Source organism: Neophocaena asiaeorientalis, unplaced genomic scaffold (assembly GCF_003031525.2).
Source record: "Neophocaena asiaeorientalis asiaeorientalis breed wild unplaced genomic scaffold, Neophocaena_asiaeorientalis_V1.1 scaffold455, whole genome shotgun sequence".
Taxonomy (NCBI): domain Eukaryota; kingdom Metazoa; phylum Chordata; class Mammalia; order Artiodactyla; family Phocoenidae; genus Neophocaena; species Neophocaena asiaeorientalis.
In genome coordinates this window covers 374,220-446,308 of record NW_020173777.1, presented here as the reverse complement: position 1 = coordinate 446,308, position 72,089 = coordinate 374,220, and positions in this window count along the sequence as shown.

The following is a 72,089-nucleotide window of genomic DNA, read 5'->3' as shown; positions in this document are numbered from 1 at the left end:
CTTTAGGCTCCACTTCCAATTCTAGTTCTCTTGCTATTTCCACCACATCTGCAATTACTTCCCCCACTGAAGTCTTGAACCCCTCAAAGTCATCCATGAGGATAGAAATCTTCTTCCAAACTCCCGTTAATGTTGATATTTTGACCTTTTCTCATGAATCACGAATGTCCTTAATGACATCTAGAATGGTGAATCATTTCCAGAAAGTTTTTAATTTACTTTGCTCTGATCCATTAGAGGAATTACTATCTTTTGCAGCTATAGCTTACAAAATGCATTTCTTAAATAATAAGGTTTGAAAGTCAAAATTACTACTTGATGCATGGGTTGCAAAAAGGACATTATGTTAGCAGGCATGAAAACAACATTATTCTCATTGTACATCTCTATCAGAACTCTTGGGTGACCAGGTACATTGTTAATGAGTAGTAATGCTTTGAAAGGTTTCTTTTTTTTCTGAGCAGTAGGTCTCAACAATGGGGTTAAAATATTCAGTAAACCATATTGTAAGAGATGTGCCATCATCCAGGCTTTGCTTTCCCATTTAGAGAGCACAGGCAGAGTAGATTTCTCACAATTTTTAAAGGCTCTAGGAATTTCAGAATGGTAAAGGAGAATAGGCTTCAACTTAAAGTCAGCAGATCCATTATCCCCAAACAAGAGAGTTAGTCTCTCCCTTGAAACTTTGAATACAGGCATTGGCTTCTCCTCTTTAGCTATGAAAGTCTTTGATGGTACCTTCCAAGACAAGGCTGTTTAGTCTACATTGAGAACCTTCATTGAGTGTATCACCTTTTTGAATTATCTTAGCTAGATTTTCTGGATAACTTGTGCAGCTCTACTCAGTACTTACTGCTTCACCTTGCACTTTTATGTTATGGAAATGGCTTCTTTCTTTAAACCTCATGAAACAAATTTCATTAGCTTCAAACTTTTCTTCTGCAACTTCCTTACCTCTCTCAGTCTTCATAGAATTGAAGTGAGTTAGGCCTTAGCTCTGTATTAGGCTTTGGCTTGAAGGAATATTGTGGCTGGTTTGATCTTCTACACAGATCAGTAAAATTTTCTCCATATCAACAAAAACACTGTTTCACTTTCTTATCTTTTGTTTGTTCATAGAGTAACACTTTTAATTTCCTTCAAAAATTTTCCTTTGCATTCACAACTTTGGTGCAAGAAGCCTACTTTACAGCTTATCTCAGCTTTTGACATGCCTTCCTCACTAAGCTTAATCATTTATAGCTTTTGGTTTAATGTAGGAGATGTGACTCTTCCTTTCACTTGAACATTTAGAGGTCTTCATAAAACTATTAATTGACCTAATTTCAAAATCGTTGTATCAGGAATAGGGATGCCTGAGGAGAGGGAGAGGGATGCGGGAATAGCCACAGGGAGCAGTAAGAATACAAACACCACTTATCATTTAAGTATGCCACCTAATATGGGTATAATTCATTGTGTCCCAAAGCAATTAGAATAGTAACATCAAAAATCACTGATCACAGATCACCATAACAAATATAATAATAATAAGTTTGATATATTGTGAGAATTACTAAAATATGACATAAATACATGAAGTGAGCAAATTCTACTGGAGAAATAATGCTGATAGACTTGCTCAACACAATTTTTAAAAAATGAAGTATCTGTGAAGTGCAATAAAATGAGGTATACCAATATATGCATCTAATAACAGACCTCAAAATATGTGAGGCAAAACTTACAGAATTGAAGGGAGAAAACAACAACTAAACAATAATAGTTGGAGGCCTTCATATAGCAATTTGATAAAGGAAAATGCTAGGCAGAAGATCACCAAAATAGAAAGCATGAACAATACCACAGAACAAATAGAGTTTCAGAAGGTTGCAGAATAGTAGGTGAGTATACAAAACTCAATTGTATATGTACTCTAGCAGTGAAGACTCTAAAATTAACAAAACAGTTCCATTTATAAAACATGAAAAATAATAAAACACTTAGGAATAGATATTTCAAAGTAGTGCAAGACTTTTACAATGAAAACTATAAACCATTGTTGAAAATGCAAGAAGTCTAACTAAATGGAAAAACTTTCCATATTCATGTATTGGAAAACAATATTTTTAGATGGCAATAATTCCCACATTGATCTATAGATTCGAAGAAATTCCTATCAAAATCAGATTTCAGTTTTTCAAAAATTGAAAAACAGATCCTGGGATTTAAAGTAACCCATAGTAGCCAAAAACTGCCTTGAAAAAGGAAAAAAAAAATTGAAGTACTCAAGCTGTCCAGTCTAAAAATTTATTACAGGAAGTACAGAACTTGGATGCAATCTCTATCAAAATCTCAGCAAGTTATTTTGTGAATTAATACTAAAGATTTTATGGAGAAGCAAAATGTTAAGAACAATCAACACAATATTGATGGAGAAAAACAAAGTTGGAAAACTTATGCTACTTGATGTCAAGTTTGACTATAAAGCTACAGTAATCTAGACCCTGTGGTAGTGACATAAAGATGGGCTTATAGGTCAGAATTATGAGTCTAGAATAAACTCTGATATTTATTCTTAGTTGATTTTTGATGAATGCTAAGAAATTTCAATGGCAATAGTCTTTTCAATAAGCCTATGTCCAAAAGAATGTAGTGGTACTCCTTCCTCTCACCGTTTAAAAAAATTAACTTCAAATGATCCAGAGACCTAATGAAATAGCTAAAAATATAAAGCTATTAGAAGAAGACCTAAGAGTAAGTCTTTATACACTTGCATTAGACAATGGTTTCTAGATTGAAAAATAGTCATATATGGCAAAAGAAAGAAATAGATAAGTTGGACTTCATCAAAATTAGAAAATTTGGTTCTTCAAAGAATACCATTAGGAAAGTAAAAAGACAACCCACTGAAAGGAAGGAAGTACTTGCAGTAATTACTTGCAGTATTACTTGCGGTAATAAGGATCTGGTATCCAGAATATATAAAGAACTCTGACAGCTCTATAATAAAAATCACAAAATACCCCATTCAAAAACAAGCAGTTTTTGAATATATATTTTACCAATTTAGAGATACATATGGCTAATAAATATATAAAATGCTAAATATAAGTTATTAGGGAAATGAAAAACAAAACCACATTGAGAGTTTCACATCTGGTATGACAACCTGAGGTGCTCCATGGACCCATTCCCCAGCAGAACAAGCAAAGTTGACCAATATTGTTTTCTAAAAAGCATTTGAAGTCTGTGGAAATTTCCTTAAGGGCAAGCAACAAATGAGGAAACATATATTCAAGAAAATTTAAATGTCAGTGGTAATGACCAAAGTCTGCAATATTTGAGCCTCATCCCACTCACTCCCTTTCCTCTCCCAGCCCATCTTTATGGAACTTTCACTGAGCAAGTGTGGTTGAGAAAATAAGATTCCTTCTCCCCTTGGTTCACAGTCAGTGTTTGCCATAGGGGCAAGCTACCAGATTGTATCAGTTCCTTTCATTCCAGACAGAAGTAGCCAAATTCCTGGTGACTGTAGCCAAGAGGTTTAGGGCTCCTTTCCTCCACCCAAAACCTACCCATAAGATGGAGGCTGTACCTGAGGTATGGAAAGCCAAAAATACTGGAATTCTGGTTGCCCACACCCAAACTCATTGGTATATGGAAGGTAAGATAGTCAAAGACTACAACCTCACCAAGTACTCAGAGAGTTTTTCCTGGGAAAGAAGCAGTCCATAAGAAAATAGATTCCTCAAGCTTTTCTCGAAGCAACTGATTTTATTTGAAACAGAATGTAGGGAATTTTAAGACTAAAGGTACCCTTGAAAGAATAAAATAGCTCCTCTTAATTAAGAACTAAAGCAAAACCATAGGCTAGTTAGTTCACCAGAAAGAAGCAGATAGACAACTAAGAAGAAACATCATGGGGTCAGAACACTTATCAAAGACCAGCCTCATAAACTACCCTCAACTTAACTGGATTGGACTGTTGAGTGATTTTTGTTTCAGGCCACTGTCAAAAACAATAGAACAATCAACCAGTAATTAATGGAGCCTAATGGGCAGGGTATAATGCAAATGAAAAAGATAACTTAAAAAGAGATCAGGAAAATAAACAGTTCAAGAAAGCCTTCCTAAAAATCACTGTTATCCTAGGGTGACAGTACACATACCCAGGGTTGCATGCTCTGAAAAGTGATAATAGAGTCTTCACACTTGGGGGAAACAGATTTCACCAAAATACACTCGGAAATTTACCAAAAAAATAAGCAAGAAAATGGCACCAACAATAAGTCCCAGAGAAAGGGGGAAGAAAATTAGTATCCAGAGTTGCTATAACATATTACCTAGAATGTTTAGTTTAAAAACAAAAAAGTATGAGACTAGCAAAACAACAAGAACAATTGACAAATACAAAGGGAAAAAATCAGGCATTAGAAACTGGCTTTAAGAAGGAATGGATGTCAGATTTAACAAAATCTTCAAAGTAGCCATTGTAAGTATGTTTAAAGAACCAAAGGAAATAAAGGTATAAAGATAATGTCTCATGAAATAGAGAATATAAATGAAGTGATGGAAATTGTAAAAAAAAAAAAAAAAAAAACAACCAAGTAGAAATTCTGGAGTGAAAAAATGCAATAAGTGGAAATTAAAAATTAATTAAAGGGTAACAACAGTAGATTTGAACTGCCAGAAGTATGAGAAAATTTGAAAATAGATCAGTATATATTATATAATCCAAAAACAGAGAAAAAAACAGAATGAAGAAATATAAACAGAGCCTCAGAAAAATGTAGGACATACTTAAGTACACCATAATACATGTAATGGATGTACCAGAAGGAGAGGAGCAAGAAAAAGGAGCAGAAAAAATATGTGAAGAAATAATGGTTTAAAAGTTCTCAGATTTTCTGAAACACATAATCTATGCATTCTAGAGCTCAGTGAACTCCAAGAATAATAAATACAAAGATATATCTACACCCAGACACATCATAGCAAAACTACTGAAAGTGAAAGACAAAGATAAAATCCAGGAAGCAGCAAGAGAAAAATGACTTGTAATGTGTATAGTAACCCCAATTAGATTAAAGCTGGCTTCCTATTAGAAACAATGGGGCCAGAATGCACAGATGACAATAAAAGTGCTGAAACTAAAAACAAAAAACAAAAACCTGTCAACCAAGAATCTTATAGCCAGTAAAAATATTTTGCATTATGAAGGCAAAATAAAGACACTGCCAGATAAATAAAAACTGAATGAATTGATTTCTATCTGACCCACCTTAACAAGAAACACTAAAGGCAGTTTTTGAGTTCAAAAACAAGTAAACCCTGATGGAAACATGAATCCACATGAAAAACAAGAGAGTACCAGTAAAGGTAATTATTATATATAATTTTAAAAGATAGTATAAATGCATATTTTTTTCTTACCTCATTTAAGAATCAATGGTATAAAACAATGTGTATGTATATATAATGGGAATTAAGCTAATATAAAATTGAAGTTGATTCTTAAAAGTCAACATGGATATGGTGAGTGATAGAGCTACCACTGAGAAAATAACTAAAAAAATATACAGTGAAAAAAAATAAAGGAATTAACATGTTACACTAGAATATATTCACTTAATACAAAAGAAGGCAGAAGAAAAGTTGAGAAACAAAAAAGATGACAAATTTAGAAAACAAAATTAGATGCAGCAAAATCAGTGCTTAGAGGGAAATTTATACAAGTAGAAGCTTACCTTAAGAAAGAAATTATCAACAGCCTACACGTTCACCTTAAGACACTGAAACAAGACAAAGAAACCAAACTCAAAACAAGGAGCTAAAAAAAACACAACAAAAGTTAATAAAATAGAGAATAAAAAGGATAAGTGAAAATAAATTAAACTAAAAGTTGATTCTTCAAAAAGATCAATGAAATTGTAACAATTAGGTACACTGGCAGAGAGAAAGAGAGAGAGAGGAGAGAGAGAGAGAAGACTCAAATTAATAAAATAATAAATGAAAAAACTGTCATAGCTACTAACTTACTAAGAAATAAAAAGAATTATAAGGGAATACTATGAACAACTATATGCCAGAAAATTAGATGACTTAAATAAAATGGTCAAATTGGAAGAAAGCCACAAAATATCAAAAGTGACTCAAGAAGAAATTGACAATTTAAATATATAATAGATAATCCTGCAGCCTGTGGAACAGAAACCACATTCACAGAAAGATAGACAAGATGAAAAGGCAGAGGGCTATGCACCAAATGAAGGAACAAGTTAAAACCCCAGAAAAACAACTAAATGAAGTGGAGATAGGCAACCTTCCAGAAAAAGAATTTAGAATAATGATAGTGAAGATGATCCAGGACCTCGGAAAAACAATGGGGGCAAAGATCAAAAATGCAAGAAATGTTTAAAAAAGACCTAGAAGAATTAAAGAACAAACAAACAGAAATGAACAATACAATAAGTAAAATGAAAAATACACTAGAAGGAATCAATAGCAGAATAACTGAGGCAGAAGAACACATAAGTGACCTGAAAGAGAGAATGTTGGCATTCACTGCTAAACAGAATAAAGAGGAAAGAATGCAAAGAAATGAAGAAAGCCTAAGAGACCTCTGGGACAACATTAAACGCAACAACATTCGCAGTATAGGAGTCCCAGAAGGAGAAGAGAGAGAGAAAGGACCCGAGAAAATATTTGAAGAGATTATAGTCGAAAACTTCCCTAACATGGGAAAGGAAATAGCCACCCAAGTCCAGGAAGCACAGAGAGTCCCATACACGATAAACCCAAGGAGAAATACGCCAAGACACATGGTAATCAAATTGGCAAAAATTAAAGGCAAAGAAAAATTATTGAAAGCAGCAAGGGAAAAACAACAAATAACATACAAGGGAACTCCCATAAGGATAACAGCTGATATCTCAGCAGAAATTAAACAAGCCAGAAGGCAGTGGCATGACATATTTAAAGTGATGAAAAGGAAGAACCTACAACCAAGATTACTCTACCTTGCAAGAATCTCATTCAGATTCAATGGAGAAATCAAAAGCTTTACACACAAGCAAAAGCTAAGAGAATTCAGTACCACTGAACCAGCTCTAACCACAAATGCTAAAGGAACTTCTCTAAGTGGAAAACACAAGAGAAGAAAAGGACCTACAAAAACAAGCCCAAAATAATTAAGAAAATGGTAAGAGGAACATGCATAAAATAATTAACTTAAACGTGAATGGATTAAATGCTCCAACCAAAAGACACAGGCTCGCTGAATGGATACAAAAACAAGACCCATATATATGCTGTCTACAAGAGGCCCACTTCAGACCTAGGGACACATACAGACTGAAAGTGAGGGAATGGAAAAAGGTATTCCATGCAAATGGAAATCAAAAGAAAACTGCAGTAGCAATACTCATATCAGATAAAATAGACTAAAGAATGTTACAAAAGACAAGGAAGGACACTACATAATGACCAAGGGATCAATCCAAGAAGAAAATATAACAATTATAAATATATATGCCCCCAACATAGGAGCACCGCAATACATAAGGTAACTGCTAACAGCTATAAAAGAGGAAATGGACAGTAACACAATAATAGTGGGGGATTTTAACACCTCACTTACACCAATGGACAGATCATCCAAACAGAAAATTAAAAAGGAAAGACAAGCTTAAACAGAGCAATAGACCAGATAGATTTAATTGATATTTATAAGGCATTCCATCCAAAAACAGCAGATTACACTTCCTTCTCAAGTGTGCACAGAACATTCTCCAGGATAGATCACATCTTGTGTCATAAATCAAGCCTAAGTGAATTTAAGAAAATTGAAATCATATCAAGCATCATTTCTGACCACAACGTAATGAGATTAGAAACCAAATACAGGGAAAAGCACACGTAAAAATTACAAAAACATGGAGGCTAAACAATACGTTACTAAATAACCAAGAGATCACTGAAGAAATCAAAGAGGAAATCAAAAAATACCTAGAGACAAATGACAATGAAAACACGACAATCCAAAGCCTATGGGATGCAGAAAATGCAGTTCTAAGAGGGAAGTTTATAGCTATACAAGCCTACCTCAAGAAACAAGAAAAATCTCAAATAAATAATCTAACCGTACACCTAAAGGAACAAGAGAATGAAGAACAAACAAAACACAAAGCTAATGGAAGGAAAGAAATCATAAAAATCAGAGCAGAAATTAATGAAATAGAAACAAAGAAAACAATAGCAAAGATCAATAAAACTAAAAGCTGGTTCTTTGAGAAGATAAACAAAACTGGTAAACCATTAGCCAGATTCATCAAGAAAAAGGGGTAGAAGACTCAAATCAATAAAATTAGAAATGAAAAAGGAGAAGTTACAACAGACAACACAGAAATACAAAGCATCCTAAGAGACTACTACGAGCAACTCTATGCCAATAAAGTGGATGACCTGGAAGAAATGGACAAATTTTTAGAAAGGTATAACCTTCCAAGACTAAACCAGGAAGAAATGGAAAATATGAACAGAACAACCACAAGTAATGAAATTGAAACCGTGATAAAAAATCTTCCAACAAACAAAAGTCCAGGACCAGATGGCTTCACAGGTGAATTCTATCAAACATTTAGAGAAGATCAAACACACATCCTTCTCAAACTCTTCCAAAAAATTGCAGAGGAAGGAACACTCCCAAACTCATTCTATGAGGCCAACATTACCCTGATACCAAAACCAGACAAAGATATTACAAAAAGAGAAAATTACAGACCAATATCACTGATGAAGATAGATGCAAAAATCCTCAACAAAGTACTAGGAAACAGAATCCAAGAACACATTAAAAGGATCATACATCATGATCAAGTTGGTTTTATCCCAGGAATGCAAGAACTCTTCAATATATGCAAATCAATCAATGTGATACACCATATTAACAAATTGAAGAAGAAAAAGCATATGATCATCTCAATAGATGCAGAAAAAGCTTTTGACAAAATTCAACACCTATTTATGGTAAAAATTCTCCAGAAATTGGACATAGAAGGAACCTACCTTAACATAATAAAGACCATATACGACAAACCCACAGAAAACATCATTCTCAATGGTGAAAACCTGAAAGCATTTCCCCTAAGATCAGGAACAAGGCAAGGATGACAACTCTCACTACTATTCAACATAGTTTTGGAAGTCCTAGCCATGACAATCATAGAAGAAAAAGAAATAAAAAGAATACAAATTAGGAAAAGCAGAAGTAAAACTGTCACTGCTTGCAGATGACATGATAGTATACATAGAGAATGCCAAAGATGCTACCAGAAAACTACTAGAGCTAATCAATGAATTTGGTAAAGTGGCAGGATACAAAATTAATGCACAGAAATCTCTTGCATTCCTATACACTAATGATGAAAAATCTGAAAGAGAAATTAAGGAAACGCTCCCATTTACCATTGCAAGAAAAATAATAATATACCTAGGAATAAACCTGCCTAGGGAGACAAAAGGCCTGTATGCAGAAAACATAAGACACTGATGAAAGAAATTAAAGGTGAAAGAAACAGATGGAGAGATACACCATCTTCTTGGATTGGAAGAATGAATTTTGTGAAAATGACTGTACTACTCAAGGCAATCTACATATTCAATGCAACCCCTATCAAATTACCAATGGCATTTTTTACAGAACTAGAAAAAAAATCTTAAAATTTGTATGGACATACAAAAGACACCAAATAGCCAAAGTGGTCTTGAGGGAAAGAAACAGAGCTGGAGCAATCGGGCTCCTGGACTTCAGCCTATACTACAAAGCTACAGTAATCAATACAATATGGTACTGGCACAAAGACAGAAATATAGATCAATTGAACAGCATAGAAAGCCCAGAGATAAACCCATCCACCTATGGTCAACTAATCTATGACAAAGGGGGCAAGGATATACAATGGACAAAAGAAAGTCTCTTCAATAAGTGGTGCTATGAGAACTAGAAATTTACATGTAAAAGAATGAAATTAGAACCCTCCCTAACACCATAAAGAAAAATAAACTCAAAATGGATTAGAGACCTAAATGTAAGACCAGACACTGTAAAACTCTTAGAGGAAAACATAGGAAGAACACTCTTTGACATAAATCACAGCAAGATCTTTTTTGACCCACCTCCTAGAGTAATGAAAATAAAAACAAACATAAACAAATGCGACCAAATGAAACTTAAAAGTTTTTGCACAGCAAATGAAACTACAAACAAGATGAAAAGACAACCCTCAGAATGGGAGAAAATATTTTCAAACAAATCAACAGGCAAAGGATTAAACTCCAAAATATAAAGACAGCTTATGCAGCTCAATATTAAAAAACAAACAACACAATCCAAAGCTGGGCAGAAGGTCTAAATAGACGTTTCTCCAAAGATGATATACAGATAGCCAAGAGGCACATGAAAAGCTTCTCAACATCACTAATTATTAGAGAAATGCAAATCAAAAGTACAATGTGGTCTCACCTCACACCAGTTAGAATGGTCATCATCAGAAAATCTAAAACAACAAATGGTTCAGAGGGTGTGGAGAAAAGGAAACCCTTTTGCACTGTTGGTGGGAATGTAAATTGATACAGCTACTATGGAGAACAATATAGGGGTTCATTGAAAAATGAAAAATAGAATTCCCATATGACCCAGCAATCCCACTACTGGGCATATACCCAGAGAAAACCATAATTCAAAAAGACACATGCACCCCAATGTTCATTGCAGCACTATTTACAATAGCCAGGCCATGGAAGCAACCTAAATGTCCATCAACAGATGAATGGATAGAGAAGATGTGGTACATATATACAATGGAATATTACTCAGCCATATAAAGGAACGAAATTGGGTCATTTGTAGATACGTGGATGTATCTAAAGACTGTCATACAGAGTGAAGTATGACAGAAAGAGAAAAACAAATATAGTATATTCATGCATATATGTGGAACCTAGAATAATGGTACTGATGAACCAGTTTGCAGGGCAGAATTTGAGACACAGATGCAGAGAACAAACGTATGGACACAAAGTGGGGAAAGTGGCCGGGGAGGTGTGGTGTGATGAATTGGGAGATTGGGATTGACATATATATACTAATTTGCATAAAATCAATAACTAATAAGAATCTACTGTTTAAGAAAATAAATTAAATTCAAGGAAAACAAAAAAAATATATATATATATATAACAAATACAGAGATTGAATTAGTAATGAGAAAGATTTCCCCAAAGAAATGCCCAGGACCAGATGGATTCACTGGCAAATTCTACCAAATTTTTGAATAAGAATTAATATTAACTCTTCATGAAGTTTTCCAAAACAGAGAAGAAACAGGAACACTATCCATCTCATTCTATGAGTTCAGTATTACCCTCACACCAAATCTAACAAAAACATCACAAGAAAACTACAGACCAATAACTCTTATGAATATAAACATAAAAATTCTCAACAAAATATTAGCAAACCGAATTCAGCAATATAAAAATGATTATACACCAATACCAATGGGATTTATCCTAGGAATACAAGGTTGGCTTGGCATAAACAACCAGTTGATGTAATACACCACATGAATAAAGGAGAAAAATCACATCACCATTTCAATACTTGCAGGAAAAACAGTTGACGAAATGCAACACCCTTCTCAATAAAATAAAATAAACAGAAAAAAGAGGAATTTCCTCAACATGATAAAGAACAGATATGAGAAAACCACACCTGATACATTGGGTTGGCCAAAAATTCTTTCAGTTTTTTTCCATAAGTTGGCTCTAGTTACACTTAGTTTTCTATAACTTCATTTGAAACACTTTTGTTAGATTGTATGTGACAGCTGTCATATCAGCGTGCATGTAAGAAAAAGACATCAAAATTGGTGAATTTTTGTGTAGCCATTTTAATATTGAAGATGGAAGGAAAAAGCAACATTTTGGGTATGTTATGCTTTAATATTTCAAGAAAGGTAAAAACGCAACCAAAATGCAAAAACACAAAAAAAGATTTGTGCAGTGTATGGAGAAATTTCTGTGTTTCCACATGTGATTCTCTACGGAAACGTAATGCAAGCATGCCGTTTTTAAAACAAATTGTGATGGGCGATGAAAAGTGGATACTGTACAATAATGTGAAATGGAAGAGATCGTGGAGCAAGTGAAATGAACCACCACCAACCACACCAAAGGCTGGTCTTCATCCAAAGGTGATGTTGTGTATATGGTGGGATTGGAAGGGGGTCCTCTATTATGAGCTCCTTCTGGAAAACCAAGCAATTAATTCCAAGTACTGCTCTCAATTAGACCAACTGAAAGCAGCACTTGACGAAGAGTGTCCAGAATTAGTCAACAGAAAATGTATAATCTTCTATCAGGATAATGCAAGACTGCATGTTTCTTTGATGACCAGGCAAAAACTGTTACAGCTTGCCTGGGAAGTTCTGATTCATCCTCCATATTCACCAGACATTGCACCTTTGGATTTCCATTTATTTCGGTGTTTACAAAATTCTCTTAATGAAAAATATTTCAATTCCCTGGAAGACTGTAAAAGACACCTGGAACAGGTTTTTGCTCAAAAAGATAAAATGTTTTGGGAAGATGGAATTATGAAGTTGCCTGGAAAATGGCAGAAGGTAGAGGAACAAAAGTGTGAATATGTTGTTCAATAGAGTTCTTGGTGAAAATGAAAAATGTGTCCTTCATTTTTACTTAGAAAACAAAGGCAGTTTTTGGCCAACCCAATAGTTCACTTAATGGTAAAAAACTGAAGCTTTGCCCCTAAGATCAGGGACAAGACAAGTATACCCTCTCTTGTCATGTCTATTAAACATTGTGCTGAAAGTTGTAGCCAGGGTAATTGGGCAAGAAAATGAAATAAAAAATCATCCAGATTGGAGAGAAAGAAGTGAAACTCTCTCTATTTGCAGATGACATGATCTTGTATATAAAAAAGCCTAAGATTTCAGGATAAAAGATCAATATACAAAAGTCAATTGTATTTCTAATGCTATCAATGTGCAAACCAAAAAAGAAATTAAGAAAATTATTCCACTAAAATTACACCAAAAAGAATAGAATATTTAAGAATAAATTTAATAAAGGCTATGTAAAACTTATACTCTGAAAACTACAAAACATTTTTGAAACAAAATTACTAAATAAATGGAACACATGTGGAAAACATCCCATGTTCATGGGTTGGAAGACGATATTGTTGCTAAGACGGTAATGCTTCCCAAAGTTATCTACAGATTCAAGGCAATCCCTATCAAAATTCCAGTTGACTTATCTGCAGAAATTTTAAAGCTGATTCTAAAATTCTTATGTAAATATAAGGGACCCAGAATTACCAAAGCAAACTGGAAAAAGAAGAACAATATTGGAGAACACTTCCAGATTTTAACACTTTCTACAAAGCAGTGGTATTCAAGGCTGTCATACTGCCATTGGGCTAGACATAGATTAATGAAATAAAACTGAGAGTCCAGAAATAAATTCTCACATTTACAGTCAATTGATTTTCAACAAGGGTGCCAGTGCAATGAAAGGGCTATGCCAATTGGGTAACCACATGAAAAAGTATGAAGTTGAACCCTTACCTCATACCATATAAAAAATTAAAAGAAAATGCATCAGATACCTAGAGGTAATAGCAAAAACTATAATACTCTTAGAAGACAACATAGGTGTAGATATCTGTGATCTCAGATTAGGCAATGGTTTCTTAGATATGATACAGAAAGCTCAAGCAACTAAAGAAAAAATATTTAAACTAGAATCATCAAAATTTGAGAAAAAGTGCTTCAAAGGACACCATCAGGAAAATGAAAAGACATCTCAGAATGGGAGAAAATGTTAAAAATCACATATCTGATATGGGACATATCTAGAATATGTAACTCACTATTATGTTCAATAATAAAAAGACAAAACTCTAATTTATAAAGGAAAAATAATCTTAATAGAAATTTCTCCAAAGTAGACATATAAATAGCCAATAAACACATGAAAATAGCTCAACATTTTTAGCCATCTGAAAAATGCAAATCAAGTCCACAATGCTATATCACTTCACATTCACTAAGATGGCTATAATCAAAAGGCAAGATAATAACAAGTGTTGGTGACATTGTGGAGAAATAGGAATATTCATATACTTCTAGTGGAAATGTACAATGTTGCAGCCACTTTGGAAACAGCTTGGCAGTTTCTCAAATAATTAAGCATAGAGTTACCATATGACCCAGCAATTCCACTTCTAGTATATAACCAAGAGAGTTAAAAACATATGTTCACACAAAAACTTATACACAAATGTTTAATAACAAAATAATTTATAATAGATAAAAAGTAGAAGCAAATCAAATGCCTTTCAATTGACAATAACAGATAAATAGATTAAACAATAAAATAATGGAATAGTATCTAATGAAAAAAGGAATAAGGGGCTGATATATATTTACAACATGGGCGAATATTGGAAATAGTATGCTAAGTGAAAAGAACCAATTACAAAATATCACATATTTATGATTCCATTTATATAAAATGTTCAGAATATACCAATCTATAGAGACAGAAAATAGCTTATTGGTTGCCTAGTGTTGGAGGTGGTTGAGTGGAAATGGGAATTGATTGCTCATGCGAATAGGGTTTCTTTTGAGGTTGAAGAAAATGTTCTACAATTGTGGCTATGAGTGCACAACTTGTAAATAGTGTCAAAACTACCAAATTGTACACTTTAAAAGACTAAAATTTTTGAATATATCTTAATAAAACTGTTATTAAAATGTCAGGGAGGGGTTGAATAAATATGTCATATCCATTCAATGGAATATTATGGTGTCATTAAAATCGTGATATGAACCTTTACACATTGACATGGAAAAATGTTAATATGTAGATTAAAAAGAAGTTATAATCCTGCCTCCGTAGAGTAAACTTACATGTGCTTATATATACATTTAAACATTCTATATGATATATATCAAAATTTTGAGTGATCATTTCTACTGGGGAATTGTGATTTTTGCTTTCTATTTTTAAATATATTGTATGGATATTTTATAATGAAATTCTACAATTTTCATGTTTTTGAAGTTTTAAATGTTATTTTTTAAAAATTTGTTATTCTTTTTTTCACTTAAATGGAAGCATTCCATGAGTACTGCTCTTCACCTTGCTCTTTTATTGCAGTAAAATATATATGATGAAATTTACCATTTTAACCACTTTTAAATGTAAAGTTCAATGGCATTAAGTACATTCACAATGTTGTGCAACTATTACCACCATCAATAGCCAAAATTCTTTAATCATCCCAGGAAGAAACTCTTTACCCATTCAAAAACTTCCCCTTCTCTCCTCCCAGTCCTGGTGACCTATATTCTAATTTTGCTTCTATGAATCTTACTACCCATGGTACCTCATATAAATGGAATCATACATTATTTGTCCCTTTGTAACTGGCTTATTTAATTTAGAATAACATCATCAAGGTCCATCCATGTTGTCACATGTGTCCGAATTTCCTTTCTTTATAACATTTAATAATATTCCATTGCATGTATATATCATATTTGGCTTATCTAGTTATCTGCCAATGGACATTTTGGTTATTTCCACCTGTTGACTATTATGAACAATGCTGCTATGAACATTGTTGTACAGGAATATATTTGAGTCCCTACTTTAAATAATTTGGGATGTATAAATGGAAATGGAAGTCTTGGATAGGATGTTAATTCTATGTTTAACTTTTTGATGCACAACAATTATTTTTTCCGCAATGACTACACTGTTTTATATTCACACCAGCAATGCATCAGGGTTCTAGTTTTACCATATTTGGTTAGTGATGTTGAATATCTTTTCATGTGTTTTTTGGCCATTTGTATATCTTCTTTGGAGAAATGTCTATTCAAATTATTTTTCCCATTTATGAATTGGGTTATTTGTTGTAGAGTTGTAGAATTGCCTTATATATCCTGAACATTAAGCCCTTATCAGATATCTGATTTGCAAATATCTTCTCCCATTTTATATGTAACTTTCACTCTCTTTATAGTGACTTTTAATGCCTGGAAGCTTTTAAATTTGATGAAATTCAATTTATTTTTTCCTTCTTTTATTGCTTGTACTTTGGTGTCATAACCAAGAAATCCTTGCCAAATCCAACCAATGTCATGAAGATTTTACTCTGTTTTCTCTAACAGTTTTAGAGTTTTAGTTCTAACATTCAGGTCCTTGATCCATGTTGAGTTTATTTTGGTACATGGTACAAGTAAAGGGTAAATCTTTATTCTTTTGTATGTGGATATCTAGTTTTCCCAATACCTTTGTTGATAAGACTGTTCTTTCCCCATTGAATGGCATCCTTGTTGAAAATTAATTGACCATATATGTGAAGGATTATTTCTGGGCTCACTTTTATGTCATTGGTCTATTGTCTGTTCTTATGCCAGTACCATGCCACTTTAATTACTGTAGCTTTGTAGTATGATTTGAAATCAGGAACTATGAGTCCATCAAATTTATTCTTCTTTTGCAAGGTTGTTTTGGCTATTTGTGGTTCCTTTAGATTACATAAGAATTCTAGGATATGTATTTCTATTTCTACAAAATAGAGAATATTTTGAGATATTGATAGGGACACATTGAATCTATATATTGTATTAACTATTGACATGCAAACAATATTAAGCCTTCCAGTGCATTAAGATGAGATGTCTTTCCATTTAGTTATGTACTATTTTTTCCAGAATAGTTTGTAGTTTTTGATGTATAAGTCTCTAGCTTCCTTGATTAAAATTTTCCTAAGCATTTATTCTTTAAATACTATTATAAATTGAATTGTTTTATTAATTTTCTTTTGTGATTGTTCATATTTATTGACAGAAATGTATAATTTTTGTATTGGTTTTGTATCCTACAACTTTGTTAAATTATTTTATTAGCTCTAACAGTTTTTCTGTAGATTCTTTTGGCTTTCTACATATAAAATCAGGTGATTTGGGAACAAAGAAAAATTTGTTTCTTCCTTTCCAATCTTTTATTTATTTTTCTTGCTTAATTGCTCTGCTAAGAAGTTCCAGTAATATGTTATGTAAAATGGCTATAGCAGTCTGTTGTTGGGTGTCATTAGGTGCTGAGAGTTCTATATATGTATGTTAGGTCTAATTGGTTTATGGTGTTGTTCAAGTCCTCTATTTCCTTATTAATCTTCTGTCTTATTTTTCTGTCCATTATTTAATGTGGTGTGTTGAAGTCTCCTACTATTTTTGTAAAACTATTTTTCCTGTCAATATTGTCAATGTTAGCTTCAAATATTTGGGAGCTCTGTGGTTTGGTTCATATATCTCTATAATTGTTTCCTTTTCTTGGTGAATTGACACTTTTATCAATATAATGTTTTTCTTTGTCTCTTGTAAGACGCTTTTACTTAAAGTCTATCTTGTTTGATATTTATATAGCCATCCCTGATGTCTTTTAGATACTATTTGCATGGAATAATTTTTCACCATTTCATTTTCAACCTATTTGTGTCTTTTGATCTATATCAAATTGCTGTTTATTTTTTCCTTAGTTCAGTTAATATTTGCTTTATATATTAAAGTATTCTGATGTTGGGTACATGTATAATTATACTTGCTGTATCTTCCTAATGAATTGACCTTTTGTCATTATATAATGACCTTCCTGATCTCTTGTGATAATTTTTTACTTAAAGTCTGCTTTGTCAGATAAAAGTATAGACAACCTTTCTTTCTTTTATTTACCATTTGCATGGAATATTTTTCCATCTCTTCACTTTCAGTCTATATATGTTCTTAAAGTGAGCTTCTTGTAGACAGCAGAGAGTTAAATCTTATTTTTATCCATTCAGCCACCATACTTCTTTATATTGGGGAATTTAATCCACTTATATTTAACATAATAAGTGAGGTAATATCAGAATAGGAGGCTCCTGACTTTACCTCCTCCCTTGGATGCACCAAATAAACATCTTCACATGGATCAATGCCCTCTGACAGAAATCTAAAAACTAGTTGAGAAATTATGACACCTTTGGTGACTGAGAAAATATCTACATAGAAATGGGTAGGAAAAACTGACACACAATTTCACCATAAACACCACCCATGGAACAGTGGCATACAATTGGGAGGAAACCTCAAACTTCCAGCTTTTACCTGAAAAGTTAATGCTTTAGACTCCACATTCAAGATCCCAACTTTTACAGCTGCAACCCTATGGACTGATTCCCATATCACATAACTCTGAGGGCTGGCAGGGTTTTGCATTTATGAGTCTCCTAGGGACACAGAAAACAAAGTAGTACTTTTAAATGGATGTAAAGGCACATCCTGAAGCTGTCCCCTGTACCCAGCATAAAGAGTGCAGGCAAAAATTCCCAGCTTCCAGTTTCTCACTGGAAGGGGTTTGATTGCATACTTTCCTAACTGCTACCTGAGGTCAGACTTCTAATCAGCCTGCATCTGGGAACTGACAGTGCTCCTCTGGGAGCCTGAAAGAACTTGTGGGAACTTCCCATTCTTCTCCCTCTAGCTCAATCTAATTATAAAACCACCTCTCCAGCTTCTTTATGGAAGGGCTTGTCCACACATCTAGCACTCAAAATTTTATGGCTGCTACCCTATGCACTGGTTCCCAAATCATCTAGCTTGTGACAGCCAACAAGGCTCAGCATTCTTGAGCCCCCTGAAACCACAGAAAAGGAAAATGTAGATTTAAATGGATGCATGATCACTTCCTGTGATAGCTCCCAGTTTCTACTTGGAAGGGGTTCAACTGTGTACTTTGTCAGCTGCTACCCAAAGGTCACACTTCTAATTAGTTTTCATCTGGGACTGACATAGCAGGTATTAATATTCTCTCAAGAGCCTTAGTGGGTAGGGGTCAATTCCTTCATCTTGTCTCCCAAGGCTCACCTCAGCAAGAAAACCAAGTCTCCAACTTCTCCCCAAAAGGACCTTGTCCACATATCTAGCACCCCATCTTTTATGGCTGCCACACAAAGAGCAGCCTCTTAAATTACCTCACGCTGGAGCTGATAGAGATCAGCATTTATGTGTCTCCTGGGACCACAGAGAGCACACATGCCATTTTAAATGGATGCACACCACTCCCAGTGGCTATTCCCTCTGGCTCAGCACAGAGAAAGTAGGCAAAACCACCCAGCTTCCAGCTCTATCTGAAAGGGGCTAGACCTTCTATGTAATGTTATGACTTTCTTGTGTGTTGCCTGAAGATCAGTCTTCCAATTAGCCTGCATCAGGGAGCTGATGGGGCAAGCAATTTGTAGTTCTTCAGGAGCCTGGACTAGTATGTGGGCATTTCCCCCATCTTTGGGGCACTGACTGGACTTGATATACCTTAATCTCTTGGAGGCCACTAACAACAAAGACAGCAGTTTGGATAAACACAACGATTTTGGACATTGACAATTTCTGGCCAGGCTGATTGGTGAGGTTCATCTCTTACATGAAGCCAGTTTGTGAAGACTGGAAAAGGTGGCTGTGTCTTTCAGTGTGCAGACACCAACACAGAGAATTAGGGAAAATGAAGAAACAGGTAAACATATTCCAAATAAAAGAACAAGATAAAGCTCCAGAAACTGATCCTAATGGAATGAAGATGTGATTTATCTGACAGGTACCTCAAAATAATGGCCTGAAAGATGCTCGCTGAGGTCAGAAGAAATATGCATGAACAAAGTGAGAGGTTCAACAAAGAGATAAAGACCTCTAAAGAGTACTAAACAGAAATCATAAAGCTAAAGAAAAAAACAACCAAACTGAAAATTTCAGTAGTGAGGTTCAACAGGAGACCAGATCAAATTAAAAAAATATAGGATTATTGGACTGGAAGACAGATCTGTGTAAGTTAACTAAGTAGAAAAAGAAAAAGAATGAAAAAGAGTAAAGATAGCTTAACAAGCTTATGGGATAGAATCAAATGGACCAACATATGCATTATGAGTGACTTATAAGAAGAAGAGGAAGAGAAAGGAGCAGAAAGCTTATTCAAAGAAAGAATGGCTGAAAAATTACCAAACCTGGGGAAGGAAATAAATATCTAGGTCTCAAAACTGAAAAAAAAAGACAACAAATAAGATGAACTCCAAATGACTGACACAAATATATACTATAATCAAATTGTCAAAAGTTAAACAGAGATACTTTAGAAAGCAGCAGAATAAAGCAACTTATTAAATATAAGATAACCCCCATAATACTATAAGTAAAATTTTCAGCAAAAACCTTGCAGGCCAGAAGGGAGAGAGATGATATATTTCAAGTGCTGAAATAAAAAAGAATAACAACCAAGAATACTATGTATAGCAAATCTTTCTACATTAGCTAAGAAGAAAGATCTGAAATAAACAACCTAACTTTTCACCTCAAAAAATATAAAAATAACAAACTAAACACAAATTTTAGCAGAAGGAAGGAAATACTGAAGACCAGGGCAGAAATAAATCAAATACAGAATAGGAAAACAATGGAAAAATCAAAACTAAGAGGGTTTAACAAAAAACAAAATCAACAAACTCTTACCTAGACTAAACAGGAAAAATAGAAAAGACAAATATAAATAAAATAAGAAATGAGAAAATTACAATGGATGCCTCAAAATTATAAAGTCATAAGGAATTATTATGATAAATTATATGTGAACAAATTGGATAACCTAGAGGAAATAAATTCCTAGAAACATACAACAAATGTCGAACCAAGATGTAATGGAAAAGCTTGAGCACACTGAAAACAAATGAGGAGATTGAAGTAGTAATAAAAAAAATCCCAACAAAGAAATGTCTAGGACCAGATGGCTTCATGGTTGAGTTCTAACAAACATTAAAAGAAGAATTAATACCAGTCCTTCTTAAAGTCTTCTAAAAATAGAAGTAGAGAGAATACTTCCAAATTTATTTTATGAGACCAGCATCACCCTGATACCAAAGCCAGATAAATATATGTATGGAACCCCAAATTAACCCAAATGCCCAAACAAATCTTGAAAAAGAAGAACAGAGTTGGAGGCATCACACTTCCTGATTTTAAACCATACTACAAAGCTATAATAATTTTTTAAAGTATGGAACTAGTATAAAAACAGACACATAGATCAATGGAACAGAATAGAGAGCCTAAAAGTAAACTCAAGCATAAATGGTCAACTAATTTTTGACAATGGTGTCAAGAATACAGTGAGGAAAATATAGTCTTCAATAAATGGTGTTGGGAATGCAAAAGAACTAAATTGGACCCTTATTTTACACCATAGACAAAAATCAACTCAAAATGGGATTAAATACTTAAACATAAGATCTACAGTAAAATTTTTAGAAGACAACATACAGAAAAACCCCTTGACATTGCCCTTGGCAATTATTTTTATTTTTGATATGACACCAAAAGATCAGGCAACAAAAACGAAATAAGCAGGTGGAACTACATCAAGTTAAAAATAATCTGTAAGCAGGGAAAACAACCACAAAATGAAAAGGCAAACTGTAGATTGAGAGAAAATATCTGTAAAGCACATATCTGATAAGGGGTAAATATCCCAATATATATGGAACTCATACAACTCAACAGCAAAAAATCAAGCTGTTTCAAAAATAGGCAAAGAACTTGAATAGATATTTTTCCAAAGAAGACATATAAAGCATAGGGAACTCTACTCAGTATTCTGTAATAAACTATATGGGAAAAGAATCTGAAAAAGAATGGATATATGTATATGTATAACTGAATTACTTTGCTGTGTACCTAAAACTAACACAACATTGAAAATCAACTACACTCCAATATAAAATTTAAATTTAAATTTAAAAAGTGCACAACATCACTAATCATCAGGAAAATGCAAATCAAAACAACAACGAGATATCATCTCACATCTGTTAAGATGTTACTATCAAAAAAAATTGAAGATTCCAAGTGTCAGTGAGGATGTGAGAATAGGGGAACTGGTGTGAACTGTTGGTGTGAAGTAAGTTTGTACAGTCATTATGGAAAACAGTATCAAGATTTCTCAAAAAAAAAAAAAACCTTAAATATAGAACTAACATATAATCCAGCATTTGCTATTCTATATATATAGCTAAAGGAATAGAAATTAGTACCTTGAAATGATATATGTTCTCCCATATACAGTGCAGCATTATTTATAATAACCAAGATATGGAAACAACTTAAGTGTCTGTGGACAGATGAATGGATAAGGAAATTGTGGTGTATATACATTACAATGGAATATTATTTAAGACTTAAAAAGGAATTCGATCATGCCATTTGGAAAACCATGAATGAACCTTTAAGTTATTATGCTAAGTGAAATAAGTCAGTTGCAGAAAGGAAAAAAACAACTGCATGATATCACTTACATGTGGAACCTAAAATTCAAATACATAGAAGCAGAAAGTAGTACAGTGGTTCCAGGGTTGGGAGGTGGGGGAGATGAGGAGATATTCTTTGAAGGCTACAAAATTACAGTTACTTTGGATAAATAATCCAGAGACTATGGATTATCAGCATGATGACTATGGTTAATGATATTGTATTGGATACTGGAAATTTGTTGAGAGTATATTTCAGGTGCTCTAATTGAACACACAAAAAAGGTAACTACGAAGAGAAAGTGTTAATTCTCTTGACTGTAGTAATCATTTCACTATATATATATAAAATCATAATGCATGAATCTTAAAAATATAGTTTTTATTTTAACAATTTAATCTATGCTGAAGGAGAAAATTTGGCTTCTGAATTGTGATGAGCTGTAAATTTTCAGAACATATTTTAAAACACTATGAAAGACAAAAATGTAAAATGTCTCATAATTTCTTAATATTGATTACATGTTGAAATGATAATGTTTTAAGCATATTGAATAAAATAAAATATATTGTTAAAATGTTTTAGGTAATTATTGATAGGTGAGTACTTACTATTGTCACTTTAAAAATTTTTGGTATGTTTTGTAGTTCTTTTGCACCTTTTTTTTTTTTTCTCTCTTGCTGTCCTCCTTTGTAATTTGAGAATTTTTTGTAGTGATATGCTTTTATTTTTTTCCTTTTATATTTATATATCTAATTTAAGTATTTTTTTCTTTGTGACTATCACAGGGCTTACAATAATCATCTTATAATAATCTATTTTAAGATTATATCAACTTAATTTTCCTCTCACAAAAAAAACTACACTTTTACTCCCCCCCACAAACTTTATGTTACTATGTCACAACTTACGTATTTTTACATTGTGTATCCATTAGCTAATTACTATAGTTATAATTATTCTTAATACTTTTGTCTTTTAACTTTTTTACTAAAGTTTAAAATGATTTATGCATAACGATTACAATATTGGGGTATTCTGTCTATATATTTACCTTAACCAGTGAGTTTTATATTTTCATGTGACTTCGTTATTATTAAATGTCTTTTCATTTCAACTTGAAGAACTCCCTGTATACAGCGTAGACTGTATCTCTCTTCTGCCTATCTATGCCTTGTAATTGGAAGTTTAATCAATTTACATTTAAAGTAATTAATGATATAATAGGTTAACTACTGCCATTTTGCAGTTTCTCTATGTCTTATAGCATTTTTTGTCCCTCGTTTCCTCCATTACTGCATTCCTTTGTACTTCGATGATTTGTAGTGACATGTTTTGATTCCCTTCTCATTTATTTTGTATATATTCTATAGATTTTTTTTCTTTGTGGCTCCAAATTAGATTATATATAACATGCTAGAGTTACAACAATTTAATTTAAATTGATACAAATTTAACTTCATTTTTTAAAAAAACTACACCTACACATCTCTTTCCTCCTTTGTGGTTATCAGTGTCACCAATTATGTCTTTATATGTTGTACTAATAAAACATATATTTCTAATTATTTTTATGTACTTATCTTTTAAACCCTGTAGAAAATAAGTGAAGTTAAAAACCAGAATTACGTTACCACTGGCTTTTATATTTGCCCATATATTTACCTTTACCAGAGAAGTTTTTGTCTTCCTACAGTTTTGTGTTACTGTCCATCAGCCTTCTATTTCAACCTGAAGGACTCTCTTTAGCATTTCATATAGGGTAGGTCTAATTGTATTGAACTTCATCAGTAGTTGTTATGTGGAAATGTCATAATAGAATTCTTAGTTGACACTTTTATTTTCTTTCAACATTTAAATATATCATTACACTGCCTTCTGTCCTCCAAGGTTTCTGATGAGAAATTGGATGATAGTCTTATTGAGAATCCTTATACAGGATGAGTCATTTGTCTGTTGCTGCTTTCAATATTCTTTCTTTGGCTTTGGCTTTTGACACTTTGATTATAATGTGTCTCAGTAGGGCTGTCTTTTGGAGTTATCCTACTTGGAATTTGTTGAACTTCTTGGATTTGTTGATTCGTGTGTTTCAAAAAATTTGTGAACTTTTTAGCCACTATATCTTCAGATAATATTTTTGCCTATTTCTCTTTCTCCTCCACTTATGGGACTCCCATAATGCAAACACTGGTTCTTTTAATGATTTCCCCCAAATCTCTTAGGCTCTGTTCACTTTCTTCATTCTAGTTTTCCTTCTTCTCCTCAGACTCAATAGTTTCAATTGTCCTGTTTATAAGTTTACTGATATTTTCTGATGTTTGTTTGAATCTTCTATTGATCCTCTCTATTGAATTTTTATCTCAGTTATTGTATTCTTCAGCTCTAGTATTTCTGCTTGCTTTATTAAAATAATTTCTGTTTGCTGAAATTTTCATTTTGTTCCTATATCACCTTCCTGGTTTCTTTTAATTCTCTGTCTATGTTTTGCCTTAGCAATTTGAGCATATTTAAGAAAATTTTTAAAAAGTATTTGTCTAGCAAACCTGCTGTCTGGGCTTTCTCAGGGATTTTTTCTATCAATTTATTTGTTCGCATGAACCATGTTTTCTTGCTTCTTTGTATGCCTTGTAATTTTTCTTGGTTTTGAAATTAGGCATTTGACTCTTATAATGTGGCAACAATGGAAACCATTTTCCCATGCTTCCCCAGTGTTTATTTTTTATTCCCATTGGTAAAAACTATAGTAACCCATTTGTTTTGATATTTTTTCCAAACTGTTTGCAAAGATTATTCCTTGCTTTATGTGATCACTGAAGTCTCTGTTCCTTTAGCTCACTTCAGCTACTGCTTTGGCAGTGATTTCCTTGAAATCCAGAGAAATAAAACAAACAAGCAAAATAAAATGGAGAGAACTTTTCCAGTTTTTAAAGACTTCTAGAGCATTCCCTCATTACTTAGTTAGGCTTTCTCTGAGCCTAGGAATCAGCCTGATGTGAAAGTTTAAGATCTTCTAAGGACTTTTCTGGGAATGCATCTTTTCTGGGCATGCTCCTGGTTTTCTAAATTCCCCCATATACATGGCTGTTTTTGATTGTCCTAATTACCCAGAAGGTTTCATCTCAGCTTCTTCTACAGGCATTTGATGGTCCATTGTATGTCTCAAACTGTAACTTCTTGCCCCAAGCATCTGTGTGTTTGCAGTATAACTTGTATCTTTTATGAGTAGTACCTGCAGCTTTTCCAACTAGTTTTCTGTGTTATGCAAAACAGAGAGAAGTACCTAGCATTATAAAATTTTATATTCTCCAAAATGATTAAAACAGATGAAAGTCCACTCTGTACCCTCTGGCTCCAAGGAGGGAACTGGGAACCCAGATGCCACTGGCTCAAAATCTAGATTCCTGCATTGGAGAGAGGATGATGCAAGGGCAAATATCTACACCACAAGGCATTCCTACCATTTTGAAGATGACTTTTTCTTGATTGAGTTTTTGCTTGGTTAGTGTAACCATGTTACTGTTTTTCAGATCTCCTGTAAAGTTGATTCAGACAGCTCTGTTTGGTTTTTTTTTTTTTTCCATTTTTTTTGGAGGGACAAGAACCTGGAGCTTTACAGTGTACAATTTTGCTGACATTATTCTCTCTTCTCAATGTTTTTCAATTGTTAAGTCATTTATGCCTAACAATAACTCTGAAGTAGATATTATTATCAATTTTATTGATCTAGTAGAAAAAAATAATATCTACAAGGTAACTTGCATCTTTTCCTTAGGGTAAACCCCTTAGCATAGATTATGGTTCTTAAGTACTGTTTCTCCTTGATGTCCAAGGGTAACTTTTATCAATGATTTCTCCTGGAAATGAGATTTAAAATAGTGCTTTTTCACTTATGTTAGGATAATTCAGACTCATGCCCTGTATTGTACCATGTATGTAGAAGAAGAATATTGTGTGGGGGCTATGTCTCTTCATTAGTTCTTCACAGCTAATTTGTGCAACTATAAAATGGTAAATGGTAAAAATGGCAGCAATTATAAGCCCATAGAGGTGAAGTGTGTCCAGAAGTCCCTACAGAGATGCAATTGTGAGGTTGTGGGAACTAGAGATAGCTGTCCCTTGTAAGACTGTGAAACTCTTGAGCCTAATGGACATTTAGACCTCAGTCAGAAGCACTTAAGATTGACCCTGACTTTGGACACCTTTGGCACTCTCAGTAGCCTAGACAGCTGACTGTGGCAGCAGAAGTTGCCTTTCTCTGGAATCTCTGGTGCCAATAATTGCTTCAGTATAACATCTATAATCTTGAATGGGAAGGAATCAAGCTGCCCTATGTTTGATACTATCAGATTCAGAGACAATGTGAAGCTGCATCTAGGTTTGTTAAAGTGACTTTAGAAGTTCTAGAATAGGCAATTCCCTCACAATTTTGGAGATTGCAAGTGCTCCTCTGAATCCTGCAGCTGCAGAAGGTGGACATGTTCATGTGTGGAGGTTTAAGTATCTGGGGAGCAGTATCCAAAAGAACTGCTAATTTAGGGACTATTGATGAGAGATTTGCATCAGGTGCTCCAGTATCAGAGGATATTGAAAAATTGGCAGCAGTCTTACCTTGCCTTGCTCACTGCCCTGGGATGGAGGATGATGGGTTTGCAGTCTTCAGGGACTGCTGGCCTCTTGAGTAGAGCTGCTTAAGTTACTGGAATGTGGGCATAGAGGCCTACAGCATCTGTGGCTACTGCTCGTCCAATTCAGGCTACTGCTGCTGCTCCTGTAATAGACCAGGCTGACCACCCAAGGGCTGTTGCTGCTTCTTCTGTGATGTGGGCAGATAGGCCCTTTGTTCTGTACAGCCAGGGTGCTGATGTTGTAATATGGGCAAATAAGCCTGCGGCATCTGTCCCTGCTGTTCTCCTCAACCAGCCTGCTGACCCTGTGGCTGATGCTGATACCAGAATGGAGGCATATAGGCCTACAGCACCTACCTCTGCTATTCTACCAGCCAGGCTGCTGGCCCTGAGGTGAAAGATATTGCTGAAGTATGTTCTTGAGGCTCTGATATAAAAGCAATTGCCAAGAAGGACAATCCTGCAGCATGACTTGGAACAGCCTTCTCATGTCTGATTGTGGATCTCTCAGATCAAGAAGTATCTCCTGGGGATTAATTGGGGTTGGAATTTTAGAAAAGTCTGTAGAAGTATCTTGGGCATTGGACTCAAAAGTTCTTCCCATTAAGGATATTCCTGCAATAGTCACTGCAGTAGTTTGCAGTAAAGTTGCTGAGACAGCCCTAAGTCTTCCCCATAGAAACCAGTCAGTGTCCTAAGAGATGCCTGTCTTTGGATGGAGTTTTATATCTGACTCCTCCATTCTCTAGACTTTTCACTGGGACAATATATCAAAGACCTCTCCCTTTTTACTTAATGAGCCTGGCTAAAGATTTATCAATTTTGATAATCTTTTCAAAAAACCAGCTCTTGATTTCATTCATCTTTTCTATTGTTTTTTTTTGGGGGGGGGGAAGGATTTATTTTATTTCCACTCTGACTTTATTGTTTCCTTCCTCTGCTGACTTTGGGCTTTGTTCTTTCTCTAATTCCTTTAGGTGGTAAGTTAGGTTGTTTATTTGAGACTTTTCTTGTTTAATGAAGTAGGCCTGTATCCCTATAAACTTCCCTCTTTGGAACTGTTTTGCTGTGTTGCATAGATTTTGGAAAGTTGTGTTTTTATTTTTGTTTGTCTCATGGTATTTCCAGATTTCCTTCCTTGATTTTTCTCTTGACACATCAATATTTTTAGTTGCATGTTGTTTAGTGTTTGGGTTTTTTCCATTTTTCCTTTGTAATCATTTTCCAGTTTCATACTATTGTAGTTAGAAAAAATTTCAATCTTCTTAAATTTATTGAGACTTGCTTTGTGGCCTAGCATGTGATCTATCCTGGAGAACATCTCATATGCACTTGGAAAGAATGTATATTCTGCTGTTTTGTGATGGAATGTCCCATAGATATCTATTCTGTCAATCTGACCTAATATGTAATTTAAAGGCCACAGTTTCCTTATTGATTTTAAGTCTGGATGATCTAGCCACTGATGTAAGTCCCCTACTATTATTGTATTACCGTCAATATTTCCCTTTACGTCTGTTAATATTTGCTTTTGTATTTCAGTGCTCCTATACTAGGTGCATATATGCTTACAATGTTCTATCCTCTTCTTGAATTGACCATTTTATCATTCTTTGTCTTTTACTATAGATTTTGTTTTAAACTCTACTTTGTCTGATATGAGTATTGCTACCCCAACTTCCTTTTGGTTTCCATTTGCATGGAATATCTTTTTCTATCCCTTCGCTTTCAGTCTGTGTGTCTTTAGCTCTGAAGTGAGTCTCATATAGGCAGTATATAGATGGCTCTTTTTTCTTTATTCAATTTTTACCCTGTTTCTTATTATTGAAGGATTTGGTCCATGGACAAATGAAGTGATTATTGATAGTTATGTACTTATTGCTAATTTGTGACTTGTTTTATGGCTGTTTTGTAGTTCTTCTCTATTATTTTATTATTTTTTTAACCTCTTCCTTCATGACTCGAATATTCTTTTTAGTGTTATGTTTGGGTGCCTTTCTCCTTAATTTCTGTGTATTTATTGTAGGTTTTTCATTTGCGGTTAAAATGGGGTTCATATATATCAACCCATAACCATATCTACCTGTTTTAAACAGATCATCATTTAAGTTCAAATACATTCTAAAGATCTGCATTTCTTAATCCCCCCATGTTTTGTATTTTTGGGTTTTTTGTTGTTTGTATTTAAACATCTTTGTTGGAGTATGATTGCTTTACAATGGTGTGTTAGCTTCTGCATTATAATAAAGTGAATCAGTTATACATATACATATGTCCTCATATCTCTTCCCTCTTGCGTCTCCCTCCTTCGCACCCTCCCTATCCCACCCCTCTAGGTGTTCATAAAGCACCGAGCTGATCTCCCTGTGCTATGTGGCTGCTTCCCACTAGCTATCTATTTTACGTTTGGTAGTGTATTTATGCCCATGCCACTCTCTCACATTGCCCAGGCTTACCCTTCCCCCTCACTGTATCCTCAAGTCCATTCTCTAGTGGGTCTGTGTCTTTATTCAGCTCTTGCACCTAGGTTTTTCATGACTTTTATTTTTAGATTCCATATATATGTGTTAATATATGGTATTTGTTTTTCTCTTTCTGACTTACCTCACTCTGTATGACAGACTCTAGATCCATCCACCTCACTACAAATAACTCAATTTCATTTTTTATGGCCGAGTAATATTCCATTGTATATATGTGCCATGTCTTCTTTACCCATTCATCTGTTGAAGGACACTTAGGTTTCTTCCATGTCCTTGCTATTGTAAACAGAGGTGTAAAGAAGAAATTGGTACATGACTCTTTTTGAATTATGGTTTTCTCAGGGTATATACCCAGTAGTGGGAATGCTGGTTCGTATGGTAATTCTATTTATAGTTTATTAAGGAACCTCCATACTGTTCTCCATAGTGGCTCTATCAATTTACATTCCCACCAAAAATGCAAGAGTGTTCCCTTTTCTCCATACCCTCTCCAGCATTTACTGTTTGTAGATTTGTTGATGATGGTCATTCTGACCAGTGTGAGATGATGTCTCATTGTAGTTTTGATTTCCATTTCTATAATGATTAATGATGTTGAGCATTCTTTCATGTGTTTGTTGGCAATCTGTATATCTTCTTTGGGGAAATGTTTATTTAGGTCTTGTGCCCATTTTTGGATTTGGTTGTTTGTTTTTTTATTATTGAGCTGCATGAGCTGCTTGTAAATTTTGGAGGTTAATCCTTTGTCAGTTGCTTCATTTGAAAATCTTTTCTCCCATTCTGAGGGTTGTCTTTTCCTCTTGTTAATGGTTTCCTTTGCTGTGCAAAAACTTTTAAGTTTCATTATGTCCCATTTGTTTATATTTGTTATTATTTCCATTTCTCTAGGAGGTGGGTCAAAATGGATCTTGCTGTGACTGATGTCATAGAGTGTTCTGCCTATGTTTTCCTCTAATAGTTTGATAGTGTCTGGCCTTACATTGAGATCTTTAATCCATTTTGAGTTTGTTTTTCTGTATGGTGTTAGGAGGTGTTCTAAATTCGTTCTTTTACAAATAGCTGTCCAGTTTTCACAGCACCACTTATTGAAGAGACTGTCTTTTCTCCACCATATATTCTTGCTTCCTTTATCAAAGATAAGGTGACCATATGTGCGTGGGTTTATCTCTGTGCTTTCTATCCTTTTCCTTTGATCTATATTTCTGTTTTTGGGCCAGTACCATACTCTCTTGATTACTGTAGCTTTGTAGTATAGTGTGAAGCCATGAAGCCTAATTCCTCCAGCTCTGTTTTTATTTCTCAAGATTGCTTTGGCTTTTCGGGGCCTTTTGTGTTTCCATACAAATTGTGAATTTTTTTTTCTAGTTCTGTGAAAAATGGCAGTGGTATTTTGAAAGGGATTTCAATAAATCTGTAGATTGCTTTGGGTAGTAGAGTCATTTTCACAGTGTTGACTCTTTCAATCCAAGAACATGGTATATCTCTCCAACTATTTGTATCATTTTTAATTTCTTTCATCAGTGTCTTATAATTTTCTGCATACAGGTCTTTTCTCTCCTTACATAGGTTTATTCCTAGATACTTTATTCACTTTGTTGCAATGGTAAATGGGAGTATTTTCTTAATTTGAATTTCAGATTTTTCATCATTAGTGTATAGGAATGCAAGAGATTTCAGCACATTAATTTTTTATCTTGCTAGTTCACGAAATTCATTGGTTAGCTCTAGTAGTTTTCCAGTAGTATCTTTAGGAATCTCTATGTATAGTATCATGTCATCTGCAAACAGTGAGAGCTTTACTTCTTCTATTCCAATTTGCATTCCTTTTATTTCTTTTTGTTCTCTCATTGCTGTGGCTAAAACTTCCAAAACTATGTTGAATAATACTGGTGAGAGTCTGCAACCTTGTCTTTTTCCTGATTTTAGTGGAAATGGATTCAGATTTTCACAATTGAGGACAATGTTGGCTGTGGGTTTGTGGTATATGGTCTTTATTATGTTGAGGAAAGTTTCCTCTATGCCTACTTTCTGCAGGGTTTTTATCATAAATGTGTGTTGGATTTTGCTGAAAGCTTTTTCTGCATCTATTCATATGATCATGTGTTTTTTATTCTTCAGTATTTTAATATGGTTTATCACACTTATTGATTTGCATATATTGAAGGATCCTTGGATTTCTGGGATGAACCCCACTTGATCATGGTGTATGATCCTTTTAATGTGCTGTTGGATTCTGTTTCCTAGTATTTTGTTGAGAGTTTTGACACCTATGGTCATTAGTGATATTAGCCTGTAGTTATCTTTCTTTGTGACATCTTTATCTGGTTTTGGTATCAGGGTGATCTTGGCCTCGCAGAATGAGTTTGGGACTGTTCCTCCCTCTGCTATATTTTGCAAGAGTTTGAGAAGGATAGGTGTTAGCTCTTCTCTAAATGTTTCATAGAATTTGCCTGTGAAGCCATGTGGTCCTGGGCTTTTGTTTGTTTGAAGAATTTTCATCACAGTTTCAATTCCAGTGCTTGTGATTGGTCTGTTCATATTTTCTATTTCTTCCTTGTTCAGTCTTGGAAGGTTCTGCATTTCTGAGAATTTGTTCATTTCTTCCATTTTATTGGCATATACTTGCTTGTAGTAATCTGTCATAATCCTTTGTATTTCTGCAGTGTCACTTGTTACTTCTCCTTTGTCATTTCTAATTCTATTGATTTGAGTCTTGTCCCTTTTTTTCTTGATGAGTCTGGCTAATGGTTTATCAATTTTGTTTATCTTTTCAAAGAAGCAGCTTTTAGTTTTAGTGATCTTTTCTATCATTTCCTTCATTTGTTTTTCATTTATTTCTGATCTGATCTTTATGATTTCTCTCCTTCTGCTAACTTTGGGAGTTTTCTTTTTCTTCTTTCTCTTATTCTTTTAGGTGTAAGGTTCAGTTGTTTATGTGAGATGTTTCTTGTTTCTTAAGGTAGGACTGTGTTGCTATAAACTTCCCTCTTAGAACTGCTTTTGCTGCATCCCATAAGTTTTGGGTCATCGTGTTTTCATTGTCATTTGTTCCTAGGTATTTTTTTTAATTTCCTTTTTGATTTCTTCAGTGATCCCTTGGTTACTAACTTGTGCATTGTTTAGCCTCTATGTGTTTTTATTTTTTGCAGGTTTTTTCCTGTTATTGATATATAGTCTCATAGCGCTGTGGTCAGAAAAGATACTTGATACAATTTCAATTTTCTTAAATTTTCCAAGGCTTGCTTTGTGACCCAAGATGTGATCTATCCTAGAGAATGTTCCATGAGCACTTGAGAAGAAGGTGTATTCTGTTGTTTTGGGACAGAATGTCCTATAAATATCAATCAATTCCATCTTGTTTAATGCATCATTTAAAGCTTGTGTTTCCTTATTTATTTTCATTCTCGATGATCTGTCTATTGGTGGAAGTGGGGTGTTAAAGTCCCCTATTATGATTGTGTTAGTGTCAATTTCCCCTTTTATGGCTGTTAATATTTGCCTTATGTATTGAGGTGCTCCTATGTTGGGTGCATAAATATTAACAATTGTTATATCTTCCTCTTGGATTGATCCCTTGATCATTATGAAGTGTCCTTCTTTGTCTCTTATAATAGTGTTTGTTTTAAAGTGTATTTTGCCTAATATGAGAATTGCTACTCCAGCTTTCTTTTGATTTCCATTTGCATGGAATATCTTTTTCAACCCCCTCACTTTCAGTCTGTATGTGTCCCTAGGTCTGAGGTGGGTCTCTTGCAGAAAGCATATATACAGGTCTTGTTTTTGTATCCATTCAGCCAGTCTATGTCTTTTCGTTGGAGCATTTAATCCATTTACGGTTAAGGTAATTATTGATATGTATGTTCTTATTACCATTTTCTTAATTGTTCTGGGTTTATTATTGTAGGTCTTTTCTTTCTCTTGTGTTTCATGCCTAGTGAAGTTCCTTTAGCCTTTCTTGTAAAGCTGGCTTGGTGGTGCTGAATTCTCTTTGCTTTTGCTTGTCTATTAAGTTTTTAATTTCTCCATCAAATCTGAATGAGATCCTTGCTGGGTAGAGTAATCTTGCTTTTAGATTTTTCTCCTTCATCGCTTTAAATATGTTCTCCCACTCCCTCTGGCTTGCAGAGTTACTGCTGAAAGATCAACTGTTAACCTTATGGGGATTCCTTTGTGTGCTTTTTCTTTCCCTTGCTGCTTTTAATATTTTTTCTTGGTATTTAACTTTTGACAGTTTGATTAATATGTATCTTGGCATGTTTCTCCTTTGATTTATCCTGTATGGGACTCTCTGTGCTTCCTGGACTTGATTAACTATTTCCTTTCCCTATTAGGGAAGTTTTTAACGATAATCTCTTCAAGTATTTTCTCAGTCCCTTTCTTTTTCTCTTTTTCTTCAGGGACTCCTATAATTCGAATGTTGGTGCATTTAATGTTTTCCCAGACATCTCTGAGAGTGTCCTCAATTCTTTTCATTCATCATTCTTTATTCTGCTGTGCACTAGGTATTTCCACTATTTTATCTTCCAGGTCACTTACCCACTCTTCTGCCTCAGTTATTCTGGTATTGATCCCTTCTAGGTAATATTTAATTTCATTTATTGGGTTGTTCATCACTGTTTGTTTGCTCTTTAGTTCTTCTATGTCCTTGTTAAACGTTTCTTGTATTTTCTCCTTTCTATTTTCAAGATTTTGTATCATATTTACTATCATTAGTCTGAATTCATTTTCAGGTAGACTGCCTATTTCCTCTTCATTTGTTAGTTCTGGTGGGTTTTTGCATTGCACCTTCATCTGTTGTGTGTTTCTCTGTCTTCTCAGTTTGGTTAACTTACTGTGTTTGGGATCTCCTTTTCACAGTCTGCCATTTCATAGTTTACATTGTTTTTGGTGTCTGTCCACAGTGGTTAAGGTTGCTTCAGTGGGTTGTGTAGGCTTCCTGGTGGAGGGGACTTGTGCCTGTGTTCTGGTGAGTGAGGCTGAATCTTGTCTTTCTGGTGAGCAGGTCCACGTCTGGTGGTGTCTTTTGGGGTATCTGTGGCCTTATTATGATTTTAGGTAGCTTCTCTACTAATGGATGGGGCTGTGTTCCTGTCTTGCTAGTTGTTTGGCACAGGGTGTCTAGCACTGTAGTTTGCTGGTCGTTGAGTGGAGCTGGGTCTTGGCTTTGAGACGGAGAACTCTGGGAGGTTTTCACCATTTGCTGTTACATTGAGCTGGGAGGTCTCTTGTGGACCAGTGTCCTGAACTTTGCTCTTCCACCTAAGAGGTACAGCCCTGACACCTGGCTGGAGAACAAAGAGCCTGTCACCCCCTTGGCTCAGAACAAGAGGGAGAAAAGAAAGAAAAAAGAAAGAAAGAAAGAAAGAAAGAAAGACAGAAAGAAAGAAAAAAGAAAGAAAGAAAGAAAAATAAAATATAGTAAAATAAAGTTATTAAAATGAAAATAATTATTCAAAAAAATTTTAAAGATGTGATAAAAAATAAAAGAAAGAAAGATAGAAGAGAGAAACCAAACCAAAAACAAATCCACCAATCATAACAAGTGCTAAAAACTATAGTAAAAAAAAATCTGAGAGACAGAACACTAGGACAAATGGTAAAAGCAAAGCTATACAGACAAAATCACACACAGAAGCATACACATACACACTCACAAAAAGAGAAAGAAATATATATATATATCATTGATCCCAAAGTCCACCTCCTCAATTTGGGATGATTCATTGTCTATTCAGGTATTCCACAGATGCAGGGTACATCAAGTTGATTGTGGAGATTTAATCCGCTGCCCCGAAGCTGCAGAGAGAATTTTCCCTTTCTCTTCTTTGTTTGCACAGCTCCTGGTGTTCAGCTTTGGACTTGGACCCGCCTCTACATGTGGGTCGCCTGAGGGCATCTGTTCTTTGCTCAGACAGGACGTGGTTAAAGGAGCAGCTGATTCGGGGGCTCTAGCTCACTCAAGCTGGGGGGATGGCGGGCTATGGAATGCAGTGGCAGCCTTTGGTGGCAGAGGCCTGCATGACTTTTCAAGAGCCTGAGGTGTGCCGTGTGTTCTTCTGGGGAATTTGTCCCTAGATCACGGGACCGTGGCAGTGCTGGGCTGCAAAGGCTTCCAGGAGGGGAGGTGTGGGTAGTGACCTGTGCTTGCACACAGGCTTCTTGTTGGCTGCAGTAGCAGCCTTAGTGTCTCATGCCCGTCTCTGGGGTCCATACTGATAGCCGCAGCTCACTCTCGTCTCTGGAGCTCCTTTAAGCATCACTCTCAATCCCCTCTCCTCGCACACCAGGAAACAAAGAGGCAAGAAAAAGTATCTTGTCTCTTAAGCAGCTCCAGACATTTCCCAGACTCCCTCTTAGCTAGCCGTGGCACACTAGACCCCTTCAGGCTGTATTCACACAGCCAACCTCAGTCTTCCCCCTGGGATCCCACCTCCGAAGCCCGAGCCTCAGCTCCCCACCCCCACCTGTCCCGGCAGTTGAGCAGACAAGCCTCTTGGGCTGGTGAGTGCTGGTAGGCACCAATCCTGTGTGGGAATCTCTCTGCTTTGCCCTTTGCACCCCAGTTGCTGAGCTCTCCTCCGTGGCTCCTCAGCTTCCCCCTCTGCCACCTGATGTCTCTGCCCGTGAAGGGGCTTCTTAGTTTGTGGAAACCTTTCCTCCTTCAAAGCTCCCTCCCACTGGTGCAGGTCCTGTCCCTATTCTTTTGTCTCTGGTTTTCCTTTTTTCTTTTGCCCTACCCAGGTACATGGGGAGTTTCTTACCTTTTGGGAGGTGTGAGGTCTTCTGCCAGTGTTCAGTAGGTGTTCGGTATGAATTGTTCCACATGTAGATGTATTTCTGATGTATCTGTGGGGAGGAAGTGATCTCTACTTCTTACTCTTCAGCCATTTTGAAGTTCCCCTGTTTTTTGTGTGTGTGTGTGTTTTTTTTGGCGGTACGTGGGCCTCTCACTGTTGTGGCCTCTCCCGTTGCAGAGCACAGGCTCCGAACACGCAGGCTCAGTGGCTCCACGGCATGTGAGATCCACCTGGACCGGGGCACGAACCCATGTCTCCTGCATCGGCAGGCAGACTCTCAACCACTGCACCACGAGGGAAGCCCTGTTTTGTGTTTTTGATGCCATATTTTACATCTTCAAGCGAATCTCTTAACTGTTTATTATAGATATATTTGATTTTGCAATCTTTATCTTTTAACATTTGTACCAGCTTATTTAAGCAGTTGATCAACTGCCTTACTCTATATTTGCCTTTACCAGTGAAATTTTTTCCTTCTTATATTTTATTATTTCTTTTTATAGTCTTTTTATTTTTACACTTAAAGAAGATACTTTAACATTTCTTGGAAGGTTCATTTAATGGTGATGAACTCTTTTAGTTTTTGCTTGGCTGAGAAATTCTATCTCTCTTTGAATTCTGAATGATAACCTTGCTGGATAGAGTATCTTAGATTGTAGGTTTTTTTTTTTCCTTTTAGCACTTTAAATGTATCATGGCACTTCCTTCTGCCCTGCGAAGTTTCCACCAAAAAAAAAAATCAGCTGATAACCTTATAGGTGTTTCCTTGTATGTGACTCTTTGTATTACTCTTGCCGCCTTTAAAATTCTGTCCTTAACTTTTGTCATTTTAATTATGGTGTGTCTTGGTGTGGGTCTCTTTGGGTTCATCTTGTTTAGGACTCTCTTTGCTTCCTGTACCTGGATATATTTTCCTTCTTCAGGTTAGGGAAGTTTTCATCCATAATTTCATCAAATACATTTTCTACTCATTTCTCTCTCTCTCTTCTCCTTCTGGGCCCCCTGTAATGTAAATGTTAGTATCTTTGGTATTGTCCCAGAAGTCTTTTAAACTATCTTCATTTAATGTTTTCTTTATGTTGTCCTGATTAGGTTGTTTCCATTATTTTATATTCCAGATCACTTATGCATTCTTCTGTATCACCTAATCTGCTGTTAATTATTTCTAGTGTGTTTTCAGCTTCAGGTTTTGTATTCTTCAGGTCTGACTGGTTCCTTTTTATATTTCCTAGTTCTTTCTTGAAGTTCTCACTGTGTTCATTTATTCTCTTCCTGAGTTCATTTAGCATTTTTATTACCATTGCTTTGCACTATTTATCAGGTAAATTTTTTATTTGTTTCATTAGGGTTTTTCTGGGGCTTTGTTTTGTTCTTTTGTTTGAAATATATTCCTCTGTCTTCTTCTTTTATTCAACTTTCTCTATCCCTATGAAATTAAGTGAAACAGTTACCTGTTGTGGTCTTGAAGGTGTGTTCTCTTGTGAGAGCATCCCTAGCAGATTGCATGTGCCCAGTTGCTTTGGTGGTGTGGGAGAGCTGGATCTGAAATAACCATGGGCTATATCTTCTCCTGGGGTGCACTGGCAGCAAGTTTCTTGATAGGAGGTAGGGATGGAGTCAGATGAGCTAGAGTCAGAGTCAGATTTCTGCTGTGTATTCTCCTAGGCTCAGTGGCAATCACTGCTTTATTGAGGGGCAGGGGCAGGGCCTGAGGGATTAGAGCAGGAGCCCTAGGGGAATTGGGCTTTTCTCTGTCAGTCTCTGCCTTCTTTAAGTACATGGCCAGAGATTGAGGTCTTGGGGTTACACTTCTGAGCTAGTTCTGCTTTTTTCCAAGTCTGTGATTGTGCACCTTGAGTAGAAGCAGAGTTGGGGTCCAAGGAGTTGGAGTTGCACTACTGAGCTGGCTCTGCTCCTTCCCTGGTGCATGTGTGTGTGCGTGATGACAATGGCTGTCTCTACCCTGGTTAGAGGTGGAGCTGTTGCCTGAGCTGACTCTGCTCCTTCCTCAGTGCATGCGTGCACAGTGGCAATGACATCTTTTGCCTTACTGGAGAACAATGCCAGAGCAGAAGGGGATGGAGCAGGAACCTGGTGGTGGCTGAGAGATGCACTGTGGTGATCCTGGAGGCTGGCCAGAACACCAAGCAGTTTTCAGTCTGCTGCCTCTGTGCTGGGACTGGGAGCAAAGAAGTCTGTGTATGCATTTTTCAAGAGAGGAGTCTCAGTTTCTTACATCACTCTGATCAGCCCCACTGGTTTTCAAGGCAACTAATGAGGTTTGTCTTCCCACTCTCAGACCCAGGGCTGAGGTACCTAATATGGGGCTCAAACCCCTCACTCCAGAGGGAGGATCCCTGAGCCTGTGATTTTCCATTCCTCTTCTGGGTCACACACTAGGAGTGTGGGCTCCAGCTATATCACTTCTCTACTACCACCTCCATGTTGTTCTTTCATTATATTCTTGGTTGTAGATGAGTCATACTGCTAGTTTTCAGATCATTCTAGGAAGAGTTGCTATATATGTAGTTGTAGTTTTTGTGTGTTCATGATGAGCTCAGTGTCTTCCTTCTCTGCCATCTTGATCCTGCCTCCAAACTCCCCAATTCTTCTTAATGAGTTCTACCCAGTAATTTGCATCCAGAGCCTGATCATTGATCACTCTCACCCTCAGGATGAAATGGAATTTCTAAATCCTAGAGCTTGCCACCCTCAAATTCTATCTATTCCAATATTTCAAGGCAACCACTTCATGAAATTCAAAAGACAATATTGGTGTAGCTAAAGAGGATTAGTGGGACTAAGGACTGAATGTCAAAGGACAAGAATACAACCATAATCTTCGTATAAAAGAGGAAAACAGAAATGCCATTGATACACAGTTTACATTCCATGCTGTTTTACAAACCAAGTCCATCACACCAGAGGATAAATGTAACAGTCTAAAACAAAATATTTTGGCATGTTAAGGAGGATGCAGGCCTCTTCTATAGATGAAAATCCAGAGCCTTTGACAAGATGCGTACCTTGAGTATTGTTCTATCCCCAACCTCTCCTCTCTACACCCTCCCTGTGCCTTTCTCTGTAGGATAACATAAAGATTTCTTCAGTTTCTCAATTCTTGATTTTGTGTAAAACAGAGGCAGAGAGGTCTAGTTGAAAGAAAACAGTATTTGAAGAAAACATCTTGCTTTGTTTTGTGATTTCATCACTAACTATATTACCCTTGGCACATCATTGCTTAAATTTTCTGAGCCTTATTGTCCTCACCAGTACAGCACATGGGGATAATAAACAATAGCAAAAAAAGGTAAAGAAAATTCCACCACAATCCCCTGTTGAAATTCTCTTCAGCCATTACTACTATGAATGTGAAAACTATCTATCAAAATGAGAAAATACTTATGTTGAATTTATTAAAAGTGGGACTCAAATTGAAACTATGGGAAATTATTCAGAGACAAAAGGGATAGGATAAAATATATCTCTATGCTAACAGTAGTCATAATGAGGTGATGGAATTGGGGTGTTTTTTCTCCTATTTTCTCCTTTTTCTAGGATGTTCTAATCAAAGAACATATTATTAATAGTTATATCTGAAGAATATCAATATAGAGCTGCAGAAAAATAGTTTTCCCTAATTTGGAATTAGCCATGACTTATGTTCCTAAGGTATATATTGCACAAATGATAGCAATAATAACAACAAAAATAATTTTCCAAAGTAATAACATGGCCATCAGAATTTTCAACTTGCAGAACTATTGAGAGGAATTAAATCAATCAATGAGTGTGAAAAAACCAGGCAATTTGTACATAGAACATTTGTCTCAATTTCTGTGTTAATCCATTCCTAACTTCTTGCCTCCTTTCCACTTGGGTCCCAGATTCTGATGCAATAGTATGATCCTTCCTCTGCTATCCCTTAGACCTTTCCACACCAATGGCCATGCCCTCACTAAGAAGGGGAGAGTGGTCTCATCACTATTATTCAACATAGGTTTGGAGGTTTTAGCCACAGCAATCAAGAAGAAAAAGAAATAAAAGGAATCCAAATCGGAAAGGAAGAAGTAGAACTGTCACTGTTTGCAGATGACATGACACTATATTTAGAGAATCCTAAATATGCTACCAGAAAACTACAAGAGCTAATCAATGAATTTGGTAAAGTAGCAGGATAGAAAATTAATGCACAGATATCTCCGATGTTCCTATGCACTAATGATGAAAAATCTGAAAGAGAAATTAAGGAAACACTCCCATTTACCATGTCAACAAAAAGAATAAAATACCTAGGAATAAACCTACCTAAGGAGACAAAAGACCTGTATGCAGAAAACTATAAGACACTGATGAAAAAATGAAAGACGATACAAACAAATGGAGAGATATACCATGCTCTTGGATTGGAAGTAGCAATACTGTGAAAATGACTATACTACCCAAAGCAATCTACAGATTCAATTCAATACTTATCAAAACACCAATGGCATTTTTCACAGAACTAGAACAAAAAATTTCACAATTTGTATGGAAGCACAAAAGACCCCAAATAGCCAAAGCAATTATGACAAAGAAAAATGGAGCTGGAGGAATCAGGCTCCCAGACTTTAGACTATACTACAAAGCTACAGTAATCAAGACAATATGGTACTCATACAAAAACAGAAATATAGATCAATGGAACAGGCTAGAAAGCTCAGAGATAAACCCATGCACATATGGTCGCCTTATCTTTGATAAAGGAGACAAGAGTATACAATTTAGAAAAGACAGCCTCTTCAATAAGTGGCTGGGAAAACTGGACAACTACATGTAAAAGAATGAAACTAGAACATTCCCTAACACCATACAAAAAAGTATACTCAAAATGGATTAAAGACCTAAATGTAAAACCAGACACTATAAAACTCTTAGAGGAAAACATAGGCAGAACATTCTGACATAAAGCACAGCAACATCTTTTCAGACCCACCTCCTAATGAACATAAAAACAAAAATAAACAAATTGAACCTAATTAAAAGCTTTTGCACAACAAAGGAAACTAAAAAAGACAAAAAGACAACCCTCAGAGTGGGAGAAAAATTTTGCACACCAGCAATCAACAAGGGATTGATCTCCAAACTATACAAACAGCTCATGCAGCTCAATATCAAACAAAAGAAACAACCCAATCAAGAAATGGGCAGAAGACTGAAATAGACATTTCTCCAAAGAAGACATACATATGACCAACAAACACATGAAAAGATGCTCAACATCATTAATTATTAGAGAAATGCAAATCAAAACTATGATGAGGTATGAGCTCATACCAGTCAGGATGGCCATCATCAAAAAATCTACAAACAATAAATGCTGGAGAGGGTGTGGAGGAAAGGGAACCGTCTTGCACTGTTGGTTGGAATGTAAATTGGCATAGCCCCTATACAGAACAGTATGGAGGTTCTTCAGAAAACTAAAACAAGAACTACAACATGACCCAGCAATCTCACTCCTGGGTATACACCTGGAGAAAACCATAATTCAAAATGATAAATGCACCCCAATATTCATTGCAGCACTATTTACAATAGCCAGTATATGGAAGCAACTTAAATGTCCATCAACAGAGAACTGGATAAAAATGATCTTGTACATATATACAGTGGAATATTAGTCAGCCATGAAAAGGAACAAAATAGTGCCATTTGCAGGGAAGTGAGTAGACCCAGAAGCACTGTGCTTCAAATGTGTTATCTCATTTAATCTTCACAATAACCTTAAGAAGTAAGTACTTTATTAGCATCATTTTACAGATGAGAACTTTAAGGTATAGAGACTGAGAAATTTATTCAAACTACTCACGCAGGATAAGAGGCAGAGCTGGAATTCTAATCCGGGACTGTTTATTCCAAAGCCTCTGCTCTTAATAATGCTACAGCATGCCACCTGAACAGCAATGTCTCTGCTTAAGGAATAATAGTCCCTCTAGGTTGCTAGTTTGGGAGTAAACTCTACTTTGTTAATTCACCTGGACTCTTACAGGGTCATTTTTAGTTTTATTTTAAAATTTTTAGCAGTGGATGATAGAAATGCTAGGAACAATTTAGAGGAATTCTGCCAGGATGCTCCAGTAATATACAAAACCTCCTTCTATTCCTATTCTTCCCTCCTCACCACTAATTCACCTGAATTTTAGAGCCTGGCACAAATACTGGCTCCACCTCATCTTTCTGACTCTATTTCTGCCTCTATAGAATGTTAATAATTAACCTTCCTCATGGTTAATATTAAATGACATGATGCTAAGTGGAGGCTGGGGGCAGTTACTGCCCTTATTCACATCTTCCTCAACCCAAAGAGAAAGATTGAATAAGAAACATGCTGAGGAACCCCAAACTGTCCTTTAGTTAGTGTTCCTCAAACACTTAGTATTTGTGGCACACTTCCAAAAATACTAGAATTTTGAGTTGTACACTTCAAAGACTTCAAAGATGAACACAAGTTTGAGAAAAGCAAGTTTTAGAAAACTGAAATAAAGCTTTCAATTTATCATGGCATATGAAGATATAAATTTTACATATATATGTATACATAAAATTATTTTTATTCTGAAACTAATAGCAATATGAAAAATAATAATTTCAAACAGTAATTATAAATTTTTATTTTAACATGACTCTTGAGTCTAGCTCCTTTTTTCCCCTTATTTTACCATTAGGAGAACAGAGCATAAAATCACACTCATTTGGCATACAAGTTCACTAACTACATTCTTCCTTTTTTTGCCTTTAATGCATGTAAGCATTTGTAATCTTAATTTGTAGATATATGACATTGAAATAGCAGACGAATTATGCATATTAATGTGGTTGCATCTCAGCCATGTCTCACTATTTCAGTAGAAATTTTACTGTCTTGACCATACTCTCATGTAGCATATACTTGTGTGACTAAGTTCATGCCTGCATGAGAAAAAGCATAATTTTTCATTGGCAACTTCATGACACTACACCATGCCTCTTCCCTCTTATTTTCAGCAAGTTGTAACTGCAAAAGCAAATTCAAATTCTATTTGGAAAACACACTTTGAAGTCTGGTCTAAAAGAAGTCATATTAAAGAGAAAGTTATGAGAAACTTTAGTTCCTGGTATTCAAAAAACATCATAAAACTCAGAGGCATATAAACTATCATGAGCAAGAGTCATTAGAAATAAAAACTATAGACACAGGCTCACAAAGATATTAGATACTAGACTTACTAGAAATAAAGTGAGAAATACGTAGATTTAAAACATTTAAAGAAATAAAAATATGACTATAGAACAGAAGACTATCAAAAATGAACAGATATTATTAAAAGAAATAGAAGCTTGAAGGGGAAAATAGTCACTAAAATTAGAAATCAAGGGATAAAACTGAAATAAGAATTGGTTAACTGAAAGTCACATGTGAATTATCTAAAATGCATCACAGAGACACCAAAAGAGGTCTAGAACCTGTTCAGCAGAAACATCAACAAGTTTTGCAGTAATAGCTATTGCTCTATGACAAGGGGATAAACCTTTCCAACAGGATCAAATGTGAGAGTATAGTAAGCAATGGTTTTGGTTGTTTTTAGAGACTGGGGAAGCAGGTAAACACTAAACTGGCCATTTTAGTGATGTGTGCAACTTGCCTCTGACAGACTTCTCTTAATAAAATCCTCACTTTTTTACATCAATCAGGTTCTTCCTTCCTTTAGATCTTGAGGATATCAAACTTTTAAAAATATATATTCATTTAAAAATCTTTCCCTTGAAGTTAACTTCTCAAATGGATTGTTTTTCTTCCTTACCTTCTAAACGTAATATATTTATTTTTAGAACAATTTTATGTTACTGAAAATTGAACAAATAGCACACAGTTCAATATATCACACGTCTCCCACACACAGTTCCCCTATTATTAACATCTTGCATTACTATGGTACACTTCTTACAATTGATAAACCAATATTGATAATGTTATAATTAACTAAAGTTCATAGTTTACATTAAGGTTCATCCTTTGTGTTGTATAGTTCTATAGATTTTGTCAAATGCATGATGTCATGCATACGTATGTATCACAAAGGGTAGTTTCCTCACCCTACAAATGACTTGTGCTCCACCTATTCACTCTCCTCCCTCTGAACCCCTAGAAAACACTGATCTTTTTATGGTCTCTATAGTTTTGCCTTTTTCAGAAATGTTATATACTTGGATTCACACAGTATGTAGTTTTTCAAACTGGCTTCTTTAACTTAGCTACATGCATTTAAGGTCCCTCCATGTCTTTTCATGGCTTGGTAGCTCATTTTTTAAAATCAATGAAAAATGTTTCATCATGTGTATAGACCACAGATTTTTTTCCCTTTGTCTATGAAGATTTCTTAGTTCCTTACAGTTTTTGGAGCAATGGATTTTTTCTTATTTATTTATATTTATTTTTGAACAACAGTTGATTTAAAATATTGTGTTAGTTTTAAGTGTACAACATACTGATCCAATGTTTTATCAATTATACTCTATTTGAAGTTACTATAAAATATTGTCTATGTTCCCTGTACTGTAGAGTATATCTTTGCAGTATTTATTTTATACACAGTAGTTTGTATCTCTTACTGCCCTACTCCTATCTTCCCCCTCCCCACTGACAACCATTAGTTTGTTCTCTATATCAGTAGTATGTTTCTCTTTTGTTATTTTCACTTCTTTGTTTCACTTTTTAAATTACACTTAGGACTGATAACATGCAGTATTTGTCTTTCTATTTTTGACTTATTTCATTAAACATAATGCCCTACAGATCCATCCATATTGTTCAAAGGGGCAAAATTTCATTCGTTTTTATGTCTGAAGAAAATTCTGGAGCAAAGAGTTTTGGCTAGTTCTTATCAACTTGAGTTAAAATTCCAAGGGCTTGTCAGATTGCTTATGCACAAATAGACACAAGAGTTTTAGTAGTTAGATATGACTAGAGAAAGGCTGTTGAACAGCTTTATTCAGAATACAGAAGCCCTCTTCACATTTGGGTTCCCCAGGAGAGGGTCTCTGACTGAGGACTTACTCAATTCATAAAGACGTGTTTCAATCTCACAAAATCTTAGTACCCATTGTCTATGATATCCAGTTAAAACAAGAAACACTCTCAATTGTCTTTTGTTAAGGGTGGAGGATATGTTTGGATCGTCTTTAGTCTATCAGGAGAAATGTTTTCCCCTCCCGAAATGAGTCATGCTCTGAATAATGGACTGTATTTTGGCAAAATAATAATTATATTTGAAAAATAATAATAAGAGAATATTATGAATAATTTTATGCCAAAATTTTGAAAACTTAAGTGAAATGAATGAATTCTTAGAAAAAGATATAAATCAAAATAGACCAAATATAAGGATAGATTGTTTATTTGAGATTTTTCTTATTTCTTGAGGTGAAATTGAATTGCTATAAACTTCCTTCTTAGAACTGCTGTTGCAACATCCCATAGGTTTTGGGTCATCCTGTTTTCACTGACATATTTTTCTATGTATTTTTAAATTTCTTCTTTGATTTCTTCAGTGATCTCTTGGTTATTTAGTAGCACACTGTTTAGCCTCCATGTATTTGTGTTTTTTACAGTTTTTTTCCTGTAATTGATTTCCAATCTCACAGTGTTGTGATCAGAAAAGGTGCTTAATACAATTTCAATTTTCTTAAATTTTCTGAGCCTTGATTTGTGACCCAAGATGTGATCTATCCTGGAGAATGTTCCATGTGCACTTGAGAAGAAAGTGTATTCTGCCACTTTTGGGTGGAATGTTATATAAATATCAATTAAATCTATCTGGTTTATTGTGCCATTTAAAGCTTGTGTTTCCTTATTTATGTTCTGTTTGGATTATCTGTCCATTGGTGTAAGTGGGGTGTTAAAGACATCCATCATTATTGTGTTACTGTCAATTTCTCCTTTCATGTTTGTTAGCATTTGCCTTATGTACTGAGGTGCTCCTATGTTGAGTGCATAAACATTTATAATTGTTATATCTTCTTGGATTGATCCTTTGATCATTATGTAGTGTCCCTCTTTACCTTTTTTTTTAACATCTTTATTCTAGTATAAATGCTTTACAATGGTGTGTTAGTTTCTGCTTTATAACAAAATGAATCAGTTATACATATACATATGTTCCCATATCTCTTCTCTCTTACATCTCCCTCCCTCACACCCTCCCTATCCCACCCCTCTAGGTGGTCACAAACCACCTAGCGGATCTCCCTGTGCTATGAGGCTGCTTCCCAGTAGCTATCTACTTTACATTTGGTAGTGTATATATGTCCATGCCAATCTCTCACTTTGTTACAGCTTACCCTTCCCCCTCCCCATATCCTCAAGTCCACAGGCTAGTAGGTCTGTGTCTTTATTCCCATCTTCCTCCTTACCTCTTGTAACAGGCTTCATTTTAAAGTCTATTTTATCTGATATGACTATTGCTGCTCCAGCTCTCTTTTGATTTCCATTTGCATGGAATATCTTTTTCCATCCCTTCACTTTCAGTCTGTATGTGTCCCTAGGTCTGAAGTAGGTTTCTTGTAGACAGCATATATATGAGTCTTGTTTTTGTATCCATTCAGCCAGTCTGTGTCTTTTGGTTGGGGCATTTAATCCATTACCTTCAAGGTTATTACCGATATGTATGGTCCTATTACCATTTTCTTAATTGTTTTGGGATTGGTTTTCAGGGTCGTTTTCTTCTCTTGTGTTTCCCGCCTAGAGAACTTTCTTTAGCATTTGTCGTAAAGATGGTTTGGTGGTGCTGAATTCTCTTAGCTTTTGTTTGTCTGAAAACTTTTTGATTTCTCCATTGAATCTGAATGAGATCCTGGCTGGGTAGAGTAATCTTGATTGTAGGTTTTTCTCTTTCATCACTTTAAGTATATCCTGCTACTCCCTTCAGAGTTTCTGCTGAAAAATCAGCTGATAATGTTATGAGGATTCCTTTGTATGTTATTTTTTGTTTTTTCCTTGCTGCTTTTGATATCTTCTCTTTGAATTTAATTTTTGTTAGTTTGATTAATATGTGTCTTGATGTGTTTTTCCTAGGGTTTATCCTTTATGGGACTTTCCTTTTCTCCTGGACTTTGGTGGCTATTTCCTTTCCCATGTTAGGGAAGTTTTCAACTATAAGCTCTACAAATATTTTCTCAGACATTTTCTTTTTCTCTTTTTCTTCTGGGACCCCTATAATTCAAATGTTGGTGCATTTAGTGTTGTCCCAGAGGTCTCTGAGACTGTCTTCAATTCTTTTTGTTCTTTTTCTTTATTCTGCTCCCTGGCAACTACTTCCACCATTTTGTCTTCCAGCTCACTTATTCGTTCTTCTGCCTCAGTTATTGTAATTGATTCCTTCTAGTGCATTTTTCATTTCACTTATTGTGTTGTTCATCTCTGTTTGTTTGTTCTTTATTTCTTCTAGATCTTTGTTAAACATTTCTTGTATTTTCTCATTCCATGCCTCCATTCTATTTCCAAGATTCTGGATCATCTTTACTATCATTACTCTGAATTCTTTTTCAGGTATATTGCCTATTTCTTCTTCATTTATTTGGTTTTGTAGGTTTTTACCTTGCTCCTTCATATGTGACATATTTTTTTGCCGTTTCATTTTTTTTTTTTTTTTTAATGAATGGGATTGTGCTCCTGTCTTACTGGTTGTTTGGCTTGAGGCTTCCAACACTGGAGTTTGTATGCTCTTGGGTAGAGCTGGGTCTTGGTGCTGAGATGAGGATCCATGAGACCTCACTCCAATAAATATTCCCTGAGGTCTGAGACTCTCTGTTAGTCCAGTGGTTTGGACTCAGAGCTCCCACTGCAGGAGCTTCAGCCTAATCCCCAGCTCATGAACCAAGAATCCACAAGTTGCATGGGGTGGCAAAAAAGAAAAACATGAGATCGATAACAAAGTAAAAAATAAAATTAGACTAGGAAGCTAACAGATATGTTAGAAAGAATATACAAATAAAAATATAGATGAATCAACAACTGGAAGGTACATCAGCACCACAAGAGTAAAAAAAGAGGAGGAGGCAGAGAAAAAATAAAGAAGGGAAAAAATGGGGTGGGGGAGGCCTTGGCTGTAGAGGGTGGGGCCTAATGAAGGGCAAGATTTGGGTGGGGGTTGGGCCTATGCTTAGGAGTCCCAGAGCTGGAAAAGGCCCCAGGGGCTGTGGGGGCGTGAAGCTTTGCCTCAAGGAACAGAAAGGGCACAGGTGTGGCCCCCACTCCTGGTGTCAGAGGGTGGAGGACATCACCAGGGAGCCCAGCAGGTTTCCTGGGCTCAAATGGGCAGGGTAAATGCCATCCACTCCTCTACCCCTCCTCCAAGATGGCTCCACCCAAGTGCCTCTCTTGAGTTCCCCAGCCTCCCTCCTATATGTCCAGGATCCGTGCAGTCTGGATGGGACTTCGGAGGCAGGGTACTGGCCTGGGAGCTCAGCAGGCTCCCTGGCCAGCATGGGCCAGGGACTCGCCCTCTGCTTCTCTCCCACTCTTCCTGGAGGGCCCCTCCCACCTGCCTCTCCTGATCTTGGCCTCAGGGGTACTGATTCTGACTGTCCTAAACTTCTCCTGCCCCTTCAGTCCCCCCACATCTTATCGGTTCACTTGGGGGTTCCTCCTATCTCCTTGGGCGTCAGGGTTCACCGTCAGTGGCTAACAGGTGCCCTAGTTGTGGGGAGATGTTAATTCAGCATATTCCCACACCACCAATACATAGAAAGAAATGACAAACAAAACATGATGACCCAAACCCATGGGATGCAGCAAAAGAAGTTCTAAGAGGGAAGTTTATAGCAATTCAATCTCACCTCAAGAAACAAGAAAAATTTCAAATAAACACTCTAACCCTACACTTAAAACAACTAGAGAAAGAAGAACAAAGAAAACCCAAAGTCAGTAGAAGGAAAGAAATCATAAAGATCAGAGCAGAAATAAATGAAATAGAAATGAAGAAAACAATACAAAGATCAATACAAATAAAAAGCTGGTTCATTGAGAAGATAAACAATATTGATAAAGCCTTAGCCAGACTCATCAAGAAATAAAGGGAGAGGATTCAAATCAATAAAATTAGAAATGAAAAAGGAGAAATCACAGCTGACACTGAAGAATTACTAAGGATTACAAGAGACAACTACAAACGACTATATAACCTATCAAACTTCTTCAATATATGAAAATCCATCAATGTGATATACCACGTTAACAAATTAAGGTATAAAAACAATATGATCACCTCAATAGATGCAGAGAAAACCTTTTGAAAAAATTCAACACCCATTTATGAAAAAACCTCTCCAGAAAATGGGCAAAGAGGGAAGATACCTCAACATAATAAAGGCCATATATAACAAACCCACAGCAAGCATGATACTCAAAGGTGAAAGACTGAGAGCATTTCCACTAAGAACGGGAATAAGACAAGGATGTCCACTCTTGCCACTCTTATTCAACATAGTTTCATAGTTTTGGAAGTCCTAGTCATGTTAATCAGAGAAGAAAAAGAAATAAAAGGAATACAAATTGGAAAAGAAGAAGTAAAACTGTCAATGTTTGCAGGTGACATGATAATATATATAGAAAACCCTAAAGTTGCCACCATAAAACTACTAGAATTAATCAATGAATTTGGTAAGGTTTCAGGATAAAAAATTAATGCAAAGAAATCTCTGGCATTCCTATACACCAACAACAAAAAAATCAGAAAGAGAAACTAAGGAAACACTCACATTTACCATTGCAACAAAAAGAATAAAATACCTAGGAATAAAGCTGCCTAAGGAGGTGAAAGACTTGTGCTCTCAAAGCTATAAAACACGATGAAAGAAATCAAGGATGGCATAAACAGATGGCGAAATATACCATGTTCTTGGACTGGAAGAATTAATATTGTAAAAACATACCCAAAGCAATCTACAGATTCAATGCAATCCCTATCAAACTATCAATGGCATTCTTCACAGAATTAGAACAAAAAAATTTGCAATTCGTATGGAAACACAAAAGACCACGAATAGGAAAAGCAATCTTGAGAAACAAAAACAGAGTTGGAAGAGTCAGGTTCTCAAACTATACCACAAAGCTACAGTAAGAAAGACAGTATGGTACTGGCAAAAAAACAGAAATATAGATCAATGGTACAGGTTAAAATGCCCAGATATTAACCCACACACATAAGGGCACCTAATTTATGACAAAGTAGGCAAGAACATACAATGGAGAAAAGACAGCCTCTTCAATAACTGGTGCTGGAAAAACCGGGCAGCTACATGTAAAAGAAGGAAATTAGAACACTATCTAACACTATACAAAAAATAAATTCCAACTGTATTAAAGACTTAAATGTAAGACTGGACAGTATAAAACTCTTAGAGGAAAACATAGGAAAAACACTCTTCGACATAAACCACAGCAAGATCTTTTTTGACCCACCTCCTAGAGTAATGGAAATAAAAGCAAAAATAAACAAATGGGACTTAATTAAACTTAAAAGCTTTTGCACAGCAAAGGAAACCATAAACAAGACAAAAAGACAATCCTCAGAATGAGAGAAAATATTTGCAAATGAAATAACAGTCTAAGGATTAATCTGCAAAATACTCACACAGCTCATGAAGCTCAATATCAAAAAAACAAACAATCCAGTTAAAAAATGGGCAGAAGACCTAAATATACCTTTCACCAAGGAAGACATACAGATGGCCAAGAGGCACATGAAAAGATGTTCAACATCACTAATTATTAGAGAATTTCAAATCAAAACTACAATGAGATATCACCTCCTGCTGGTCAGAATGGCCATTATCAAAAAATCTAGAAACAATAAATGCTGGAAGAAGCGTGGTGAAAAAGGAATCCTCTTGCACTGCTGGTTGGAATGCAAATTGATACAGCCACTATGGAGATCAGTATGGAGGATCCTTAAAACTATAAATAGAACTACCTTATGTCCCAGCAATCCCACTACTGGGCATATACCCTGAGGAAACCATAATTCAAAATGAGTCATGTACCACAATGTTCATTGCAGCACGATTTACAATAGCCAAGACATGGAAGAAACATGTGTCCATTGACAGATGAATGGATAAAGAAGATGTGGCACATATATACAATGGAATATTACTCAGCCATAAAAAGAAACGAAATTGAGTTATTTTTCGTGAGGTGGATGGACCTAGGGTCTGTCATACAGAGTGAAGTAACTCAGAAAGAAAAAAAAACAAATACCATCTGCTAACACATGTATATGGAATCTAAAAAAATAAAGGAAAAAAAAGGTCATGAAGAACCTAGGGGCAGGACAGGAATAGAGACGCAGACCTACTAGAGAATGGACTTGAGGACATGGGGTGAGGGAAGGGTAAGCTGGGACTAAGTGAGAGAGTAGAATTGACATATATACACTACCAAATGTAAGATAGATAGCTGGTGGGAAACAGCAGCATAGCACAGGGAGATCGTCTTAGTGCTTTGTGATGACCTAGAGGGGTGGGATAAGGAGGATGGAAGGGAGGCTCAAGAGGGAGGGTGTATGGGGACCTATGTATCCATACGGCTGATTCATTTTGTTGTACAACAGAAGCTAACACAGTATTGTGAAGCAGTGATACTCCAATAAAGATCTATTTTAAAAATAGACTAAAGAGAAAATCTGAATGTTTCTATGACAATTAAACAAATAGAATGAGTAGTTGAAACTTTTTCCCACTAAGAAAATATTAGAATCAGAGGATCTTAGAGGCAAATTCTACCAAAAATTTACAGAATAGAACATTCCAATTTTACATTAACAAAAACAGAGTAAAGAAGGCATATTTCTCAAATCATTTTATGAGTCTAATATAACTATTATACAAAACATACAAAAGTCAAAACTTTTAACAGAAAATTACAGACATTTTCAATACTGAAAATAATTATTTTTAAAAAGCATATGGAATCTACCAATTCAATAAAAAATAAATCATGTTATAGATGCAAAAATTTTCAACAAAATATATACAAACTGACTCAAGCAAAACATTAAAAGAATCATGCACCATGATCAAATGGGATTTATCCCAGGGATGCAAGGGTTCTTCAATATCTGCAAGTCAATCAGTGTGATACACCACATTAACAAACTGAAGAATAAAAACCATAGATCATCTCAATTGATGCAGAAAAAGCTTTTGATAAAATTCAAGATCCATTTATTATAAAAACTCTCCAGAAAGTAGGCATAGAGGGAACCTACCTCAATATAGTAAAGCCCATATATGACAAACCCATAGCTAACATCATACTCAATGGTGAAAAGCTGAAAACACTTCCTCTAAGATCAGGAACAAGACAAGGATACCTATTCTCATCACTTTTATTAAACATGGTTTTGGAAGTCTTAGCCACAGCAATCAGAGAAGAAAAGGAAATTAAAGAAATCTAAATTGAAAAAATAAGTAAAACTGTCACTGTTTGCAGATGACATGATACTATACTTAGAAAATTCTAAAGGTATCTCCAGAAAACTACTAGAGCTCATCAATGAATTCAGTAAATTTGCAGAATACAAAATTAATATACAGGAGTCTGTTGCACTTCTATACACTAACAATGAAATAGCAGAAAGAGAAATTAAGGAAACAATCCCATTTACCATCACATTGAAAAGAATAAAATACCTAGGCATAAACCTACCTAAGGAGGCAGAAGACCTGTACTCTGAAAACTGTATAAATGTAGATATATAATGTTAAATAATGTTAATAATAAACCTTGCTCATATATATATATACACACATATAATGGAATATTACTCATCCATAAAAAGAATGAAATAATTTCATTTGCAGCAACATGGGTGGACCTAGAGATTATCATACTAAGTGAAGTAAGTCACATAGAGAAAGGCAAATATCATATGATACCACTTATATGTGAAATCAAAAACATGATACAAATGAACTTAATTACAAAAGATAAATATATTTATAGACAGAGAAAACAAACTTATGGTTACCAAAGTGGAGAGGGGTGGAGGGATAAATTTGGAATTTGCTATTAACAGATACGCACTACTATATATACAAAATAAACAACAAGGACCTACTGCATAGCACAGGGAACTGTATTCAATATCTTATAATAACTTATAATGGAAAAGAATCTGAAACAGAACATATATCTATATCAATCTATCTATATCTATCTATATAACTGAATCATTTTGCTGTATACCTGAAACATTTTAAGTCAACTATACTTCGATTTAAAAAATTAAAAATAAAAGTAAATCATGTTGGATTTATATTAGAAATGCAGATGTGTTTAGCATTAGAAAAATCAAGGTAATTTACCACATTAACAGTCTGAGGGAGGAAGCCATAGATTTTCTATTTCATTAAGTAGAAAATATATTTGGTAAAATTCAGCATCTCCTTCTGATTAGAAACACTTAGCAAAAAAAGGAGTAATAGGGAATTTCCTCAACATGATAAAGGATATTGGGGAAAATATCTACATCAAACATCATATCAATCATGAAATATTAAAGTGTCTCTTTTAAAATTAGGAATTAAGACAAGGGTAACTACTATTACCATTTCTTTCTTCTTGTACTGAAAGTTCTTGCCTGAATAACAGGATAAGGAAAAAAAGTAAAAACTAATGGGAGCTTGAAATTATGAAAATGTTAGTATTTGCAGACTATAAAACTGTCCACATAGAACAACCAAGGAAACTCTTTGACAAATTATCAAAATTGAAAAAAGAGAAAAGGAACCTCACTAAAGATTCCTAATGTAAGCTCACTATACAAGTCAATTGCAATTGCAAAATCAGCAATGAAAAAACAAGAAAGTGTTTTTTATAAAAACTAAACCATTAAATAAAAGGTATAGAGATTGAAAAGGAAAACATAAAAATGTCCCTACTTGTGAATGATATGATTTTCTATGTAGAAAATCCCAAAGAATTTAAAAAGCCCCCCTAAAACTAATGAGTTCAGCAAGGTTGCAGGGTATAAGAACAACATGCAAAAACTCAACCACATTTGTATATACTAACAATGAACAAGTGGAAACAAATTAAAACCATCATACCATTTAAGATTATTCCAAAGAAAGCAAAATGCTTAAGTATAAACTTAACAAAACATGTACAGGATGTGTATGCTGAAAACTACAAAGTACAGATTAAAGAAATCAAAGAAGGTCTAAATAAATAGTGAGCTATACCATGTTCCTGGATTGGAAGATTCGACATAGTAAAGATGTAAATTCTCTCCCCAAAGAGATCTAGGTTTAATAAAATTCTTATCAAAGTTCTGGCAAGGTTTTTTTGTGTAGCCATAGACAAGTTTATTCTAAAATTTATGTGGAAAGGCAAAAGACCTAGAATGCGTAAGAAAATGCTGAAAAAGAAGAATAAAGGTTGGGATCACTCTACATCATATTAAAATATACTACACAGCTATAGTAATCATTACAGTGTAGTAATTTTAGAGGTATAGTTCAGAACCTAGAAATAAACCTACACCAGTATGATAAACTTGATGTTTAACAAAAATGCCAAAATAATTCACCAATTACACAAATTGGTATATAATGCTGGACAAATTGAACATGCTGAGGTATACAAAAAGAAGCTGAACCTAAATCTGATACCTTGAACAAAAGTTAACTCAAAGTGCGTTATGGACTTAAATAAAAAATAAAGATATAAAACTTTTAGAGAAAAGCTAGGAGGAAATCTTCAGTATTTAGGGCTAGGCAAGAATTTCTTAGCCTTTTAACCAAAAGCAAGATTCATAAAAGGAAAACTTGATAAATTCAACCTCAACAAAACTACAAACTCTTGCTCTATAAAAGGCCTTGTAAAAAGGATGAAAACAAGCAACAGACTTATAAGGAGATACTTGAGCTAGCATGGGGCCCGGGTTTGATCTCTGGTCAAGGAACTAGATCCCACATTCCACAACTAAGAGCTCGCGTGCCTCAACTAAAAGATCCTGCCTGCCACAACTAAGACAACAGGATATAATGGCACCAAAAGAAACATTACCCAAGGAAACACTCTTTTTCCCTGCCATACATGATTCCTCTCAGAGACACTGGTGCTGGGTGTGGAGCAGGTCATTTTCAAGGGAGATCACACCAAAAAAAGTGACCCTAACTCAGGAAAAGCTCACTATTCCCAAAAGGCCTTCCAGCCTGGAAAGAATGCTTTGTTTCCAAAAGAAGGAGACTCCTTTCCCACACTTACAAGGACAAGTTTTGTGGAAGCTCCTTCTACCCCATCAAGCAGCATCAGCAGATATCAGTGGGAGCCCCAAAATTATGAAATTAACCAAATACCACCATAAAGGCTCAGAAAATAAGAATGTCATTGGATCACACCCCACAAGTATAGGCCAGGACTAGTGTGCTATACCTCAACAGGATGACTACTTGCTAAAATAGAAGATTTATATAAGACCCAGAGTCTTCTAGTATAATAATCAAATTGTCCAGAATACAATAAAAAATCATGCATTGTAACAAAAATCAGGACAGGTATAACTTGTATGGCAAAAGGCAGTCAACTGTTACCAACTGATCTGAGAGGATCAGATGTTTGACTGACTTGACAAGGATTTTAAATCAGCCATCATAAAATGCTTAAACAGGAAATTACAAATTCTCATGAAACAAGTTCAAAAATAGAAAATATCGAGAAAGAAGTTAAAATATGACCAATTGGAAATTATAGAACTAAAATATACAATAACTGCAATTTTTTAAAACATGATTTGATGGGCTCAATAGTATAGTTGATATCAAAAGGGATAGAATCAATGAACTTGAGGACAGAACAATATAATTTATGCAATCTGAACTATAGAGAAAAAAATAGACTAGTAAAATAATGAACAGAGCCCTAAGGACCTGTGGGACAATAACAAAAGATCCCACATTCATATCATCAGAGTCTAAGAAGGAGAGGAGAAACAGTGAGCCTCAAAGAGTATTTGGAGAAAAAATTGCTGAAAATTTTCCCAATTTAGCAAAATACATAGGACTAAAGATTCAAGAAACTGAGCAAACTCAAAATAGGAAAAACTCAAAGAAATCCAGGCCTAGACATATCATAATTAAACTTCTGAAAAGTAAAGGCAAAGTAAAAGTATTCACAGCAACCAAAGACAAAAGACAAAATACCTATAGAGGAACATCAATTTGAATATCAGTAGCTTTCTCAGAAACCAGGGAAGTCAGAAGGAAATAACACAAAATTTTACAAGTACTAAAATAAAAGAATTGACAACTGTGAATTCGCTATCCAGGAAATCTATCCTTCAGAAATGAAGATGAAATTAAAAAAAAAGTCATCAAATGAAGGAAAACTAAAAGAATATGACTCTAGCATATCTACCCCTAAAGAAAGACTAAAAGAAATTCTTTAAACAAAAAAGGAACTTATAAAAGAAGGAATCTTGGAGGAAAAAGATGGAAGAAAGAACAATGGAAAGAGCGAAAAATAGGAAAATACAATAGACTATCCTTCCCCTCATGAGTTTCCTAAATCATTTGTTATAACTGAAACAAATATTATAATGCCATCTTATACTTAAAACAATGATATTTAAAATGGGTCCAATCAAGATGTCAGGGTAAGAGGACATGGAGCTCACCTCCACCTACAAACACAAGAGCTCCAGCTATGTGTTATTTATATGCAAATGCAGGACAAAATGCTATTATGAATGGTTGAGTTAGTATAAATGAGATCAATTATTATTTTTATAAACTCATTTATATAGTGTTTTTAATATAAAAAGTGCTTTTTATATACTAATAAATCTGCACAATTAATTCTATGACTTATGTTGTGCCCAATTTAGAGATTCAGAAAAATTTTAGACTAATGCACATCAGACTTAATACACATAAGAACCACCTGCAAATCTTGTTAAACTGCTGTTTCTGATTCTGGAAATCTGGGGTGGGGCCAAGTCTTAATTAATCACTGGTTTCTGGGTGATGCCAATGCTGCTGGTCTGTGGACCACATTTTGAGTAGCAAGGATCTAGTCTCCACTGGTTCTTGGGCCATTACATGCTACTGCTCTTGTGACTATCAATTTTTGAGAAATAAAATGACAGGGATGTAATATACACATAGGGAATATAATCAATAACATTGTAACAATTTGTATGGTGATGGATATTATGTCACTGGTCATTTCACAATGCATACAAATATTGAATCACTATGTTGTATATTTAAAACTAATATAACATTATATGTTAATTATAGTTTGATAAAAATAACATGGCTATATATATATATATATATACACACACATGTGGAATTGTATATTGTTCCACATGTGTGTATATATATACACATGTGGAACAAGTTTCACTGTAAGCTAGCAGAAGGACTCCTGTACAATCAAGGCTGTAGGAAAGATACACATATAATTAGATTGGGCAGGAAGAAAGTCAACTGGATTGGGACCTGCCCTCCTGGGAGGAGACTCAGAGGAAAAGAGGGATCACAAAGACAGACACCTGTCATGGGGAGAAAGCAGGCTGAGCCACGGACTGGCTGCCACAGTGCAGGAGACCAGCCCCTTTGGCCAGTTGGAGAACCATTGGGATAGAAAGGCTGGAGAAGCCTGGACTCCACTTGTGAGGAGCAAAAGAGTGCTGGCTTTCTCCTGGGGCAGGGCAGAAAGAGGTATGCCCTACAAGTTACTAGGTTTCCTGAAATTGCCTCACTGTGATCCCAGACTGAGCCAAGCAAACACTTCATCCACACTCACTCCACCAAACAGTGCAGCACTGGACCTAGGGCATCCAGGATCTGCGAAAAGAACTGACCTTGGGATGCAGAGGTGATCTGCTCCAAAGGCAGAGCTCAAGTGAGGTGGCAATGGTCATTGTTGGTGCTACTCAATCAGTGCCCCAGAAGCAGCCCATACTTCTTTTATTTTTTAAATTTTATTGGAGTATGGTTGCTTTACAATGTTGTGTTAGCCTCCACTGCACAACAAAATGAATCAGGCATACACATACATATATCCCTTCCCATTTGGACTTCTCTCCCATTTGGACTTCACTCCCATTTAGGTAACCACAGTGCATTAGGTAGAGTTCCCTGTGCTACACAGTATGTTCCCAGCAGTTGTCTATTTTATACATAGTATCAATAATATATATGTGTCAATCCCAGTCTCCCAGGTCCTCCCCCCTCACTCCTTTCCCCCTTGGTACCCATATATTTGTTCTCTAAGTCTGTGTCTCTGTTTCTGCTTTGCATATGAGATCTTCTATACCATTTATTGAGATTCCACATATATGCATTATACGATATTTGCTTTTCTCTTTCCGACTTGCTTCACTCTGTATGACATTCTCTAGGTCTATCCATGTCTCTACAAATGACCCAATTTCGTTCCTTTTTATGGATGAGTAATATTCCATTGTATATATGTACCATAGCTTCCTTATCCATTCCTCTGTTGATGAACATTTAGGTTGCTTCCATGTCCTAGATATTGTAAATAGTGCTGCTATGAACATTGGGGTGCATGTGTTTTTTTTTAACTATAGTTTTTTCTGGCTTTATGCCCAGTAGTGGGATTGCTGAGTCATATGGTAGTTCTACTTTTAGTTTTTTAAGGAGCCTCTATATTGTTCTCCATAGTGGCTGTATCAATTTACATTCCCACCAACAGTGTATGAGGGTTTCCTTTTCTCCACACCCTCTCCAGCACTTATTGATTGTAGAATTTTTGACAATGGCCATTCTGACCAGTGTGAGATGATACCTTGTTGTAGTTTTGATTTGTACTTCTCTAATAATTAGTGATGTTAAGAATCTTTTCATGTGTTTGTTGGCCATCTGTATGTCTTCTTTGGAGAAATGTCTATTTAGGTCTTCTGCCCATTTTTGGACTGGGTTGCTTGTTTTTTGATATTGAGCTGTATGAGCTGCTTGTATATTTTGGAGATTAATCTTTTGTCAGTTGCTTCACTTGCAAATATTTTCTCCCATTCTAAGTGTTGTCTTTTTGTCTTGTTTATGGTTTCCTTTGCTGTGCAAAAGCTTTTAAGTTTAATTAAGTCCCATTTGTTTTTATTTTCATTACTCTAGGAGGTAGGTGAAAAACAATGTTGCTGTGATTTACGTCAAAGAGTGTTCTGCTTATGTTTTCCTCTAAGAGTTTTATAGTGTCTGGTTTTAATTTTAGGTCTTTAATCTATTTTGAGTATATTTTTGTGTATGGTGTTAAGGAGTGTTCTAAGCTCATTCTTTTACATGTAGCTGCCCAAATTTCCCAGCACCACTTATTGAAGAGACTGCCTTTTCCCCATTGTATATTTTTGCCTCTGTTGTCATAGATTAGGTGACAATGGGTGTGTGGGTTTATCTCTGGGCTTTGCATCCTGTTCCATTGATCTATAGTTCTGTCTTTGTGCCAGTATCATACTTTCTTGATTACTGTAGCTTTGTAGTATAGTATGAAGTCAGGGAGCCTGATTCCTCCCACTTTTCTTTCTCAAGATTGCTTTGGCAGCCCAGAATTCTGACAGCAGTGCAGCTGCCAGTTTTCCTGTGACCATATCCCTCTGTGCCCCAGCTCACACCAAGCAAATGCTCTGCCATCACTCACCCCATGCCACAGCACAGTACTGTGTCCTGGGCAGCCATGACCAGGAGAAAGGATCGACCACAGGCTCCATCTCAGTGGAGCTGCATATGCCTACACAGGCAGAGCATCAGACTCTGTATGCACATGAGACTCACTTGCTTTAGCTCTCCCTTCCTTTAGAACTCCCTTCCTTTGTGGCAAATGTCCCAGTGAAGGGATAAGGGAAAACACACACTTAAAGAGAACAGAGCCAGCTCAAGGTCAACTCTCAGGGCTTTTGCTCCAGCAACTTAACATCAGACCCCAACCTTGACAGGGTGGTGACTACCACTGAGCAAAGAGGAAGTCCCGCCTCACACCCTGTGCAGTATCTAGCTCCTCCATCTCCAACCCCAAGTTGTAGCAAGGTGATAGCTGCCATTAAACACTGAGGAAACATGTGACTGGTGTCTGCATCAAATCCAGCCCTCCCACAAAAGGCATTGGGTAGACGCAGTTGGCATATGGACACTCCAACATAAGAACATCCCTTCAAGATGAAAAGAGTTAACTTTCACCTAAGTTAAGTAAAATGAAAAGGAAGAGTAACAACTCTTGATTGAAAAAGCAAGAGAAATCACCCCCCCACACACAAAATAATGCAACAGAAGTAAACAATGTACCAGATAAAATACTCAAAACAATGATAATAAAAATGAAATTGAATTAGGGAAAAGAATTGATCTAAACACTAGTCATTTTAACAAGGAAATAGAAAGTATAAAAAAGACCCAACCAGAAACATATCTTAAACAAAATATATATCTTAAACAAAATATCTTAAACAAAATATACTAGGAGGAATGAATAGCAAATTAAGTAATAGAGAAGAATGCATAAGAAATATGGAATATAGAATAATGGAAATAACCCAATAAGAACAGCATAAAGAACAACAATTCAGATGAATGGATAAAGAAGATGTGGCACATATATGCAATGGAATATTACTCAGCCATAAAAAGAAATGAAATTGAGCTATTTGTAATGAGGTGGATAAACCTAGGGTCTGTCATACAGAGTAAGTAAGTCAGAAAGAAAAAGACAAATACCGTATGCTAGCACATATATATGGAATTTAAGAAGAGAAAAAAATGTCATGAAGAACCTAGGGGTAAGACAGGAATAAAGACACAGACCTACTGGGAACGGACTTGAGGATATTGGGAGGGGGAAGGGTGAGCTGTGACAGGGCGAGAGAGAGTCATGGACATATACACACTAAAAATCGTAAGGTAGATAGCTAGTGGGAAGCAGCCGCATGGCACAGGGACATTGACCTGGTGCTTTGTGACCGCCTGAAGGGGTGGGATAGGGAGGGTGGGAGGGAGGGAGACACAAGAGGGAAGAGATATGGGAACATATGTATATGTATAACTGATTCACTTTGTTATAAAGCAGAAACTAACACATCATTGTAAAGCAATTATACCCCAATAAAGATGTTTAAAAAAAAATGAAAGCAACCTATGAGATCTCTGGGATAACATTAAGTATGCCAACATTCACAGTATAGGGGTTACAGAAAGAGAAGAGAGAGAATAGGGGATCAAAAATGTATTTAACGAAATTATGGCTGAAAAGTTCCCAAACCTAAAGAAGGAAACAGATATACAGGAACAAGAAGCACAGAGGGTCCAAGATAAGATGAACCCAAACAGACCTACATCAAGACATCATAACTAAAATGGCAAAATTCAAAGATGGAGAAATCTAAAAGCAGCAAGAGAAAAACAAATATTCATATACAAAGGAATCCCCTTAAGGCTATCAGCTGATATCTCTACAGAAACTTTGCAGGCCAGAAGGGAATGACATTATATATTTAATAAAGTGCAGAAAGGGAGCAGCTTGCACTTAGGATAATCTACCAAACAAGATTACCGTTTAGAATAGAGGGAGAAACAAGCACAATCTAAAAGAATTCAGCAATACTAAACCTACTTTAAAAGAAGGATATGGAGACCTTCAAGATGGTGGAAGAGTAAGACGTGGATATCACCTTCACCCCCACAAATACATCAGAAATACTTCTACATGTGGAACAACTTCTACAGACCACCTACTGAACGTGGGCAGAAGATCTCAGACTTGCAAAAGTTGTGTGGCTGATAGGGTCTTGGTGCTCCAGGCAGGTGTCAGGCCTGTGCCTCTGAGGTGGGAGAGCCAAGTTCAGAACATTGGTCCACCAGAGACCTCCCAGTTCCATGTAATAGCAAACAGTGAAAGCTCTCCCAGAGATCTCCATCTCAGTGCTAAGACCCAGCTCCACGCAATGACTAGCAAGCTACAGTGCTGGACACCCTATGCCAAACAACTAGCAAGACAGGAACACAACCTGTCCATTAGCAAAGAGGCTGCCTTAAATCATAATAAGGCCACAGACACCACAAAGCACACCACTGGATGTGGTGCTGTCCACCAGAAAGACAAGATCCAGCTTCATCCATCAGAACACAGGCACTAGTCCCCTCCACCAGGAAGCCTACACAACCCACTGAACCAACCTTACCCACTGGGGGCAGACACCAAAAATAATGGGAACTACTAAACTGCAGCCTGTTTAAAGGAGACCTCAAACACAGGAAGTTAAGCAAAATGAGAAGACAGAGAAACACATAGCAGATGAAAGAGCAAGGTAAAATACCATCAAACCAAACAAATGAAGAGGAAATAGGCAGTGTACCTGAAAAAGGAGTCCGAGTAATGAGAGAAAAGATGATCTAAAATCTTGGAAATAGAATGGAGAAAATACAAGGAACGTTAAAAAAGGACCTAGAAGAACTAAAAAGCAAACAAACAGTGATGAACAGCACAAAAAATGAAATTAAAAATTATATGAAAGGAATCAATAGCAGGATAACTGAGGCAGAAGAACGGATACATGACCTGGAAGATAAAATAGTGGAAATAACTACTGCAGAGCAGAATAAAGAATAAAGAATGAAAAGAATTGAGGACAGTCTCAGAGACTTCTGGGACAACAATAAATGCTTCAACATTCAATTTATAGGGGTCACAGAAGAAGAAGAGAAAAAGAAAAGGACTGAGAAAATATTTGAAGAGATTATAGCTGTAAACTTCCCTAATATGGGAAAGGAAATAGTTAATCAAGTCCAGGAAGCACAGAGAGTCCCATACAGGATAAATCCAAGGAGGAAAACACCAAGACACATATTAATAAAACTATCAAAAATTAAACACAAAGAAAAAACATTAAAAGCAGAAAGGGAAAAACAACAAATAACATACAAGGGAATCCCCATAAGGTTAAGAGCTGATCTTTCAGCAGAAACTCTGCAAGTCAGAAGGGAGTGGCAGGACATAGTTAAAGTGATGAAAGGGAAAAACCTACAACAAAGATTACTCTACCCAGCAAGGATCTCATTCAGATTCAACAGAGAAATTAAAACATTTACAGAATAGCAAAAGCTAAGAGAATTCAGCACCACCAAACCAGCTTTACAAAAAATGCTAAAGGAAGTTCTCTAGGCAGGAAACACAGGAGAAGGAAAAGACCTATAATAACAAACCTAAAACAATTCAGAAAATGGTAATAGGAACATACATATCAATAACTACCTTAAAGGTAAATGGATTAAATGCTCCAACCAAAAGGCATAGACTGGCTAACTGGATACAAAAACAAGACCCGTATATATGCTGTCTACAAGAGACCCACTTCAGACCTAGGGACACATACAGACTGATAGTGAGGGGATGGAAAAAGATATTCCATGCAAATTGAAATCAAAAGAAAGCTGGAGTAGCAATTCTCATATCAGAGAAAATAGACTTTAAAATAAAGACTATTACAAGAGACAAAGAAGGACACTTCATAACGATCCAGGGATCAATTCAAGAAGAAGATATAACAATTGTAAGTATTTATGCACCCAAAATAGGAGCACTTCAATACATAAGGCAAGTGCTAACAGCCATAAAAGGGGAAATTGACAGTAACACAATCATAGTAGGAGACGTTGACATCCCACTTTTACCAATGGACAGATCTTCCAAAATGAAAATAAATAAGGAAACAAAGGCTTGAAACTATACATTAAATAAGATGGATTTAAGTGATATTTATAGGACATTCCATCCAAAAAAAAGAATACCTTTTCTTACCAAGTGCCCATGGAACATTCTCCAAGATAGATCATATCTTGGGTCATAAATCAAGTCTTTGTAAATTTAAGAAGTTTGAAAGTGTATCAAGTATCTTTTCCGACCACAATGCTATCAGACTAGATATCAATTACAGGAAAAAATCTGGAAAGAATACAAACACCTGGAGTCTAAACAATACACTACTTTATAACGAAGAGATTACTGAAGAAATCAAAGACGAAATCAAAAAGCACCTAGAAACAAATAACAATGAAAACACGATGACAAAAACCTATGGTATGCAGCAAAAGCAATTCTAAGAGGAAAGTTTATAGCAATGCAATCCTACCTCAAGAAACAGAAACATCTCAAATAAACAATCTAACCTTACACCTAAAGCACTTAGAGAAAGAAGAACAAAAAAAATAAACCCAAAGTTAGCAGAAGGACAGACATCATAAAGAACAGATCAGAAATAAATGAAAAAGAAATGAAGGAAGCAATACCAAAGATCAATAAAACTAAAAGCTGGTTCTTTGAGAATATAAACAAAATTGATGAACCATTAGCCAGACTCATCAAGAGAAATGGGAGGAGACTCAAATCAATAGAATTTGAAATGAAAAAGGAGAAGTAACAAATGACACTGCAGAAATAAAAAGGATCATGAGAGATTACTACAAGCAACTATATGCCAATAAAACGGACAACATGGAAGAAATGGACAAAGGCTTAGAAAAGCACAACCTTCTGATGGGAATAAAGATGCGGACCTGCTAAAGAATGGACTTGAGGATACGGGGAGGGGGAAGGGTAAGCTGGAGCAAAGTGAGAGAGTGGCATGGACATATATACACTACGAAATGTAAAATAGATAGCTAGTGGGAAGCAGCCGCGCAGCACAGGGAGATCAGATCGGTGCTTTGTGCCCACCTAGAGGGGTGGATTAGGGAGTGTGGGAGGGAGGGAGATGCAAGAGGGAAGAGATATGGGGACATATGTATATGTATAACTGATTCACTTTTCTTATAAAGCAGTAACTAACACACCATTGGAAAGCAATTATACGCTAATGAAGATGTTAAAAAAAACCCCACAACCTTCTGAGACTGAACCAGGAAGAAACAGAAAATTTAAACAAACCAATCACAACCACTGAAATTGAAACTGGGATTAAAAATTTTCCCACAAACAAAACTCCAGGACCAGATGGCTTCACATGTAAATTCTATCAAACATTTAGAGAAGAGCTAACAGCTGTCCTTCTCAAACTCTTCCAAAATATAGCAGAGAGAGGAACACTCCCAAACTCATTCTACAAGATCACCATTACCCTGATACCAAAACCAGATACAATGTCACAAAGAAAGTGAACTACTTGCCAATATCATTGATGAACATATGTGCAAAAATCCCCAAAAAAATACTAGAAAACAGAGTCCAACAGTACATTAAAAGATCATACACCATGATCAAGTAGTGCTTATCCCAGGAATGCAAAGATTCCTCAATATATGCAAATCAATCAATGTGATACACCATATTAACAAATTGAAAGAGAAAAACCATATGATCATCTGAATAGATGCAAAAAAGCTTTTGAAAAAATTCAACACCGATTTATGATAAAAAAAATACCCTCCAGAAAGTAGACCTAGAGGGAACTTACCTCAACATAATAAAGGCCATATATGACAAGCCACATCCAACCTCATTGTCAATGGTGAAAAACTGAAAGCATTTCCACTAAGATCAGGAACAAGACAAGGTTGCCCAATCTAACCACTATTATTCAACATGGTTTTGGAAGTTTTAGCCACAGCAATCAGAGAAGAAAAACAAATAAAATAATCCAAACTGGAAAAGAGGAAGTAAAGGTGTCACTGTTTGCAGTTGACATGATACTATATACAGAGAATACTAAAGATGATACCAGATAACTACTAGAGCTAATCAATGATTAGATAAAGTAGCAAGATACAAAATTAATCCACAGAAATCTCTTGCATTCCTATATGCTAATGATGAAAAATCTGAAAAATAAATTAAAGAACCACTCCCATTGACCATTGCAAAGTAAAAATAAAATACCTAGGAATAAACTTACCTAGGGAGATAAAAGACCTGTATGCAGAAAACTATAAGACACTGAGGAAAATAATCAGAGATGATACAAACAGATGCAGAGATATACCATGTTCTTGGATTGGAAGAATCTACATTGTGAAAACAACTATAGTGCCCAAAGCAATCTACAGATTAAATGCAATTAGTATCAAATTACCAATGGCATTTTTCACAGAATTAGGACACAAAATTTCACAATTTGTATGGAAACAAAAAAGACCCCGAATACCAAAAGCAATCTTGAGAAAGAAAAAGGGAGTTGGAGGAATCAGACACCCTGACTTCGGACTATACTACAAAGCTACAATAATCAAGATGGTATGGTAATGGCACAGAAACAGAAATATACACCAATGGAACAAGATAGAAAGCCCAGAGATAAACCAATGCACCTATGGTCACCTCATTTTTGATAAAGGAGGAAAGGATATACAATGGATAAAAGAGAGCCTCTTCAATAAGTGGTGCTGGGGAAACTGGAAAGCTACATGTAAACGAATGAAATTAGAACACTTCCTAACACCATACACACAAATAAAATCCAAACGAATTAAAGACCTAAATGTATGGCCAGACAGTATAAAACTCTTAGAGGAAAACATAGGCAGAACACTCTATGACATATATCACAGCAAGATCCTTTTTGACCCACCTCCTAGAGAAATGGAAGTAAAAACAAAAATAAACAAATGGGACCTAATTAAACTTAAAAACTTTTGCAGAGCAGTGGAAACCATAAACAAGACGAAAAGGCAACCCTCAGAATGGGAGAGAATATTTGCCAATTAAGCAACTGACAAAGGATTAATTTCCAAAGTTTACAAGCACCTCATGCAGCTCAATATGAAAAAACAAACAACCCAATCCAAAAATGGCAAAAGATCTAAATAGACATTTTTCTAAAGAAGATATACTGATTACCAACAAACACATGAACGAACGCTCAACATCACTAATCATTAGAGAAATTCAAATCAAAACTACAAAGAGGGGCTTCCCTCTAATGTTGGAGAGGGTGTGGAGAAAAGGGAACCCTCTTGCACTTCTGGTGGGAATGTAAATTGATACAGCCACTATGAAGAACATTATGGAGATTCCTTAAAAAACGAGAAATAGAACTACCATATGACCCAGCAATCCCACTACTGGGCATATACCTAGAGAAAACTATAATTAAAAATGAGTCATGTACCACAATGTTCATTGCAGCTCTCTTTACAACAGCCAGGACATGGAAGCAACCTAAGTGTCCATTGACAGATGAATGGATAAAGAAGATGTGGCTCATGTATAAACTGCAATATTATTCAGCCATAAAAGGAAACAAAATTGAGTTATTTGTAGTCAGGTAGATGAACCTAGAATTTGTCATACAGAGTGAAGTAGTTAGGAAAAAAAACACCATATGCTAACACATACATATGGAATCTAAAAAAAAAAAGTGGTTATGAAGAACCTAGGGGCAGGACAGGAATAAAGATTCAGGCCTAGAGAATGGACTTGAGGACATGGGGAGGGGGAAGTGTAAGCTGAGCTGAAGTGAGAGAGTAGCCTGGACTTCTATATAGTACGGATTTTAAAATAGATAGCTAGTGGGAAGCAGCAGCATAGCACAAGGAGATCCACTCAGTACTTTGTGAGCACCTAGAGGGGTGGAATAGGGAGGGTTTGAGGGAGATACAAGAGGGAGGAGATATGGGGATATATGTATATGCATAGCTGATTCACTTTGTTATAAAGCAGAAACTAACACACATTTTAAAGCAATTATACTCTGATAAAGATATTTAAAAAACAGAAGGATAAAAACAATATTATCATCTCAATAGACACAGAAAAAGCATTTGACAAAATTCAGCATACATTTATGAAAGTGTATATAGAGGAAAAATAGCTCAAAATTATAACGGCCATTTACAACACACCCACAGCCAACATCATACTCTTCAGTGAAAACCTGAAAGCCTTCCTGCTAAATTCAGGAACAGGAAAATCATGCCCATTCTTGCTTTTTCTATTAACATGGTATTCGGATTCCTAGCCACATCAGTCAGACAAGAAAAAGAAATAAAAATTATAAACATAGGAAGGTAAGAGTTAAAACTGCCACTATTTGGAGATTACATGACAGTTTATATAGAAAATCCTAAAGTCTCCACTCCAAAACTGTTAGAACTAAGAAATGAATTCAGAAAGGTTTCAGTATACATGATTAATATAAATAAATCTCTTCTCTTTCTATACACTAATAAGGAAATATCAGAAAGAAAAAGTTTTCTAAAATCCCACTTAAAATTGCATCAAAATGAATAAAATGCCTAGGAATAGAGTTAACCGAGGAGGTGAAATATCTATATTCTGAAATCTGTGAAACACTGATGAAGGAAATTAAAGATGATACAAAAAAATGGAAAGATATCCTGTTCTCTTGGCCTGTAAGGATTAATATTCTTACAATAGCTATACTACCCAACACAATCTACAAAGTTAATGCAACCCCTATCAAAATTCCCTTGACATTTTCTGCAGAACTAGAACAAATAATCCTAAAATACATATGGAACCACAAATGACCCCAAATTGCCAAAACAATCTTGAGAGAAAGGAACAAAGCTCGAGGTATATCACTTCCAGACTTCAGCCTATACTACAAAGCTAGAGTAATCAAAACATCATGGTACTGGCACAAAAACATATACAAGGATCAATGGAACAGAGTGGAGAGCTCAGAAATAAATCTTGTGGTCACCAAAGGGAGGAGGGAGCCGAATTCGAGGTACAGGATTAAAGATACAAAGTACTGTGTACAAAATAGAAAAGCAATAGGATATATTGTATAGAACAGGGAATTATAGCCATTTTCTTGTAATAACTTTTTATGGTGTATAATCTGCAAAAATACTGAATCACTATGCTGTACACCTGAGATGAATATAATATTGTAAATCAACTATACTTCAATAAAAAAAGAAAAATTAAATAAAACATTAAAATGGGTAGAGTATAGGGACCTAAATGGAAGTAATTTTTCACATTTCACTCAAAATGGTAACACCTCAGCACAAGCAGACTGATAAGTCATATATATTTTAATATCTAGAACAACTACCAAGAAAACTATACAATGCAAAGCACTCAAAATTATTATAAACAAATTGATATCAAATCTTAAAGAAATGTTGAATTAACCCCCATGAGAGTGAGAAAGGAGGAAAAGAAAACAGAAAACAAAGAGTAAACTGACAGAATTAAGCCTAAGTAGTGACAATTACCTTAAATGTATGTCACCTAAATACACCAAGTAAAGACAGAGATTGATAGAGTAGATTTAAAAAAATGGTCTAACTATATGCTATTTCAAAGAAGCTCAACTTCAATTTCAACAACATAGACATGTCACACATATCTAACAGTATAATCCATAAAAAGCAATAGAACCATATCAAAAGTAAAATATTTTTGCTCTGTGAAATCTTATGTACAAAGGATAAAAATACATACTACAAAGAGAAAGAAAAGTTTACAAACCATATATTCAAAAAAGGATGGTTATGTTGAATATATAATGAACTCTAAAAATTCAACTTTAAAAAAGTCCCAAACATTACAATTAGAAAATATATAAAAGAAAAGAACACCTATTTTACTGAAGGGGATATAAAGATGGCAAACAACATGAAAATGTATTCAATATCATTAGCCATAAAGGAAATTCAAATTAAAACTACAATGAAATATCACTATATGGTTATCAGAATAGCTAAAATAAATAGTTGTGACATTAATGTTGGCAGGGATGAAGGTAAACAGTATGATTCATATATTACAGATGGGAATTTAAAATGCTACAGCCATTCTGGAAAACAGTTTAGAACTTTCTTATAAAACTAAACATACTTAGAGTCTGTCATACAGAGTGAAGTAAGTCAGAAAGAGAAAAGCAAATACCATATGCTAACACATATATATAGAATCTTAAAAAATGGTACTGATGAACCTAGTGGCAGGGCAGTAATAAAGATGCAGATGTAGAGAAGAGACTTGAGGACAGGGTGTGGGGGAAGGGGAAGCTGGGACGATGTGAGAGAGTAACGTTGACATATATACACTACCAAACTAAAATAGCTAGTGGGAAGCTGCTGCATAGCACAGGAGATCAGCTTGGTGCTTTGTGATGACCTAGAAGTGTGAGATAGGGAGGGTGGGAGGAATATTCAAGAGGGAAAGTATATGGGATATATGTATACATATAGCTGATTCACTTTGTTGTACAGCAGAAACTAACACAATACTGTAAAGCAATTATACTCCAATAAAGATGTAAAAAAAATTCAAAGAACATAAAATTCACCATTTAAAAAACTAAATAAACTAAACATACAGACTCCCAATGAACACAAACTTCTCTGATTTCTATCCCTTCTTAGCAAATGTTTTGATCCTAAATCATAGTTCTTAATTTCAGGGTGATTTATTGTGACTCTTAAGGCTACAAATACAAGCATCGTCAGCTTAAGAAGCTAGAAGGTGAGTTCCCCAGACACCTGGACACCAGTTACAAGGGGACACCCTAGGCCACCTAGTTCTTTGAAGTGATGGTGGAGTAGGCTAAGGCTACTTCATGAATAAATATATAGGTTCCTGAATTAGATATTGAAATAGAAAAAGAACTTTAGTAGAAAAACTGGAGAAATTGAATGAAGTTTCTAGTTAAGTTAGTAGTATTTGACCAATGTGCATTCTTTAGTTTTGATTATCATACCACAGTAAATATAAGAGGTTAACATTAGTAGAAGCTAGGTGAAGTGTACATGTGAACACCATACTATCTTTGAAATTCTCCTGTAAATTAAAATTTATTTCAAAACAAAATATTTTTAAAAGTTAATCTGGACTTCTGATTTCAGCTTTAACATATAAAGGGCTTAGAAGTATCACTCCAATCTTACTAGAAGAGAAAAACTGAACAAACTGAATATAAATGACTTTTCTTGGACTTACCAGAGAATTGAGGTCACAGGAAAATTACCACCCCTAAAATGTGGAGATACAGGTGAATGCAGAAAATTAGAGTTCATATCAATTTGCATAGAGCAGAAGCCACTGGAGCCATAAATTGGTAGGAACATTTGAATGTTAATTTTGACAAATTGCTAGTGACTGAGTGTGGACTACCAGGAGAACAAAGAAACTCATAAGGGCTGAAGTCCTGGTTCTCCACATTTAACATAGATTATACCTCCAATAAATGCACCATGCTGTCAAAGTAAAGAAACAAGAAAAATCTTCTGTTTCTGGAAGAAAAAAGGGAAACTTAGGTATTTTTAAATGCATGCAGAGTATCCTCCATAAAAAGGCCTACTGTGCAGGGGAACATTCTTTACCAGAGCCTTATTCTACCTGAAGGAAAGATATTTACCCAAATCCAGACCCCTATACCTTCCTGTCTCATCTACAAATGGAAAAAAAACCAATAAATACCTTGTAAAGTGACATAGGCTCACAAAGAGAATACACAATTCTCTTACTCCATACCTTACCACCATGCCAACAGTGGTTCTGTATAATAACAGTGGATTACAGCTGAAGGAACTGTAAGTCACTGACTCTATTTAAGAAGAAACTCATATGGAGGGACTCTCCTGGTGGTGCAGTGGTTTAGAATCCACCTGCCAATGCAGGGGACATTGGTTTGATCCCTCATCTGGGAAGATCCCACATGCCACGGAGCAACTAAGCCCATGTGCCACAACTACTGAACCCATGCACCACAACTACTGAAGCCCATGCACCTACAACCTGGGCTGCGCAACAGAGAAGCCACCATAATGAGAAACACGTGC